This window comes from Gopherus evgoodei, chromosome 2, assembly GCF_007399415.2.
Source record: "Gopherus evgoodei ecotype Sinaloan lineage chromosome 2, rGopEvg1_v1.p, whole genome shotgun sequence".
In the NCBI taxonomy this organism is placed as follows: Eukaryota; Metazoa; Chordata; order Testudines; family Testudinidae; genus Gopherus; species Gopherus evgoodei.
This window is the reverse complement of record NC_044323.1, coordinates 213,095,543-213,167,631: the sequence shown is the minus strand read 5'-3', so window position 1 is coordinate 213,167,631 and position 72,089 is coordinate 213,095,543. Positions and strand designations below refer to the sequence as shown.

The following is a 72,089-nucleotide window of genomic DNA, read 5'->3' as shown; positions in this document are numbered from 1 at the left end:
AAAAAAAGTTAAGCCAAGCATCAGTGTGATTATTGCACTGCAACAAAAAACACAAACTGTCCTGTTTCCCTTTATGACCTCCCTCATACACATATTAGACAGGGCAGGTGGCAGAATAGATTCTTCCAGAACACAGATTCTGTCATGAGACCTGTCACCCAGTACTATCTTCCAGATCTTTTCCAAGAAAAAGATAACCAAGTATAGAGTTTTACTTGGTTAACATTAACAGGTCAACAATACCTCATGGTTGACAGAAATAAAGAGGATTAACAGATCTAAGAGGATTAGTGTGGACACATCACCTTTATCCATCACTAAAATGAGACAATAGACCATTACAATCAGCCATATCATACCCACACTCCTTGGCCTACCCAGGTCTAAAACCAGAATGAGAACAGTCAGAGAAATCAGGACTCTGCCAGAACTGCCACAAAAAACACTTTCCTAAAAATTTTAAACCATAAAAACAAAGATAATTGGTGAGCTTGTCCATATCAGAATATGGCTTGAATAGCACAAACCTAACAGTCATTAATTTAAGAGATGCTGACCTTGTTTTTCTGAAGGAAAGCATCAATCTCCCTGGAAGTTCCAGTGTTCTTTGGTTTGTAAAATGTAGATAGGCGGCATGGTTCCAAGTCGCAGGTCACAGCCAAAAGCTACTGGATTATTTTCAGACATTGTACAATTAACAGAACTTGAAACGACAACTCACTACTGAGAATTCGGAAGAAGTAGGTTATACAAATGCAGAAACGATTAAGAACCCTTTCACCAAAGCCCAGGGTGAAAATCTGTCTCCTTTGACTTGTGACTTCCAGTAGCCAAGATGTCACTCAGTTTCTAGAATTTAGATTAGTGAGATGCAGTGATTTCTCTATAACCCCCCCCTGAATTTCCCCAACACCGCCCCCCCCCCCAGTGTTGTGAGCTAGTTACATACCAATTCAGTGACTGTTTGGAAATCTGAATTTAAACTGAAACATTAATACACACTTTAAAAGCTTATACAGTGTATGATACAATTTGTATCTGAAAAAGTATAATAGATTTGAAAAGTATGAACATAGACTAGCTTCCTTATACAGCTGTTTTTTATGATGCCAGTGCATTCATTTCGGTGATGTTGGCCAACCTAATAATTTCAAATGATGATTTGTAAGCAAAGTCTAAATGAGCTTTTCCTGACAGCTAGTGATGAGCTGGGGCTGCAGGGAAAGGCTTCTGAGCCAGATTATATTTACATTCACACCTAACCTACCTAGGTATCCAGCAAACAGAGCTGTGTTGTCCAAGTGATAGATTTTGGTTGAGGTTGGGTTACAAACCACTTGAATGTGGGGAGAATGGGGGATGAAATGTTGTTCTTATTGTCTGAGTAAAGGGCAGTAGAACTGTAGCCTGTGATGATTTGAAGACATTGGGAGGGTGGGGACCTGTCCCTCTCCACAGTTTAAAGACAGAGCTGATTAGGCTCCATAGATAGTCTTCAGAGGCAGTGGTCACTTAACAGAACAAAAATCACTGACAATCAGGTCTAAGTGCTTAGTCCTGTTGTGGGGACAGTGTTCTTGTGGGCTCAGTGTTTTCGTGTAAGAGACAACCCAGACTGCACTAGCAGTGAGCGAGGCTCCTGCACTGAGAGCTCAGGTGAAATCACTGAGAGCTGGTGGAACCTCAAGAGACCATCGCACAGAGGTCACAGTGGCAGCCGAAGGTGACTGTGCAGGGCCATTGGCAACAGAGCGGTGGAGTGAACGGTGGCACAACGAACAGACGTGGCCAGAGCAAACAGTGAGCAGCTGGAGGAACAAGCAAAGTGCCTTCTTGTCCCCCACCTTGAAGGTGTACTCACATGAAAGCACCTCTGAACTCTGAGTCTCCACTGACCAAGGACAACATTGGTGAGTGGAGTGCGGTGGAGGGAAAGCGAGGGGCATGTTAAATAAACATTTGTTTGTTGGACTATATTTTAGTCACTTTGCTCCAGAATGCTAGATTTGTGACCGGTAATGGAAACTTATATAAATGTTTCCTAGTAGGCCAAGATTTTTAAAATGCATTATTTGCCAAGGTTGTTATCTCACATTGTTGCTATCTTGGGAGGTCATTATATTGGGGAGTTTCTGTATTAAACATTTTTATTATTATAATTAATTTTTACATAAGAATGGTCATACTGGGTCAGATCAATAGTCCATATAGCCCAGTACCCTGTCTTACAACAGTGGCCAATGCCAGGTGCTTCAGAGGGAATGAACAGAACAGGTAAATCATCAAGTGACCATCCCCTGTTGCCCATTCCCAGCTTCTGGCATACAGGCTAGGGCCACTCAGAGCATGGTATTGCGTCCCTCCCCATCCTGGCTAATAGCCACTGATGGACCTGTTCTCCAGGAATTTATCTAGTTCTTTTTATAATCCTGTTATAGTTTTGGTCTTCACAGCATCCCCTGGCAAAGAGTTCCCTGGGTTGACTTTATATTGTGTGAAGAAGTACTTCGTTTTGTTTTTTTAAAACCTGCTGCCTATTAATTTCATTGGGTGACTGCTAGTTCTTCTGTTACATGAAGGATTAAACAAAATTTCCTTATTCACTTTCTTCTCACCAGTCAAGATTTTGTAGACCTCTATCATTTCCCCATTAGTCATCTCTTTTCTAAGCTGAAAATTCCCAGTCATTTTAATCTCTCCTCCTGTTTCATACCCCTGATCATTTTAGTTGCCCATCTCTGTACCTTTTCCAATATATATATTTTTAGGATGGGTGACCAGATCTGCACACAGTATTCAAGGTGTGGGCGTACCATGGATTTATATAGAAGCAATGTGATATTTTCTGTCTTATTATCTAGCCCTTTCTTAATGATTCCCAACATTGTTTGCTTTTGTGACTGCTGCTGCACATTGAGTGGATGTTTTCAGAGAACTATCGACAATGACTCCAAGATCTTTCATGAGTGTTAACAGCTAATTCAGATGCCATCATTTTGTATGTATAGTTGAGATTGCTTTCCCATGTGCATTACTTTGTATTTATCAACATTGAATTTAATTTGCCATTTTGTTGCCCAGTCACCCAGTTTTGTGAGATCCCTTTGTAGCTCTTCGCAGTCTGCCTGGGACTTAACTATCTTGAATAGTTTTGTATCATCTGCAAATTTTGCCACCTCACTGTTTACCCATTTTTCCAGATGACTATGTTGAACAGTACTGGTCCCAGTACTGACCCCTCAAGGATACCACTAGTTATCTCTCTCCATTCTGAGAACTGATAATTTATTCCTACCCTTTGTTTTCCATCTTTTAACCAGTTACTGATCCATGAGAGGACTGCCCTCTTATCCCATGATGGCTGACTTTTGAAAAGTCAATTTTTTTAACTTTTTTTTTTTTAGAAATCTAGATCTGTTATGTGTTTTGGTGTAACTTGCATTTTCCTAGTTGTGACAAAGTTCCTCCTCTACCCTGGTGGGTCCTGCACTTATTGGCAGATTTGCTCACCTCAGTGACCTTCCTCTCTGGTGGAACCCACAGTCTGGGTCAACTCCTCCTGTGTCTGATCAGGAGTTGGGAGGTTTGAGGGGAACCCAGGCCCGCCTTCTACTCCAGGTTCCAGCCTAGGGCCCTGTGGATTGCAGCTGTCTATAGTGCCTCCTGTAACAGCTGCATGACAGCTACAACTCCCTGGGCTACTTCCCCATGGCCTCCTCCAAACACTTCTTTATCCTCACCACAGGACCTTCTTCCTGCTGTCTGATAATGCTTGATTGGTTGGTTGGTTTGATAATTCCTCAGTCCTCCAGTAGCACACCCTCTCAGTCTCAGCTCCTCGTGCCTCTTGCTCCCAGCTCCTCGTACATGCTCCTTCTCCTCTGGTTCCTCCCTGCATGACTGGAGTGAGCTCCTTTTTAAACCCAGGTGCCCTGATTAGCCTGCCTTGATTGGCTGCAGGTGTTCTAATCAAAGTAGCTATCTCCACTGCCTTCTAGAAAGATCTTAATTGGCCCCAGGTGCCTTGATTAACTTGGAGCAACTGCCATTTGGTCCACGGTCCTATTGGCATCCAGCGGGGGTGGGCGGGCGAAGCCCGCCCACTTCTAAAGGGCCTCCCCCCAGCCTAAGGGGAGGACCCACAGGTCTGGGACACCAAGTAATTACGGGGGACAACTAATGAAAAAAACAGGATCGGGAGTGAGGTCATAGGGCTAAACGAAGGGAACCTGATGGGGACACTGAGCAGAGAACCCCGGACAATGCCCACTGCTCCTCGAAGGCGTCAAGGGAGCCAGTGGACGCCGCCCAGAGGAACTCTGCCCGGATGCGTGAGCAGATGGAGGAACGGAAATAGGCCCTACAGTCGCAGGAAACCCCGTCGGCCAACCTCCTCTCCCTGGTGTTGTAGATGGCCAGTTTGGCCAGGGCCAAGAGGAGGTTGAGAAGGAGATCCCGCGACTTCGTGGGGCCACGGATGGGGAGCGTGTAGATAAAAAGGTGAGGGGAAAAGTGCAACCAAAAATGCAGGAAAATATTCAGGAGGAGCCGGAACAGGGGCTGCAACCTGGTGCACTCCAAATAAACGTGCGCCAAGGTCTCCTTCTCACCACAGAAAGGGCAGGTGCTAGGGACAGACGTGAACCGCGCCAAGTACACGCCCGTGCTCATGGCTCCATGAAGGAGCCGCCAACCGATATCCCCGGTGGGCCTTGGGACCAGGGCAGAGTACAAGCTGGCCCACCGGGGCTCCTCACCCTCGAAAGGCGGCAGGAGGTCCCGCCATTTGGTATCGGGGCGGGACGCGAGGGTGAGGTAGTGAAGGGTATGGAGCACGAGCGAGTACAGATGTTTCCGTGGCGCGGTCTGGAACAAAACTGGCTGCAGATCATGCAGCCGGCTGGCAGTGAAAGGGTGAGGGGGCCGATTGGGTCCACGGGGCAGGGGCCCGATAAAAATGTCCATGGGGCCTGGGGTGGAGGGTGGGCGGGGCGTGCCCTCTCGCAGGACCCGGTCGAGGTAAGCCCGAGCAGCAGGCTCCTGAAGTACGCGCCGGGGAGTATGAGGTCTGGAGAGCCCCATGCGCTGAGCGAGCGTCAGGGGATCCAGCCAGTCTCCCCGGTCGTAGTCCAGGAGGTCTCTGACCCTGGTGACTCCTGCCGAGACCAGCCTCTGGCACACCGTGGGGGACTCCGCCACCTGCACACGAAGCTGGGGATTGTGTAGCAGGGGCTCCGCGAGGAGGTCAACCCCCACGGTGGCCGCCACGGACCTGGTCGTTGAAAAGAGCTTCCAGGTCCGGAGGAGGTCTTGGTAGAAGACCGGCAGCCCGGAGAGATCTCGCGGAAGACCTCTCGGATGGAGGTAAAAGAGCTGCCAGTCGTTAAAAGAGCTGCCAGTCGTTGGTCCACGGTACTAGGGATTTGTTTAGCCTGGGGCTAACATACCTGTTCCTCAGTACTTTACTGTAGCCATCTGGCCTTGCCCCATCACGTTATGTTAAATTTGCATAATCCTAACAAAACGTTTACTTTATTCATATATCTTTTATATATCTCATTGGACCTGACACCCCTCCCTGTAAATTCAAACACCCCCCCTAATTTCAATTCCTGGGGAAACCACTGGTGAGATGTAAAATGAACATCTGGGTCATTTGGGAGACCACCTGATTATATACATTACACACACACACACACACACACCTCTCATTCAGGAATTCCTCCTGCAGCCTTTTGGAGACAGACATGTTTTGATCTGAGGAAGTTGGTTTATGACTCAGTCCAATCCACACTGAAGTCAATAGGCTCCAAAATAAGATATTCTGAATTTACTCTTAAAGATATGTTGGTGATCCAGAGCCAAACTTCAAAGCTGGCCACTCTTTCTTTGCAGCTTAGGTCCACCTCAACTCTTATTAGAACAATGACTGAGCTCTTGAGTTATGCAGTTTGTGAATAATTGCACTATTGTATCAAGCTATTAAGACTTCTTATACTCTATTTTCTGTCTGCATCACAGCCCACATACTCATCATACTTTTACTCTGTGCATATAATATAGATCCCAGGCTGATACCCCAGTGGAACAAATGTGTCTTAAAAGCTGTCATAAAGCAGCAGCTGGGGATTCCCCCAGCATTGGGATTCCTCTAATGGTCGAGGGGGTCAACAAGCATGTTGGCAAGGGGGAATCCAGTGGATATGGTGTACTTAGATTTTCAGAAAGTCTTTGACAAGGTCCCTTACCAAAGGCTCTTAAGCAAAGTAAGCTGTCATGGGATAAGAGGGAAGGTCCTCTCATGGACTGGTAACTGGTTAAGAGATAGGAAACAAAGGGTAGGAATAAATGGTCAGTTTTCAAAATGGAGAGAGTTATCTAGTGATGTCCCCCAGGGGTCTGTACTGGGACCAGTCCTATTCAACATATTCATAAGTTATCTGGAAAAAGGTGGCAAAATGTGCAGATGATACAACACTACTCAAAATAGTTAAGTCCCAGGCAGACTGTGAAAAGCTACAAAAGGATCTCAGAACTGGGTGACTGGGCAACAAAAATGTCAGATTAAATTAAATGTTGATAAATGCAAGTAATGCACTTTGGGAAACAATCCTGATTTTACATATAAAGTGATGGGATCTAAATTGGCAGATACCACTCAAGATAGATCCTGGAGTCATTGTGGATAGTTCTCTGAAAACATCCACTCAATGAGCAGGAGCAGTCAAAAAAGCAACCAGAATGTTGTGAATCATTAAGAAAGGGATAGATAAGAAGACAGAAAAGATATTGCTTCTATAAAAATCTGTGGTACACCCACATCTTGAATACTGCATGCAGATGTCGTTGCCCCATCTCAGAAAAGTTATTAGAATTGGAAAAGGTTCAGAAAAGGCAAACAAAAATGATTAGCGGTATGGAACAGCTTCCATATGAGGAGAGATTGAAAAGTCTGAGTCTTATTAGCTTAGAAAAGAGACAGCTAAGGAGGCGTATGATAGAGCTCTATCAAATCTTGACTGGTGTAGAAATATTAAATAACGCTTCCTTATTTACTCTCTCATAGCACAAGAACTAGGGGTCACCAAATGCAATTAATAGGCAGTAGGTTTAAAACAAACAAACAAACAAACGGAAGTATTTTTTCCACACAACGCACAGTATGTGGAACTCTTTACCAGAGGATGTTGCAAAGGCCAGGACTATAACAGGGTTCAAAAAAGAACTAGATAAGTTCATGGAGGATAGGTCCATCAATGGCTATTAGCCAGGATGGACAGGGATGGTGTCCCTAGCCTCTGTTTGCCAGAAGCTGGGAATGGGAGAGAGGAGATGGATCACTTGATGATTACCTGTTCTGTTCATTCCCTCTGAGGCACCTGGCATTGGCTACCATTGAAAGACAGGATACTGGGCTAGATGGACCTTGGCTCTGATCCAATTTGGCCATTCTTATGTTGCTTCCTGATTCCTCCTCTCCACCATGTTCAAATGTTTACATATATCTGAAAATAAATCTGCATAAAAAATGGGAGAGTTTACATTTGTTGTGGTTTGCCTTATGGAGAAGGATTAGGGTTGTTTGACAGCCTGCATGCTTGGCTGCTCAGCAAAGAAATTTAAATTAACAGAGAGTCATATCCTCTCATTGATAAAACAAACAATATGGAGCAACATCTTTCCAAGACACTGATCTTCCTCCAATCATGGAGATTGTCAAGATGTAATATAACTCATGACAGCAACATTTTATGATGGTAGGGATGCTTATTATATAAACAAATTCATGTCTTCATAATATCATTTATTAGGATACAGAATCTAGAGGAGAATTGCCTTCAGTTTATTTCCTGAAGACTATTAGTCAGCTATTAATCATTTTCATAATAGCACATGTATTTTGAGTTTAAAAATTGTTTTTCAAAATTTCCCTAATATGGCAAATAGAACCTTAAAGCTTCTGTTGACATGGGATGCGATGGGAGTGACATTTGTCTTTTCTGAGCCTTATCAAGACATCAGAGAGAAGTCTGTCAATGTATAATACTGTACACACGTGATTCTATGTGCTTATAAAAAGATGGACAATTCAATAACACCTCTTTCTGAGGCAAACTCACTTGTGCTCTAGTGGATTGTTTCACAGGTGTAAACTGTGTGAGCTGATTAACTTCCTTTGCACCATATCATTGAGAGAGACTATAAATAATGCAGCTTTGCAATACAAAGTGCTACAAATGGGAAATGAACACATAAGGGAGGAAAGTTTCATTTTACGAACATTTCTTCCAACCTGAAGCTATAATAAATGTGAAGGTTATGTGACTGTGTATGAGGTTTCTAACCTACACATCATATTTTAGTATTGGTTTGTGACAGAAATACACCATAACTGATGGAGTGATGATGTGGCGGTAATTATGAGCAGGGTTACCACAAAGGTTTCATAATAAATGTTGAAATAAAGGTTAAGAATATATTTTTGTATAGCACCCTCACTTCTTCACTGCCAAAATGCTAGGGCTAGCTGCTGTGCCGCAGAATAAAAACAGGTATCATAATAAAAAACAGAGTATCATATTAGGGTTATAAATAACTTGTCCATATAAAAAAACCAATGTCTTTAATTTTAGACTGTCTTTTTTACAATTTTGTTCCGTCTTGGGCAAAGTACAGTTTTATTGGAACAACCTTGTGCAGCAAACATACCTTTGCTCTGCCGTTTTACTGAAGCATTTATGACTCGTTTGCATTTGGGGGGGCAGGGAAAAGGTAAGAGCCATTTAGTCTTTAGATTACACTGCTCAAAAGATAAATCTTGAAGTCAGGTCAATAAAATAATTCTATGAATTATTGTCAGAAGAGCGGCTAAATAAAAATCAACTGAAGGTGATGAAGGGAGAAAGGGTGTCCTTACACCTCCCATTGCAAGGGCCAGGCACTTGGATTTTGAGACCCACAAAGCACAATGGCTGCAAACAATACATTATTTAATTCTTTAAATTAAAACATGTGAATTCTGCCATTTCCCACCGCAAAATTCATCCTGATCCTAAAGAAGGTTAAAATCCAATACATTATTTTTGTTCCTCTTTACACTGTACAGGTCAGCCCACCTGCTTTGTACGTTCACAGAGGATTCAACTCCCTCTCTATCATCACTCCTTCCTAAACAAACACTTCAGAGACTTGAAGAGGAGCTCTGTGTAGCTCAAAAGCATCTCTTGCACCAACAGAAGTTGGTCCAATAAAAGATTACCTCACCCACCTTGTGAGTAATATTCTGGGACCAACTGTGGCTATAACACAGCGTCACTTTTGAAATACATGCATGTAATTTTCTTCTGCTTTTCTTATAGTCAGCCATGCACAACTAGCCCTTCTCCCCAGAGAAGCACTACATGTCTGGCTGATCAAAACAAGAACCCATGCAGACAAACACCTAGTCTATCTTTATACATTCTCCTGGTGTCCATTTCCTTAAGTACCTCAGAACAGCAAAACAAGAAATGGACTTCAGTTGGCTCTATCACAGGCCAAAACCTAGTGCTACAAGCATCGGGCACAATAGAGATTATTTATTCCTGGTACAGATTTCCCTCATCATCCTCTCAGTGCAGTCTCCTCCCCCTCCAAATTACCACTGGCCAGTCTGTCCCTACTGCTGTATTAGATTTACTGGGATTGCTTGTGTGATCACCATGTGAATACAGCCTTGCAGGATCAGGTCCATAAATTGGAATCTGATAATAAAATGAGGAAAAACTAAACATAGGCTTATGTAGCTTGGAACGATTCCTGTTTTAAACGCTTGCTGAGCCGTACCATTTTCAAACTGAACCTTTCACCTTCACTGTGTGAACGCCACAGGAGTTTAATAACAGTGTTAAATAAACCAATATGGCATCTGTTGGGCAGTGTTGAGACACCAAAAGGAAAAGTAGCTGTGCAGCTTGTCTGCGGATATGATGTGGAATGATCTGAAGCATATTTGTAGGGTACTTAGTTTATAAGGCATTAGGATCACAGAAGCTAATGATGGAACAGACCAACCAGATCACTGAGTCCGTTCCCTCACAAGGGCAGGATATCATCATGATCCCTTAAAACAAAACAACAAACAAAACAAAAACAAAAAACAAAAAAAAGTGAAATCTGAGCCTTGTACTCCCTTCATATTTGTGTTGCATTCAGTTTCCAGCAATAAATCCCTCAAGGTCAGCTGCGTTATTTCATAATCCCTTATTATGGAGATTGGAACTAGCCAAAGGTGAAGGTAAGGAATCTCAACAGCACTAAGGCAAGAAAGACAAGCATGCTGGATACTAGAATGATCACAGAAATATTTTTGTTAACAAAAAGCAAAATGTATAGCTTTACAGTGGGGCAGGCTAACCATGGGATGGTCAGGCCATTGCCTAGAGCCCCCAAAATGTGCTGAAACTGTACTCTGCCTAATATTTCCACACAGAGTAATAGCCCATCAAAGGTCAGATATTATGCCATGACAAATAAAAGCTCCTGAACCTCTGGGAAACCAGGACTTTCTATTTCTTCAGTCTAATCCTTATCATGCAATTTCAAAATACATTTTTCCTATTAAATTATTATGCTGATTTCAAGTGCCTTGGCAGAGGATGGAGCATCATTTATAGTTAAAGCTCCTCAGCTGGTCTCAACTCAGGTATCTGAATTTAAGTCATGTTACCCTAGTTGAGAATTTTGCACTGCCCCCCTCCAACCTCCCTCCTGCCCCCCAAAAAAACCACACACAATTTAATGTTGGAGACTAACTTACGTTTGATCCCATCACCACCATGGGCACCTTGAAAGTAGGCAAATGCAGAAGTATTTAGAGTTGGGAAAAGACCCACTAGATCACAGAGACCATTATCCTACAATTAGATCTGTGTTTCCCAAGCTTGGGACACCGCTTGTGTAGGGAAAGCCCTTGGCGGGCCGGGCTGGTTTGTTTACCTGCCCCTTCTGCAGGTTCGGCCAATCGTAACTCCCACTGGCCAGGGTTCGCTGCTCCAGGCCAATGGGAGCTGCTGGACGCAGTGGCCAGCATGTCCCTTGGCACACGCCACTTCCAGCAGCTCCCATTAGCCTGGAACAGCGAACCGTGGCCAGTGGGAGCTATAATTGGCCGAACCTGCAGAAGGGACAGGTAAACAAAGTGGCTTGGCCCGCTAGGGGCTTTTCCTGAACAAGCGGTGTCCCAAGTTTGGGAAACATGGAAGTAAAGGATACAGTCCCCTGACACAGGACATAGCAGATATCAAATTGATGCTACGTTTAGGGCTATATCCGATTTGCCTTTGAAAGAACTGACTTTGCTGAAGTCAATGGGAGTTTTGCCTAAGTGAAGAGTGCAGGATTTAGCCCCTGATTTTAGCCAGAAGGCTAATCAGGACAAAAGCTGCCAAACTGATTTAAAGGCAGTGGTAGAAGCCTGTGTAGTGGAAACAGTGGGCTGCTTTTCAAAGGAAAATCAGGTGTATTTGTTTTACTGAAATACATGAGTTTGCGCTAATCAAAAACAGACGTTTGTTAAAAGATAATGCAGTGGCTAGGATTCTCAAGGGCAGAAGACACAAGGAGGCAAAATATTCAGGTGCTTGCACCTGAATCAATCTAACCCCCTTTAATCTGCCCTAAACAACCCCTTCCATTTGTTTTCCTTAGCTACTACACCCCACTCCCCACAAAGTTGCAGCTCCCTCCTGCTAACAAAGGAAAAGCATTAACAATTTTTCATCTATGTTGCATATTCATATTTCAAGATATTTTTCCTTGATCTGCTATTAAGTTGACATGGGCCCAGGCCATGAAGTTTAGATCCAAAACCAGGCTTACTTTTATAGCCTGTAGATCCAAAATACTGGCATGGCTTTTCAGAAGGCTGGCTGTGGATTTGAACTTCAAAGTTTGTGGGTGCTCAGATGGCAGGTATTGCCATGGGGCTGTCTCTGGAATAACTGGTTATGTGTACAATCTTATTGGTCAAAACTCCACAATGAGAAGCAGCATTGAGGTGATGCTGCTTCAGACAGGGTTGCCCTATACTAATATAGCAACTGTCAGTAGAATTAGTACAAGGTCAGTGTCTATTCCTTTCAGGAAAGGACTCTTCCTACACACCCATATGCAAAAACAAACACACACTCTTATATACATATAGTGCAATGTATTGCCATTTGCTGGCGTCATGAAGACTGGCAAAAATTGCCATGGCAGCAAGTGTAAGCGTGAGCTGAGAGACCAAGTCAAACTCCTAGTACGAGGACAACTTCAAGATTACCTCTCAGCCTGCTAGGTCTCCCTTCCCATGCAGGGTAGGGAAATAGGAACAATTTTGGAAGAATTTCTGACAATGCAAGAGGGCAGCAGAACTAACTGCAGTAATCAGCACCACAGAATTATTTTTGTTACTTAACAAGCTTATATACAATCTCTATTTTCGTGCAAATGAGACTTGTTTCAGAAACCAAAAGTGGTCCATGTGGTAGAACCCTCATTGTAATGCTTTATTTAATTATATATAGAATTATAGAAATGCAAAACAATGACACCTGAAATTAACTTTCCTTTTTCTAATTATTTCCATCTCAAATTTTAACATTCATTACATTTGGGATGAAAGATAAACTTCATTAAAAACACAAAACACTGGTCATATCCAGCAACTACTACTAGAGAGATAAGGACAAATCCTGGTTCTTCTGTGTGCATTCAAGAGCCAAAGCAACAGGAAATCCTGAATGTTCACTGTACTGAGTGGGAGAATAAAGGTGGCTGAGGAGAGTCTCTAGAGAAGGATTTCACAAACGCTGATGTGCCAACAAGAGCTATTCCATTAGGACTCACTATTCTAGAGTGCAGAAGGTCAGGAAAAGGTGGGGAAAGGGCCAGCGTATTTACATTCAGCACAGATCCACTACATGGGGCTGTGGTTAAGGCTTCTACAGATATGGGTCTAGTAGCTAGCTGGGTCTGGGGACTTGAAATGTATCTTCAAGTTAAGAGGGAGGATTTTGTCACCCCAACATCTACTTGATTTCCTCATGCAAAGTCCCACTGACACCAGTACTTAGCAGCACAAACCCAAAGTTTTCTAATCTCACTGTACTATGCAAAGCAGTGAGGGATTTTTTTATTCCCCAGGCTCAACATTAAGAGCAAGCTTGCTGCTGTGATCTTTAGCAAATATGGTTTTGCTTGCACAGTAATTCTGTTCAGAAATCACATATTTCCCTTCAAACACATGTACTAAGGTGTTACAGCTCAGGCATATCTCATTTGTGCTGACACTAGCACAGGTAGAGTACAATGTGCATTCATGCAAAACACCTAGATTTTAATATCAGGCCTGTCTTATTCATCCAAAGTTTATATACATTCCTCTTTCATTTCTTTCCGGACTACATGGGAAACATGCCATAGTTTCCCCTTCCCCCCCAGGTAGTTCAGGGAACAAGATAACACTCACAACAGACTCCAGGTCAGCCAGAGTAACATCAAGTGTTAGTCCAAGAGCACAGCACTTAGCAGGTGAAGAGGCAGACACCCATAGCACTGCACAGACCCTAATGAGGCCTCACTGAGTCCTTGTATAACTAGTATGGGTAGTATCATGAGGGTAAGCTATTCTCATTCAGCTATAAGCCCTGCACAGGCTGCATGAGTTCCTTACAAATGAGGTTAATTATAAGCCCTGCACAGGCTGCATGAGTTCCTTACAGTCTAGGGGCTAGGGCACTAGACTAGGACTTGGGAAGCCAGGATTCAGTTCTCTGCTCTACCACAGACTTTCTATGTGATCTTGGGCAAGTCACTTAACCTATCTGCCTTGCAGACCCCATCTGTAAAACAAGACAATTGCCATTCCCTACCACACCTTAAAGATAGTGAGGTGCTTAGATACTACATTGACGGGGTTTGTATAAGTACCATAGACAAACACACTGGCTTTAATCCATTTAAATTGAATTTTTACTACACATAAAGTGAGAATTTGATTTCATTGGTCTACTCGCATAAATAAGGTGAACTGGGCTTGGATCCAAAACAGAATAATAGACCATGTATAATGCTTTAAATTATGAAGACAAAAGCAAGTTACCTATATTGGAAACGGCCACATTTAAAAAATACAGGAACATTCTATACAATTTGTGCCTGATCCTGTTCTGAAGTTTCTATCTGACACTTTGTTCGTATTTGCACAAATCTTTCTCTCTTCCCTTGCAGTTTTTATTAATGAAGTGATGACCAGCCATTCTATTTTTATGTTTGATTTATTAGTCTTATCTTAAATGATACCACTACCTGGACTCCAATAAAAAGAAGCTGCCACTTCCTTCTATTGAGGAACCTGACAGATGGAAGGGCAGAATGTCAGGAAATGGCTTTCCTCAGTGCTGTGGATTTACAGATTTATATGACCCTTTAACCTTCAAGAAATTCATGAAAGAAAGTATCCCACACTTGGGAGAAAAACAAAACAAAACAAAACAAAACATATTTGGATAAGAAAGAAACAGAGAAAGAAAAGATTTAAATTCTACAACAAATGCTCTTTCATTTTCTCAGAAGCATACACAGGTCAGTACAGCATTTTGAAGGCTCTATCTTGTGAGGTGCTCAGCACTCTCAATTCCCTCTGACTTTAGTAGTTGAGGGACCACAACATTTTGCAGGATTAATGTGTATATGTGCTTTCAATCCACTATTTAAAAAAAATTAGCTACCAGTCATCCACAGTAGCTGGCCCTCCCCATATACATACGTTCAGAGATTCCATAAATCTACTTATTAGAATCCTCTGACTTCAAAACAACAGGCTATATACCATATGACTGGGGATTGTAGATAACATTAAAGGATATACTGGGAGGTGAGAAGGAAGCAGGTTGGTGACCAGACATTCACAGCCAGATTTTTAAAAAACCCACAACCAGGGCCAGATTTTCAGTTAGACTATTTGGGTGCAGGTTTTCCATAGAGTGTCCTCTGTGTAATGAGTCTGATTGAAATGCCCACACTTAGTGGCTTCACTTTCAGTAAATTTGATATTAGTCCTCTACTTCACTTTATAACTGCATGAATGATACTTACACTCCATATGACCCATGAACATTGGAAACAATAAAGATTATGGACCAGATCCTCAGCTGCTATAGATTGACAAAGCTACCCTGAAGTCAATAGGTCTATACACCAAAATATCTAGCTTTCCACATGGAAGAGTTAACAGGAAAAACTGTTAAAAAATAATATTCCATGACGTCAGTTATGTTTATGACATGCCCTTCAGTTACCCCACCAGTATCAGTGTGTGCACTTAAGTACAACAAAATAGTGCACACATCAAAGCAAATAATGATTTCATTAATTAGCCAATAAATGTGCTATCAGAGAACTTAAGCAGCTTTTTCTCTTACAGTTCACCTTACATAAAAAAAAAATACTGTGTGCTGTCTCAGTTCTTCTGGTGAATTTTTGGAACAATACATATTCTTCCACCTGCATTCTTTTAATCATCTGTTAACTATTTATTAATAGAAACATGTTGTCCTTTCCCTCAGTGGTTGTATTAATTAAGAGAAACAGACTATACATGTACAGAAATATAAATCCAAACATATCACTGCTCAGCCAATGGATCCCTCTCCAATTTTGTTTCATAAGGAGGATTGAGAAGGACTTCTCTACTTCTTTCTTGAGAAACTCCAAGACCATCAAGAAGCAATTTAAATGTTCATACAACAGTTGCTATTCAGGAGAAGGAGGGCGGTACCAAGGAAGAAAAGAGATCTTGAGAAATGCCCTCCCAGATTCTCCCTAATGCTGTAGCTACCTGGTGCCAAGCTGCCTGCTGATACTGGACTTACATTTGGTATAGCTGGCCACAGAAGGATCACTCCAATGTAATACATACATACATACACACATACATAATAATAACTAGCTCTTATGTAGTAATTTTCATCAGAATGTAGGAGGATCCTGTGGCACTGAAGAGGATAGCTCCTCCTACACACCATCTCACTGAGGGAGTGAGAAACTAGAGGAAAGGTGGCATGGCCAGGGATTTTGTGTACTCTGGCAATCCATGGCTCCATATTAGCCTTTTGGGGCTTTGAAAGGCAGCACAAGTTAATGCAGACCTCAGGCTGCCCTAACTTATGCTGGGGACTGATGTTGCACAGCATCAGCTCAGGACTGGGGAAGCATAAAGGTGTCTTTAAAGGCTTTGCTTTATTCTCAGCTATCGCTGAGAAGCTGGGCCTCAGTGGCTGCAATTATGAGGTGCTTTGGGACTGATGCTGCTATCAGTTATACCACAGATATCTCCACTGAGGTCATTGGAGTTACACCTATACAGACCTGGGGCAATCAGATCAGAATTAGGCCCATTACATCCTTCTTGGATTTTTTAAAAAGTACACGATTGCGCTTCCCGAATTCTGTAGTTCATTGTTCATCTTGAGCTATACTGTGCCTGTTAGCCACAGCCCAGCACTGGGGACAGGGCTTGCGGTGGGGTATTGCCAACCACACGCATTTAAATATCATGAGTCAAACCTTCCTCTCTTCCCCCCACTGTCACGAGATCAATTTAAAACATTTTTTTAACAACGAACGCTGAAAGCCTCCTTTCTGCCATGGCCAAAAGGTCCTCTTCCCAGCCCCATCTTAGAATGTAGCTATGCTCAGCTGCTCAGAAGTTGTTGCTCACATGCCTATCTGAGTGGGCCAATCCATCCCAGGCAACAAGCACCCTCTTGGGATAGACTAGGATGGAGGGAGAACAATAAGGGGAGAGAGGAGAAGAGGCATGGGGAAGACCTTTTTTTTAAAACAAACCTTTTCAACCATAGATAATGTTGGAGGGAAACTAGATGAAGGAGGCCCTCTTACCAGCTCCATCTAGAAAGGAGGGAAAGAACAAAAGATCAAGGCCCAAAGGAGGCTGTAAAGATAGCATAACTGATTACCTAGGGATTTCCCACACACAGGGAAATCCCAGAGTAGCATAGAGTTGGCATACCCAGTTCTCCACACCTCCAATCAGAACCTCAGTATAGGGGTTTGGAGCAAAGAAGGTGTGGCCAGAATGCCTCTGCACTTCAGGAGCCATGGCTGCCAGAAAAAGCAGGGCACAACTTAGAGCAGTGTCAGGGGAGGGGAAATAAAGTGTAGCTCATTCAAACCCTTAGATCTGGCCCCAAATGTCTTTTCACTTTGCTCTTGTCTAGTTTTTAACCTTACTTTTACAAATTCTGTAAGGTGTTCAGCCAACGGGGGGGAGCGGGAGAGAGAGAGAGAGATGCTATTTTAAAACACATAGAAGACAACCAGATGGTAGCAAAGAACCGTACTTACGCATGTCTTTAAAGTTAGGCACATGCCTAAGTACTTTGCGGAACTGGAGTCTGATAGATGTACATAGTACAGCGAGTTTATATATACACAAGGACATCAGTTTTATCTATAATCCAAAAGGCATAATTTCTACCTCTTCCCAAAGCTTCAGTGCTAACTCAGATAAAAGAGTGCCACCTACTGAATCACCATAACTATTTCCTTAAGTACATAGGGTTTCCTTTTTTTCCCATCCAACTGCTGACAAGGCTAAAAGATACTTAACTCATGAGATCTGATTAACTCATAGGCCAAAGTGGCATTGCTACATTCCACATATTTCTTTACCTTATCTTCCCACAAAATGAAAATCCCTCAGCTGTATACAACTAATTTGCTGAAGAGATACGTTTTAAATAAATAATAATTCTTTGCATTTCTGCACCCTCTTTCATCTGTGGGTCTCAAAGCATTTCACAATTAAGGGCTCAATTTTGTCTTTTAGGCACAATCTGTGCTGGGGGCAACATGGAGCCTTAATTTTCACAGTGGCATAAAATGTACCGGGATGTAGACAGAATACTTTATAAGTGCCGCAACAATAAAGCGACCAGGAAGCTATATTTTCCATGGTGGCAAAACTCTCTTTTCTTTAGAGCTGGTTGAATTTTTGTCAGTCAACATGTATTTGATGAAAAATGACTCTTTTCTGGAAACAAACATTTCTGTTTCTTTCCAAAATGTCTGCGGTGAGGGGGTTTTCAGCAAAAAACACAAATTAAAAACTAGGAAATTTCCACCGCGTATTTATTTATTTTGTCATTTTTTCATGGTCGACTCTTACTTGTCTGACAATAAGACATTTTCTAACCAGCTCTACTTTCCTTTCCTCTGCTTCATTGAGCTGCTTTAGGTCATCACAATACAGATATACCCATTTTTTTCATTCTTGTAGACCAATGATGTATTCTGTTGTTTGAACGCCATCCTCCCCTGTTCTTCCTTCAGGCTAGGAAGAAGCGAGGTGCTGAGTATATACGGTACATTTCCTTTTCCAGTACAACTATGTTGGATCTCCTTTAAGTTGGCCATTTTTGCTGAAGAATGGCCAAACTTCCTCTGTGCATTTCACGAGGCTTATCTCAATGAGTATGATTTGGTCTAGGCAGCTACTTGAGGTGATCTCATCAATTCCAAAGGTGTTAAACATATTAACTCCTTGCTCTTGTAGCTAGTGCAGTCTTTAAATTGACCCATCTTATTTCTTCTGGTGAGTTTTGAGCACTACCCTAACCTACCATCATTTAGGGCTAGGGTTCATCTCCTTAAAAGTTTCTATATAAATCAGACTTCACTTCTTCTGCTAACTCCCTGGGATTTTTGCTCTTGGCTGCAGTGGGAGCAGCAGCGGTCTCAATATAATCTGGATAATGAAAGATCCTGTTGTAAAATTGTATGAATGGAAAAGGCAATGTAAAAATTTCTCTGAATTTCCTGAACGTTGTATGATTAAAATCACCAGACTTAACCTTGTGTCAGCATAGCTTTGCCTGCCAATAACAAATAATAAATGATTAGTGCACAATGCTCAGTCCATCATTTTAGTTGCTTTGAATAGGAAAAGCATTTCCTAAATAAATGTTCTACTGCATTGTTTTGCACACAATGGGACAAAATATGAATATCTTCCAGCTTCAGTTTTAAAATGTTTACATTGATTTGTCCCAGAAATGCTAATCCTTTGTTTATATCATGTGTGGGTTCTTAATATGTGTTTGACCCTGTCATGCAGCCTTATGCTAACACACCTCATGTGTGTTTCCACTGAAGTCAATGCAACTATCTGCATGAGAAAGAACTACTCACAGAAGTAGGGACTGAAGGATAAGGACGGTTTTATATTACTACAGTGGTCATATCAGCTACAGTACAGCAGATGTGAGCATCCATGGACTTCCTCGTTTCCTTAATCAGCTACAGAGAAATAATAATATAGCTGTGTCTTGTTTACAGTGTGAGATGGGTGGGAGCTGCACTCTTAAGTTTCTTCCCTTTTGGTGAAAACTGATCACTAAGGGCTTAGAAAGACAAGATGTTTTTCCTGAATTTCCTGCTTATACAAAGCTTTCATTTACTCCTCTAAATTTCTTGTGATGATTAATTTGAAATCATTAGTGCCTATCACTATTCTGAGGAGAGCCCAGGGTTGAGTAACAGGGCTGAAGCTATAATTTTAAAGACACCACTGGCCTGATTCAATCTAACACTCGGTTATGCTTAACATTCCTTTGAAAGAAGCCACATTTTAAAGATTTAAGAAGTTATCAAAAGTACAATCTGTCCAAACCATTCTGTCTGTAGGTGGAGTGTGATCTGAAAACTTGAAGGAATCAATGAATAATCAACATGAAGTAAGTGATACTTTAAAGCTTCAAGGAGACAAAAGAGTAAACTTTATTTCCAGATCTCCATGGTTGAAGTCCTCAACTTGACCCGAAAGAACACAACTTTAGCAAATCAAAGCATATGGAAATTATAGGATGGCATTTCATTTATAAGATGTAAAAATGGCTCTCTAGGGGGCCACATATCAGGCTATATGAAATGTTTCCTTATTCTACCTGTTAAAAACAAAAAATGAATTGTAAAATATTTCACTTATTTAGTAAGAAAAACAGAGCATAACTGTTTTCGTCTACAGTCTACGGAAAACGCTAAGGTCAGTTCTAGCTACCTTCTGGTCTTGGTATATATTCCTACAACCCTTCTTGACATGAATAATCCTTACTCAAGGCTCATTGATTTCAATAGTATTACTCACCTGTAAAGGGTTACAGAAATAGACCCTTGCTTTGTAATTTTACTATTTACTGTACATAAACTCTTATTATATATAAAGTCACAAATTGGCAAGGTGGCAGCTGCATTTACCAGCTTAACCAAGATTTGGTCATTGAAAATCTGCAACTTAAAAGACCAAACTACAAAGCTTCAACTCAAATGTTATCTCCATCTTAACATATCTGTATGAAAATGGAAATCTACCAATGGTACAGACATATGACTAAATGCCTTTGAAACCAAATACCTCAGAACACTATGTATTAAACTGAATGAATATATAACAAATGCCAAGATTTGCCACAGAGTTCAACAACTTCTTATCACTAACCTTTTACAGAAAAGAAGCTGGAAACATCTGGGATGTGTGTTAAGAATGAAGCCAGAGCAGGCATGCCATTGGGCAGCTGGAGGAACATGCAAAAGAGGCTGACCAAAAATTCCCTCCATCAAACACTACTCAGAAAGGGACTTAACACAGAGGACATGCAAAAAGTGTCCGAGGGCAGACAGAGATGGTGGAGCCTTGTTTGAAACCTAAACAAGGTTGGTGGAGTAGAAAAGATTCAGATTCAGAAACCTTTATTTAAGGAATTAATCATGCTTCCCTTTAAGTAAAATGGAACAAATACAGACACTGTGAAAAAGGAACAAAGAAGAGGGAAAGCGGAAAAGTCTAATGAAAACTCTCTGTCTCTCTGGGACAGATCCTCCATCCTGATCGTGTGAGGCCAGAGGACACAGAGAGCCACTTTCAGCTCCCTGACCCTCAGCCACCCAGCCACAGTTCAAGAGGAAGCTGCACTGGAGCAGCTTTAATTTACACCACTGGCATATGGTCAGGCAAAGATGAGGTGTAGCAGAGCTTTATGCTGCCAAGCCCCTTCCTTCCCTGCCTCCACCATGTCTCTGGAACACTCCCAGCACACCCCTTCCCAACCCTAATGCCAGGGCTAGTACCGGGCACTGGTGCAAGAAGTAACAGAGCCTCCTCTGCCAGATTTGTGCCAATGGAGAGGTCTCCTACACAGTGGGAATTCTCTGCTGGTTCTCTCTGGCTGGTGTAAGGCCATTTTGTACTGCTTATGGACCAGAGCATACAGCACCCTCTCCCATTGACGTCAATGCTACAGGACTGGGCCCTAAGTAAACAGGCAAGCAGGGGTCAAATTTTGCTTGCTTTTGTGGGGCATACCATTGACTATAACAAGATTACTCCTGTGAACAAAACAAGTGGGATGAGGCTCTGCCTCTGGATTTTGACACCCTAGCACAGCCTACCCATTCTGAAGATTTTTGTTTTCAGAATGATAGAATATCAGGGTTGGAAGGGACCTCAGGAGGTCATCTAGTCCAACCCCCTGCTCAAAGCAGGACCAAATCCCCAAAGAGATTTATGCCCCAGATCCTTAAATGGCCCCCTCAAAGATTGAACTGACAACCCTGGATTTAGCAGGCCAATGCTCAAATCACCAGAGCTCCCAGTTGCTCCATATCTGTCCAGGCATTTTTCACAGTTTGCTCTTATATGGCACCTTTCATCCAGTAACATCCACATGCCTAACGGGCACTAATTAAGCCTCACAGCAGTGCCCTGGAGCAGGTGAAGGATGTATTTGTTCACCCACCACTGAAATACATGCAACACAGGACCTGTTTAACAGTACACAGCAACAGTTCACACCTATTTTTGAGAGGAAGCAGGACATTTTAGGTAGGCAAACCCTGAAGTTCGGCCAGGACACTAGGCCAGCCAGTATTTTTTATAAAATCACCAGAATTCAGGACCTCAGTTTTAGGTCCCATCTGAGAGATTCATAGAGTTTAAGGCCACAAGGGACCATTAGCTCTAGTCTGACCTACAGTATATCACAGCCATTAAATTTCACCTAGTTACCCATGGATTGAGACGAATAACTGGTGTTTGACTGAAGCACGATTTTGTTTGGCTAAAGCAGATCTTCCAGAAAGGCATCCAGTTTTGATCTGAAGACATCAAAAGAGGAAGAATCCATTACTCCCCTTTGTAGTTTGCTCCAATGATTAATTGCCCTCATTAATTTGTGCCTTATTTCTAATTTCAATTTGTCTGGCTTCAGCTTCCAGCCATTTGTTCTTATTAAGCCTTTCTCTACTAGATTAAGCAGCCCTTTAATACCCAGTATTTTCTCCCTGTGAAGGTGCTTACAAACTATAATCAAGTCACCTTTCACTTTTCTTCTTGCTAAAGAGATTGAGCTCTCTTCTCACTATATGGCATTTTCCAGCCGTCAAATAATTTTTGTAGTTCTATTCCCTATCTAATTTTTCAGCTGCCTTTTTCAAACATGAACACCAGAACTGGATTCCAGTGTGTCTTTCCAATGTTGTAGACAGAGGTAAACCCACCTTCTTACTGTGTTTATACAGCCAAGGATTGCATTAGCCCTTTTTGCCACAGCATCGTACTTGCAGTTCATGCTCATTTACTTGTCCACTATGATTTCTAGACCCTTTTCAGAGTTGCTGCTTTCCAGGATACAGTCCCCCACTCTCCATATTACCACACACTTAATGCTTTTCAGTTGTCACTATGTGTCTTTAAGGAAGGTCAATCAGCCATACTATGACAATTTACATTTATATTATACCTTTAACCTTCACGGATTCCAAAGCACTTTATAAACATATGCGTAGGAGGGGTTGCAAGTGCTTTGGAGGATAGGATTAAAATTCAAAATGATCTGGACAAACTAGAGAAATGGTCTGAAGTAAATAGGATGAAATTTAATAAGGACAAATGCAAAGTACTCTAATCAGGAAGAAGCAATCAGTTGCACACATACAAATAGGAAATGACTGCCTAGGAAGGAGTCCTATAGAGAGGGATCTGGGGGGTCATAGTGGATCACAGACTGAATATGAGTCAGCAGTGTAATACCAAATTGCAAACATCATTCTAGGATGTATTAGCAGGAGTGTTGTAAGACACGAGAAGTAATTCTGTTGCTCTACTCCACACTGATTAGGACTCAACTGGAGTATTGTGTCCAGTTCTGGGCGCCACATTTCAGGAAAGATGTGAACAAATTGGAGAAAGTCCAAAGAAGAGCATCAAAAATGATTAAAGGTTTAAAAAATATGACCTCTAAGGAAAGATTGAAAAAACTAGGTTTGTTTAGTCTGGAGAAAAGACTGAGAGGGGACATGGTAACAGTTTGCAGGTACATAAAAGATTGTTCTGCTGGCCATCTTCTTCTCTTAGTTACACCAGTGCCAGCACCTAGCCTATAACGGAGAGGTGCAGGTGCAACTGAGGGAAGAATTTGGCCCACAGTTTGTTATCCATTCTGTTGATGATGTGCGAGCCAGAATAAATAGCTTTTAATACCAGCTCTCATTCCCATAGTTGTGCTGACTCTGCAGTACCAACAGGGGTAAAAGTAGTAAATATTTATTTTGTCACAAAACAGGGTGACAAGGCATACATGCAGGGCGTGGCTCTAGGGTATAAGGAGGTGCCATTTTACACAGTCACTTTTCTGAATAAAACCGCACTATTGTGTTAACACAAAACCTGGTTTGTATTGTCTCACCCTAAAGACACACACATACACACAGAGCAAACTACATGGTACTCTATTCTATCTACCTATCTTGGAAGGAGAAAGGGATGTGTTCATGCAACTGTTGCTCCAGGGAATCAAAATGTTTCATAAATGATGCTTTTTCCACTATGGAATAAAGGGAGACATAGCCCATTTATGATGTTGTGACAGCATTTCAACCAATAAAGAGTTCACGTTAAAAACCCTCTTCTCCATATGCAATTCCCTTTGCTTTCTCAACCCTGAATCCTACGAGACAGCCCTTTCTGCTTACTTAGAACTTGTATAGTGCTTTCACTATCAACTCATTGTACCAACATCAACTAATTCACTCATCAATCCTCACAGCATCCCTGTGAGCTAGGAAGAGAAACTTTATTAACCCCATTTTATGTGCCATGGAAAAACAGAGATGCAGATTTTCAGCTGGTGCAAACTAGCATAGCCTTCATTGATGTCAGTGGAGTTATGCCAATTCAGGCCAAATGAAAGTCTGGGCCAGCGGCTGAGAATTATCCAAGATTGTACAGCTTATTGATACCAGAGCTACGACTACCATTCAGGAGCTCCTGCTTCCCTGTCCCACACTACTGTTAATATTACTGGAAGTCATATGAAATAGTAGCTCTTTCTTTCATAAGCAATTTTTGGGCCCAGTCCTGTAGTCTTCATACCCCTGAAACTCCAGGTGACATCACTAGGATTTTTAAGTGTGCAAGGGAGAATCAGGCCACTTATGGAAAGAATGTCATCACTATCTTGAGATGTGATATAAGCAAGAGAGTAGTAATAAAAACTTGAGGAGGGGGGCAGGTGTTCAATCTTACACATTTGTCATCGGGTGTATCTCCCTGTTTTTATATGCTATTGGGTAATACAGTGATAGGAGCTATAGAAAAATTATATATTATATACATAAGATACAGAGAAAGAATGATTAGACAGTTAGATTAAACAGCTAAATATGAAGACATCATTGTGTTCTTCAAACACTGCAGCTGCGTCATACACATTTCTATAACTTTAAATACCACTAAATATTTTGTAACATACCAGTGTGAAACAAAGGAGAAGTCTCATTGTACAGAAAAAGAAATACCCTTTTATTTGTAAAGCACTGATGAAAGAACAACTTTCCAAATGACATCCCATTTAAAAAACAATGTAAACCAACCTAACTATGGGTCAGTCACACTATACAGATTGCATCCTAAATCTTAAAGATGCCTCAATATCTTATGGAGTATTTACATATGTATCAGTTAGGTAGTAACGTTTCATTGCAATTTGTATCTTTCCAGCACATACTTATTCAATGGCAAAACACCGGGGATGCGTTTGCTTTTCTGCACGAAACTTATGAGCAAATGGATAAGGGTGTTTTTCCTGAGAGAAGGTTTGTTCTTGAAAATTGTGTTTTAACAACTGGAATACAGAAAGTGGGATGTTTTTGCTGCAATAAAAAAACAAGCATAAGGATGCCTAGGTAACTTTTTTCTTTTAAATTATTACGTACCATTAAGTTAAAATGTTTACATTCATTCATTCATATAAAACTGTTGTTAAATTTATGCAAATGATTTAACACTGATTGCTGCAACGCAAATTGCACTCTTTTTTTTAAAAAATTATTTTATATATGGAAGAAAAATATCTGATTGCTACCCTGTTTACAAATTCTGACTGACTATATAGAGTTCAGTCACAAAATATGAACTTTCATAAACCTCAGTCACAGTGTACATTAAAAGTTATAACGCAAGTCTTGCAAAGTGAGTAAATATTTTAAAACAAAAGATCTCATTAACCGACTGGACCTTGAGAGACTTGTACCAAACATTGTGATTTCCTCCATGGGTGTACTTGAACTCTGATGCAGATAAATGACAGAGTAATGCAGGCATGCTGGATACAGACAGTGCTATCAAGAGAACTGCCCTGTGAGAGGGCATCAAAGGTTTAGTTCAAGATGTGTGCATTGGCACAAGTAATACACACATTAGCGCTTTCTTAAATTTATCTCACTATCCCTTATCATCAAATGCTTCCCTTATCTCCCTCCCAAAAGATGACTACACCAATCAAATTCTTTGGAGAGGTGAGAGAATGAAAATAAACATACAATCAAAAAGGCAGCATTGCTGGATTTCTTGAAGATGTATTTCTGGAACCTAACAAAAGCTCTAGGGTGCTCTTTTTGGCTGTATCCGTTTTACCCTGGGAGAGATTCATTTTCCCTGGTTTTTCTTGCATAGATGAGGAGCTGGATGCTAAGGCAGAATCTCTTTGGAAAAAACACCTCTATCATTAAGGCACAAAAACAACATCAGAGGAATGTTCTAGCCAGCACTCTCTCTGCTGCTCAGACTGCCTGATAAAACAGAACAAAACAAAAACAAGTGTGGACGTCTAAAGGCTGCAGCCCAGTGCAGGTATCCAGCTTCATCTTCTCTGAATCATGCTAAAGCTAGGGCACACCAGGAATCCTGTCTCACGGATGCTGTAACTTCAGCTGTGGAGGTCAGGCTGACTCCTGTATACAGCCCTTCTTGACCTGAATACTTGAGTGTGCTGCCTTCAGGGCTGGTGCTCTCTCCTTGGCCAGACATCACTGAAGAACCCGCCTGGAGAACAGGAAAAAAAAAATGTAAGTGTGCTTTAACTCAGACCTATCAATTAAACAAATCAGGAGTCTGGAGAGCTGAAAAGAATTTGCCTTTGTGAAAAATGGAGCCAAAGCTCCATGAAAGCCACTAGAAGTAAGTGTTCTATGTGCAATGCCTCTAAAGCCAAGAATGCTGCAGAAATGTTATTGTCCACTGGGTGCACCAGACTCCAAGCAGAGCCAGTTTGCAAGGGCTTTATATGAAGGATCAGGATTTGACCCTATTCTGCCACTCTTGTACCTCAAACCTTCTGATTGAAAAAAAAACCCCATCTGGACAACCAGCACATTCTCCCCAGTATATAATGGACCGTTCTGTTGGCATTATCCCACCTCGAAAGCTATCAGGATTTGGGAATATTACATGATTATCTTTCAAAAGATGGAAATAATCTACCAGAAAAAGGGAGAGCTGGACAAGCCGAAAGAAATGGAAATTAGTATGATTAGATTGTAATGTGCTAGTGCGTGGGTGTGCGTGTACCAGTGCCCCTTACTGGATGGAATCACAGGTCAAGATTTTCAAAAGTGGCTAGTGAATTTGGGTGCCTACATTTTTTGGTACCTAGCTTCAGACAACTTAAGTGGCCTGACTTTCACAAAGTGGGTTTTCAAAACTTTCTGAAAATCAGACTTGTTTTAGATGCCTCAGAAAGTGAGCACCCAAAAATAGACGTAGCCAAAATAATTAGTCACTTCTCAGTCTTGGCCAGAACCACTCAAATGTATGACATCATCCCCATACCCCTGACAGCTAACACAGATTCACTTTTATCTCAAGTGGCAGAGGCCTATGCTTTCAAACCAAGAGGGTCTTAGCTCCATCCTTGCTATTACCATAAAGTTTGGATTGGTTATGGTGAGCTTGAATCATGAAGTTCTCAGTGAGTATGGATTTGTTACACCTACTGCAACCTACAAAGATCTAAATCAGTGAGACAAACCACAGGGAAGGTTTGGTGGATGTGACTCTGAAATCTAATAATAGTCAGTCCATTTATTTTAACAGAGAAATGAAGAGTTGCAAAGATAAAAACAATCCACTTTTTCCATGCGGCCTAGGAGATCTGCTGAAAAGGAGAACTTCAGTGCCAGACAGAAAGAGGCAACATTTCACCTAATAAAGGAATGTTTAAGAGCTGAGTTCATGAGAAATTAACTCTTGGATAAATGACTTTAAAATCTTAATTTACTTGTAAATGGATACTTGTTGGACCAAATTCCTATAAAAGGGAATATCTGACAGTATGACTGCGGAAATAGCCTGCCCATTATTTAAGTGGAAAGTACATATATTTAATCCAATCATTTCACACAAAAGGAAAACCTCCCTCAGGCCCATCTCTCTGATCTTCACCTGGAGCGGCGCCAAACCAGCAGTTCTCATATATAAAAAGCAGAGACTAGCCTAAATGTTAATGGAAATCTGGACTTTTGTTCAAGTGCAGCTTCCCAAAATGCTTTGTGGGTCTTCATGGTGATAGGTGGCAAGATCCACCAGTAGAGACAAATTTGTCCCAGGTTAAATTTCTTTTTCCACTGAAAGAGGTATTTGTGGTCAGCTGATATTTTCTGCCTGTGGTAAACTGGGGGTCCAGTTTCCCCCTCAGCTGAGCTCATGAAAGTTAGTGAGGGGTCCATCAGTATAACCTGAAGAAGAATTGTCTCTGGAAGTACTTCAGAAAGTATCCATTAAAAAATAATTCAGAATATCTGACTCTGACCATCAACTAGTTATACAGGTAACACAAGAAAGTATGCTTATTGCTCCTGCCATCTTTATGTTTTATTTATTACATATTATAATGCTATTCAGTAAAACAAAATTGCATGACTGTTATAAATATTTATAGGGTGATATAAATGTTATCTGATCAAAAACAGTGCACTTCATGATGCAGCTTTATTGCTACTCCTGAAACTGAGTTCATTCTTAAAAGGTCCATTTACCCTGGCATCATTCAAACATTTCACAATGTTTTAGTTACATCAAAATCCCATGCCCCTCTGAAAAGACATTTTACAGATAATTTGCAGAGCTGATCAGACACCTGAAATTCTGTTCAGTGGAAAATTCCAACATTTCAAAATCAAAACAAAAAACTCCAAATTTTGAAATTTTCTGTGAACTGAAATTTTTTTTAAAGTCATTTCAGGTCAATCAAAATATTTCATTTTGATTAAATCAAAATGTTTCATTTTCTTTAAAAAAAACTGTAATATATGATCATTTTTTAAGCAAAACATCATTTCAGACCAATAAAGCTTCCATTTCAGATGTCAAAATTAAATGTTTGGACATTATTAACATGCTTCCTCACAATTCTTTTTCTAACCAAAATGTCATTGAAATTGACACATTCCCTCGAAAAGTTTCAACCTCAAAGAAACGCCATTTTCCGATGGAAAAAATGTTTTGTATGAAAATTTTCCATCAGCTCTAATAATTTGTTTGAATGCTGCACTTCGTTTTCACATAATAATAAATACCACATTGCAAATCCCACTGATTTCAATAGGACTTTTGGATATGCAAGGAATGAATGATAGCAACCATGGCTGCTCCTATCCTTTCTTCAATTGTTGTTGCAGTGTTGGGGTAGCCATGTTGCTACTAGGATATTAGAGAGACAAGGTGGCTGAGGGAAATAACCTTTTATTGGATCAAAATCTGTTGGTGAAAGAGACTAGCTTTTAAGCTTACACACCACTTACCTGAAGAAAAGTTCCATGAAAACTTGTCTCTCTCACCAACAGAAGTTGGTCCAATAAAAGATATTACCTCACCCACCTGGTCATTCTTACTTCAAGTCTCTTGTGGTAGCAGATAGCTTATGTTATTGGTTATGGGATATAACTAATTTGACTGAACCCAGTCAAAATCCATATTGTAATCTTTGTGAGTTTTGCTTAAGTAAAAAACTGAGTAAGTCTGGCAAGACTTGGATCAGAGAGCCTCAAGGGGGGGAGAGATAGCTCAGTGGGTTGAGTATTAGCCTGCTTAAACCCAGGGTTGTGAGCTCAATCCTTGAGGAGGCCACCCAGGGGCCTGGGACAAATCAGTACTTGGTCCTGCTAGTGAAGGCAGCAGGCTGGACTCAATGACCTTTCAAGGTCCCTTCCAGTACTAGGAGATTGGTATATCTCCACTTATTAACTTTCACCTGTAGGTTAGTAATTCAAATCCAGTTCTGTCATTAGCAATCAAAGTTTACTAACTGATGCCTGGTCAGTGGTCCATCTGAAAAAAGTTTGATGCTCTCACTCCAATTTGAAGTCAACATCACAAAAAGCAACCAGTCTAATTGGCCTCTTTGCTTATAATCTCAACAGAATGTTAAATGGCCTGGAGACTTAGCTAGCACAGGGTGGAAGCCCATTGCCCTGATAAATAAAGGACAAATAAGTTCAATATTTAAAAGACAGATAATGTTTTCCTTTGGCGGTGTGCTGTCACATCCATGGATGTCTCCTCTCCTCCCCCAGGACTTTCCATTTATTTGTCCTCCTCTAATGGTCTTAGAGCAGCCTACCTTTTGGGAAGAGGCTTTTATATCTGTAATATATAACATAGGTTCATTTTAACCAGAAAGACATTTTAAAAATACATTGACCCTCCCTGGGAGGAGAGTTTAAACTACAGGAAAACAATATTTTCAAATTTGAACACGTTTGCAAAGACTGTGTACCCTTAGAAATTAGTGTGACAGGTTCCCATTCACCTATCCTGATGCTATTATTCCTTCGGGGGTAAACAACCTCACCTGCTTTTTCCTTGTCTGGAAAAAGTAATTCACTCTTTCCCTGATTCAATTCTACAAGGGTGGAGCAGAGAGATCTGTTTTGTGTTCCCATTTGTGGCTTATCTGTTAACGCTCCCTCAGATACCGAGAATGCGGAGGCACTTCCGGCTTGAAGGCTGCATATCAGTGCCTGGCCCAGACTGGGTCCAGCTCCTAAAATGAGCCAGCACAAAGTGGGGGAGGAGAAAAGATGTGTGAGGAGGGGGATGGGCAGGGCAGTTTAGTTTAAAAACCACTTCTAGTTAATGGAATGACAAATTCAATTGGAGAGTTCCCAAAATGAGACATGGAAAATAATCTTTAGCCGGTGAAATGGCCATGACTGAATCATTAGGTTACACAGGTCTGCTCATGATTAAACATCTCTGCTATTAGTCCCCTAACTTCCACAAAGAAAATGTATTATTGTGAATTATTTGAACCCATTTCTTTGCTGGTGTAGATGGACATAGCCAGTGCAATTGAAATCAATGGTGCTATCCAATTCACGCCAACTGAGGAGCTGGCCCATATGAATAAATGTAACAGTTTGAACTTGTATTGCTGTAGGCTTGATGATAATATTGATAATCAACTGAACTGCAACTTCTTGAAGAAAATTGCATGAAGTTTGTTAGGAAGAACTGGGCAGCTTTCTGAAGCATAGTCTTGCCTTACAAATAGAAAATGCCAACCAGATTGGAATCTCCAGGGATTTTTGAAGAGCCCAATCCGTTTCCCATTCACATTGATGGGAGTTTGCCATTGACTTCAAAGGAACCAGGATCAGGCCCCAAAACATGTTCTCTGGATCCAGGCCTGAGTTGAGGATTCCATAATCAGAGAGAAGCCACAGGTAAGATTCATAAGGGGGACTAAATTCCCCAGCTGCCTACATTTCCCACTGGTAACGTTCTCTAGGGTCTAACTTCTGCAGGTGGGCATGCACAGAGCCACCTCATTCCTGACCACACCGAGCAGCTCAGCTCTGTGCCTAACTCACACCTACGCTCCAGCAGCCATCTACTTATCTGACTGCAGGGCTTGATCTGGTAGACATGCTCAGAGGCCATCTTAGAGCTCATGCACCAGATTGGACCCCATAGACAACACACATGGAGGTGCCACCACACTTATACTGAAGGATCCAGTGTCAGAGGCAGTGACGGCTCCAGGCACCAGCATGCCAAGAGTGTGCCTGGGGCGGCAAGCCACGGGGGACACTCTGCCGGTCGCTGTGAGGGCAGCAGGCAGGTGCCTTCGGCAGCATGCCTGTGGAGGGTCCGCTGGTCCCGTGGCTTTGGCGGACCTCCCGCAGACGTGCCGCCGAATCTGCAGGACCAGGGACCTCCCGCAGGCAAGCCGCCGAAGGCAGCCTGCCTGCTGTGCTTGGGGCGGCAAAATACCTAGAGCTGCCCCTGGTCAGAGGACTCACCCAGAATGTGGGAGACTGGGTTCAAATGCCCCCACTGCCTGATGTAGACCAGGGATTTGAAACCAGGTCTTTCATCTCCTATATGAATGCCCTAACCATTGGGCTATGAGGTATTCCGTTGAAGCTGTTTCCTTGAGTATAAAATAACGAAGTATTCTTTGGGCTAGCAGGAGAAAGATTGACTCCATAAACCATAGGTTTTCAAACTGTGGGGTTGTGACCCCAGGGTGGGAGCATGATGAGTTTATCAGGAGGATGAGAGTGCCCTGGGGTTGAGGGGGGTGAGTAAAGGCTGGTCCCCGGAATCCAGCATCTTCCTGTGGATTGAGCTTCCTGAGGATTGCTCCCCCATCCTCCAGGGCATTCTGGGCGGTCTCAGGTCTGACACTCTGCACAGCACAGCTGTGAGTGTGGGGGAGGGGAATTGCAAGGGGAGGGCTCTCCTGGGAAAGCAGGGGTCAGGGCATGAGGATATGGGGTCTCTATTAGGGGGTGACAGGCCAGGCAGGGAGGAACTGCTCTGGGGGAGCAGGGCCTAGGTAGGGAGGTGGTAGCACTGCCAGGTGGAGATGGGAGACCAGGGAGTTCTGCTGCTGCCATGGAGAGCAGGGCTAGGCAGGGCTGGTGCCTGAGGTTGGATCTGCTGCCCACTGAAGGACCAGGCACTAGAATCCCCTCATACCCAGTGGCTCTGGTCTCCCGCACACCCTATGGGGCTTAGAAGCTACTTCTAGGTTAAGTAGCCCTTGCCCAGAATTGACCCCAGTGGATCCATCCTTTCCCCACAGGTCCCTCCCCTTGGCCCTAGCAGGGGAGGCACCCTGGAGCTCACTAGTCACATGGGGATTTCCCCCTCTCCCCGACCTCCTGGGTGTCTCTGAACTCAGCACTATCCAAGTTGTCCCCTTTGGGCCTTTCCCCTGTACCGAGGTGAGTGTGCATGGGGCATGAATCTCCAAAGGTCGGTGCAGCAAAAAAATATGGGAACTTTGCCATAGATCAAGGAGGTAAGAGGCCTGGGGTCAAATCCCTGCTTCACATCGGGCAGGGATCTGAAACCAGGTCTTCCACATCCTGACCATGTGCTCTAACCACTGGAGACAGAGTTGACCTGCCTTAGGGCACCTCACTCACTCAGAGGGGTAGTGCTTAGGTGACTCCCTGTCCTTGGTGTTTCCTACTGGCTAGCTTACATAGCTCTCTACCCAGCGAGCTGGCTTTTATGAATCCCTTTTTTATGCACCTAACTCTCCCCATGTCTTGCATAGGAAGCCTGGGCACCTAATTCAGAGTAGAGAATTCCACTTGGCAGCAGGATACCTAAACGTTGGGCACTGCAACGCTCAGTCTAAGTTACCCATGTGAATTCCACACCATGTGTCTGTCTTTGGGGACAAATTCAGAGCAGCCATGGCACAGAGCGAGAGAGAGACTCTGTCCAAGAGGCAGAAACTGAAGAGAGTCAGGCTGGAAGAGTTGGAGAAGGAAGATCAAGGAATTTGAAGTGGCAGGGTGGGATCCCAAAGTTGTAGTGAATCCTCTGCCTAACTGGCATTGTGCTTACAGTTCTCCCCCACAATATAAGCCACAGACAGACACCATTATATATATATTTTTACACTAAAGCCTAAAAATCTGCTGCCAATTTTATCTTGTGAGGTAACCTTGCCTGCTAAGAGAGGCAGAACTCCTTTCCTGCTCCCACTTGTTCCAGAGGGAAGTGACCTCTGTAACTATTAATACTGGCCCGGAAACCCATAGCGGATTAGTAACCCCATGCACAAACTCAGCTGTGAGGGCCAAAATACCAGGGGACAGAGTCAAGCTTTCACCCACTCCCTGCCTCTTTCAATCCACTTCCTACCAATCTGCATTGTGGTGATGGAGAGAATACTCGACATGCAGTCTATTAGCTCCCCCAATGATGGCAGTGGTGATGCAAAGAGGCTATGGAGGAGATTTGGGGGTGGAGGAGCAGGGATTAACTAAGAGCCATGAGCTGCCCTTTAGTTAATACGGTGCTTTAAAGATCTAAAGTGCTATATCAATTCTAGGTGTTACTGGTTTATGGCTGGAGATATAATAAGCCAGTTGGTACTGATAAATGATGTGCGTCCTGTTGTGTTACCGGGGCTTTGCTCAGCTTCAGTGATAACCGTTATTTATTCAAAGCACGCTTACAAAAGTTCTTTGTTACACGAAACCTGATTTTGTAAAGATTGGGGGTTCCCTTAATTTTCTAATCTCAGTGTCCCGCCTGTGAGTCCGCCTATCCACAGCACTTCCTCTGAATAGTCTTCTTCTGAATACTATATTGTTTCCTTTCCTGCTGTAATCTTGTCTTAATAATGATTGACTTAAAAATAAGCATGAATATAACAACAACGGAATTCTGTTGATTCATTGACATTACCACTATGTAAAATTATATTTTTAATGCTGATGTAATTAATCCTTTTGCTTATACTACAAATGTGTAAGTTTACATTTATTCTAATCTCTCCTTTATATTATACCAACATAAATCTATGGTTAATGTGTCATTAATTTCCAAAAGAAAGCCAATATTTTAGCCTGGCAAGACTGCTGTCCATGTTATTGTCACTCTAAGGACCCAATCCTGAAGTCCTTCTAAAAGCAAAATTCCAAGTGAAATCAATGGGAGATTTTCCTTCACAAGGACTGCAGGATAAGGCCCTACATTAGACTATCACAATATTTATTTTTACGGCCCTTCTGAGAAAACTTTGTTCATTTCCACTCATTAATAAACAAAATCAACCAAACAAAAATGTCCCTAAGATTTGAAATTGCAGTGTTGTGTACAGTTTTTGCTGCACAGGCTCATAAAACTGCACTGTTTTCAAAGTAGCAGCCGTGTTAGTCTGTATCCACAAAAAGAACAGAAGTACTTGTGGCACCTTAGAGACTAACGAATTTATCATATCTACACAAAAACACACCCACTCAGTTACCAGATAAACAGGAATGATTTCTTCAGTTCCAGTATATTGCTTGGGCTGTATGAGTGTAAGTGAGCACAATAACTGACCGGCTATGCTTAAAATTTATCATAACCAGGATAACAATAGACAAAGGACTGGGTCAGTCTCTGTCCACCTATGATGTGGGCTGAACTTCAAAAGAGTGGAAGTGTTGTCCAGGAGCATAAGCTGCAACAAAATGTAGAGCACTGTCATGGTCCCCGTGAAAGTAAGCCCAGTTGCTCCTCATGGACACTGGACGCACAAAGTACTGGCATGCTGCAGAAAGGTGATCATATCTGTTCCACAAGGGAGCATAAGTAGGCAGAAAAGGCTACCCTGCATGGTCTCTACTGGCCCAAAGTAAAAAAACAGATGTAAAGGACACTTCTAGACATGTTCCAGGCTGCTTTACAAGGTACCATTTGTGGTGCACATTGGCTCCCACTGGGACATCAAGATTCCTGGTCATTGCACAGGTGGCAGAGGGAGAAGTGGGGCCCTGCCTGCTGTGCTCTGATGTGTATTTACATCATCCAGACAACTTGCTATATGAGTGTGCCACATGTCATGCCCAAGACACAATGGCCATAGCAATCCCAAGGCCAGGTGAAAATAAGGAGTTGGGCAGCAGTGCTGTAGTGGCTCCTCTTGCCACAGAGTTCAGGGCCTCTTTCCGCTCTTATATGGGCCCAGTGCTTTTCTGAAGGGAGAATTCATTGTTGCTATGTCCTCACTGACATCAGCTCTGGCTCATGGAGACTCCATCTATTGCCATAAAGAGCAGATTTTGTAACAGTCCTTACACTGTTTTTTGTCCTAATGGGGTAATGGAGTACTGCTGGCAACCATGTCTACTGCAGCCTCTGCACATCTACAGAAGGGTGTGGACTGGGGCACTATGCCTTTTATATTTGTTTATTTCAGCATATTGTTGTGTGCAGTTTTCTCCTCTGTGCACCTAAGGGGGGTAATCAGTGGGATGACGTGTCTCAAGATATAGAGGCAGTCTGCTTTGAAAGTTTAAAATATTCTTTTATGAGGATATAAAGCAATTACATATAACCTGTAAATGGTTATGTTCCATATTAACACTGGAGAAAACCCAGTACTTATACACCTCAGAAAGACAGAAATGGGCCCAAACTAAAATTCCTAGATCCAGATGTGAATTTTGCAAAGAGCCCCCATCTTTATAACAGATAATCCCAAAAGCTCAGATGCAAACACTTCCAAACATTGGGATGTACTAAGTCTGGAGCTGGATCCAAATATTGTAATTCATGCCCATTACTATTAATCAATCATATCTTTTAATTTTTTTAACTTCTTCAACTGGGGCATAAAATCAACATTTAAGCCTTTATCTTTCCTCAAGGCTGGCAGCCAGTAAAATTCCCTGTATGAAATGTGCAGTTTCAAAGCTGCTTGGTTGAGTAACTGCCTTACCCCCACCCCCGCCCCAGCCCCATTATTTTACTTTTAAAGGAAATGGAAAAGGTAGGGCTGAAAATGAATGTTGCTGACACAAATTCTGCTGAATTTCATTTCCATTAGATTTCCACATTGCTAGGAACTCTTTTGGCAGCCTCGCAAAAGCATAACAAATGACTTTTATACCAGCAAAGGAATTCATTTTCTCTAAATGATTCATTTAGCAATAACATTTCTATGAATTTCAGACAATAGTTTTTAAAACTTCATCTATTTTTCCCTAACGTATTTTGGTTCTTTTTTTGTCAATTTAGCATTTTTCTACTCCTCAAAGAATAAGAATTAGGGCCATTAAAAAAGTGTCAGTACAGTGAGCTACATGGAATGAGTTTGTTAGAATATATAGTTCATTATAATTCCTCGTGAACAAGCGTCCACAGTACAAAAACACCAAAAGCACAGTTGGCCCTAAATGCAGTGCCAGGTTTACAATGGCTTCAGTGGCTCCATGGAGCCAGGCCCATGCTGAGAAGGGGCTCTGGCCTGCTTCGCTTGCACTGCACCCCGAGACCCTGCTGGCTCCCCCTGCCCACCACTTGCTCCTCTTGGCCTGCCTGCTAGCTGGTCAAGGGCTCCTCTCCACCCCCTGGCCCCACCCCGTGCTCCTCTCAGCCCCCTGGCTGGATCCCAGTGCACCTCTGGCTCTGGGCAGTCTCTGCTTCCTACCACCTGCGGAGCCCCACCTGTCTCCCCGAAGCTGAGCCGCCTGAAACTGGTGCAGAAGCCTGGCCAGTCTCAGGAAGGTATGGCAGAGACAGTGCGGAGGGCTTTGCTGGGCCCCTCCAGGGCAGGCCCTGGCCTGGCTGATCATGCCACTCTCGAGGAGCCGGAGCGATTCCCGGCCCTGGGACTGGCCCTGGCTGCGCTACCGGCTCAACCCAGCAGACACAGTTGCCTCCCAGCAGGGCTGGTGAGTCCAGCTGGGAGGCAAGGTGTGAGGGAGTGGGTCTGTGGGAAGTGTAGGGGGTGCTGGGCTGTGAAGGGGCAGGGAATATCTGTGTGTTGGGGCACTAGAGATTGGGGGTTCTGTTTGGGTGGTGCTGGGCAGTTGTGGTGGGTCTGTGGGCAGAGTGCTGTGCATTTGTGAGTGGCTCTGGAAGGGCGCTGAGAATAGTGGGACCGGGGCCTCTGGCCATAGGGAGTCGGGGCGTGTTGGGCGGGTGTGTATGTGTGTGGTGTGGCATGGAACTGTCCTCGAGGGGAAGGGGCATGCTGGCAGCACAGAGCCGGGCAGGCTAGTGTGCATCTAGCACCTACCAGTTTGTAAATAGTGCCCTCGCATTGAGCGGAGCAAGGCTGCTCCTGCCATGTCATGCCCCCTGGCTGGCCCCTTGCTCCGGAGACTGATCTCCCTGTGCCATGCTTCATTGCCTCCATGGGGGCCCACAAATATGTTTGGCGCCGGGACCACAAAAGGTTAATCCGGCCCTGCCTAAATGACAACATTTTTGCTAGAAAAGCCAAGGACTAAATAGGCATGGAGTCATCCCTATGACCAGTTCCTCCAGCCGATGCACATAGACAGGGTTGGCTTTAGGAAGTGCAGGGCCCAATTCGAACATTTTCGACGGGGCCCCAGCAGGGATGACTAAAAAAAAACACATGTAAAAAAACACGTGGGGCTTGTACTCGCCGGGCGGTGCTCCGAGTCTTCGGCAGCACTTCGGCGGCGGGTTCTTCACTCGCTCCAGGTCTTTGGCGGCACTGAAAGACCCCGCCACCGAAGTGCCGCCAAAGACTCAAAGCAAGCGAAGGACCTGCCGCCAAAGTGCCACTGAAGCCCCGGAGCGCCGCCCGGTGAGTAAAAATTAAAAAGGCACCTCCAACCAGGGAAGAGATTCTCACTGGGCACGGGGCTCTTTCAGGCGCAGGGCCCAATTCGGGGGAATTGGTGGAATAGGCCTAAAGCCGGCCCTGCACATAGATCAGCAGGGGAAAGCTTGTACTGCTAATGTCTGGGCTGTACCTGTCTGATAATAAACAGAGAATGGCCATCAATCCATCAGCTCTAAATTCTCATAAAAAAAATATCAGAATGGATAGAGAGGAGAAAGAGGTTTGGCATTAATATAAAATGTTTTTACATCTGACCAGATTTAGGTTCCATTGCTCTGCGATGCTGAATGCCCTTAATTCCCATTGCCTTCAAAGGGTCCTGAGCATGTTCAGCAACTCCCCTGATTCAGACCCAGAGACTGAGCTTACTTCCATTAAAGTCAATTGTGAAGCTCCCCATGACTTCAGTGACAGCAGGATCAAGCCTTAAAGACCATGACCTTCTGCTTGCACCTTCTTGCCTCTCCTGTTCCTTTCACATGTTAATTATTGACTGCCTATAGCAAACAAGATTATAAGATCAAATGAGTGGACATGGGTATAATAGTACAGGCCATTATTCCAACTGCTTCACAGATACAATTCTTATAATGTGCATTCATGGTTCAAAATAGACAAATGGGAGGTTTAGAACTCATCCAATGCCCACTGAAATTAGTGATGAATTTAGAACTAAGTGCTTATTTTTATTAAATGTTTGAGAGGGGAAGGGCAGAGAGGGAGCGTGAAACCCAATCATCTTCTATTTTAGACCAATGTTTTACTTTCAAATTTCCCTTCCTTGAATGTATTTTATTTATTGTTTGAACTCTCTGAATTCTTTCATGTCAAATACAGCCTTTTAATAATATTGCTTGATGGCATCAGATACAAAAGTCCAGCATCTCTGAGCAATATTGTTGTAAATAAAAGTCCACAAACAACAAAACTTGTTTTTGTTTTGTTTTGTTTTGTTTACAGTGAAACTGCATATTTCAGGAAAGAAACCACGGGAAGGAATTTGGATTGGGAAACATACCAAAAAATAATTATGATAAATAAGTTTCTTTTCACTAATAAAGGAACAGTAAAAGCCATGCTAAGGGTATCTTTTAAAATAAATGATAAAGTAAATGAAGAATACAGAAGACTTCGGGGGGGTAGGTGTAGATAAATAAAAGAGGTTATGAATTAACTTTGCAACTTTACTATAGTATGTATTATCCCAAATGCTGATCTGAGGGGTGGTAAGAAGGTGTGGTGTGTAGATGAAAATAAGAGTTTGAAATAAACAAGATATTGTTCAGTGGACCTCCTGGGCTCAGTCCTGTGAAGTGCTGAACAACCTCCACTCCCAGTGGGAATCTTTCCATTGATTTCCATGGGCTTTGGATCAGGTCCTAAGTGCACATCTCAATTCATCCTGTCTGCATACAGACCGCAAGACTGAGTTTTGTTGCTGTTAGTGGGAGTTTAAAATTATGCTTGGAGGAGGGAGTTCTGTGTGCGTAATGCATGCACAGGTTTTTAAAAAACTTTTGAAAAAGATGAGATGGGTGGTGCCTTGAATTATACACGCACGCTGGCCAGCATTCAAGGAATTTGTGTTATGTGCACTAATGTTATTGATGTTTCACTATGCCGTGCATTGCTATTATATCTAAAAAAAAATGATTTTAAGATAAAACAATTTAAACTCTTCAAAACAAAACGTTTTTGTTTAAGCATCGGTTGATTTAATCATAAAATTTATATAGATCTTAATTAAAAGGTCTGTAAAGTACTTCAGCTTGCCGTTTTGTTTACATTTATATGTAATTTCCTCAGAAATTCTTGCTCCTGTATCAGCTAACAAAACTGAAAAGTTTGTTTAGATTATTGTACTGCTAGATAAGATAAAAGCTGAGATAACATACTATACAGTGATCAGCTTGCTTACAAATAAAGATACTATTTTATCACTTACCCCCGAGGCTGCAGTTTGTGTGCTAGGGGAAGCATTTTTACTACAATCATCTGAATTAGTAGAAGACGTGGACGTTGGAGTCATAGGAACTGCGTTATTATTGTTACCTGCAACAGAAGTAACTGTGATTATAAACAAATATTTTCCAGTATGACAAAATGCTTACATCCAAATATCCTATCTTACAATATTTACCAGAACACGTCTTTGACTTATTTATGTTCTTTGGTTTTCGCTTTCTAGTTTGAATTCCTTCTTTTTTCATGGCAAGAGGCCGAGGAACCTGGGGGTGAGAATCAGCACAGATCATAAAGATTTGCATGTACAACACTCAGCAGAAATTTTACCATAAGATCAAATGGTGCTACCAACTAAATCAATTGAAGTCAACTATTTTAAAGCATTTTTATGATTATACTGACTCTACTCTCCAAAAAAATAACTATTTTTTCCAGTGTTCTAGCCATGATTCCAAAAAGCCTGAAGTTTTTACTTAGGGAAAACTCTCAAGCCGGAGATTTTCCTAGGTAAGGACAACAGGACTGGATCCTATGGATTTAGAGGCTGATACTGGAAAACAGATACACATGAAGGGCCCAATCCTGTTCCTATTGACTCCAATTGTGCATGAACAGGCCTTGACCTAAGTGCTTGTAGGATGGGTCTTTAAAACATAATATATATTCTTTTCAAGTATTTATCCATGTGAACTAATGCATCATATTCAAGCTTATCTTTACACCAAGAAAATGCATAAATAGCTACTTTGAAGTCTGAGTTATTAAAGGCACAATTAACATACCTTTTAAACAGAAAATATGTATTCAAAATTAGTATCACTTACCTAATTAAAAAAAGCTTTGGAAAATATAATCAATTCATGTAAGTGATGTGATTATAATGTTTTATAACCATCACTTAATTTCTTTTTTTTAAATGCTGAACAAAGTATTGATACAGTCTAAAACCCCAATCCTTCAAACACTTATACCTGTGTATAACTTTACTCATAAGATTTCCCAGAGTCTAGCGCTAAATGGATTCTATTATATTCACAGTATAGTTATTTTCTTACATTATTTTTCTACATTTGCTGAAAAAGTATAACCAACAATTTACTAACAAATGACATTCTGAATCAATTTGATCTTATTCTTCAATTTAACAAACATTTACAGAATTTTTACGATCGCCTCATTTAGGCTCTGATCCTGCAACATTAAAGTCGAAGGGAGTTTTGCCAGTGACTTCAACGAGCGTAGACTCAAGGCCGTGGAGCCTGCTCCTGTTAGCGCTCAGCACACTGAAGTCAGTGGATGTTCCATATGAGGATTGGGCTCTTACTAAACAGGAATTAAACGTGGACTGAAATAGCTGCCTACCCCGTGAAGTTTCATATAAAGACCACAGGCATTGCATACTGGCTCGCCCTCTGCATTCCTACGCCACAGGGTTGTGGTTGTGGTGTGACAGTTGGCACAAGACAAACCAAGCCGTCTCGATGAAGGCTAGAGGGAAACACAAGTAAACAAAAAAAATAAACAAACAAATACAAACAAATGTGCTTTGCCGCTTAACAGCTGCAGAGGAATAGACTGGTAACTGGCTTACCAAAAGCTATGTGTAATACAAAGTCAATATCATAACATTTAGCTTCTATAAGCTGCTTCACAACCTAATCTAATTAAGTCCTCCACCCACCCCAAAAATGTGGGTATGATTACCCTCATTTTACAAACAAGGAAACTTATGCAAACTTATGCAAAAATGTGATTTTTCCAATTCTGGAGAGGCAAAATTAGAACTCAGGAGTTTCTGATCACCAATTGTGTGTTCAGACCACGGGATCTCATCACCTCCTCTGATAAGTTGGATATGAAAGGCAGCTGCAAAGTTTTTCAACAGATTTCCATCAAAATGAAAACTGCGCAGTGCACATAAGTCTCTTCCATGGAGCTCTCCCTTTTCATAATGTGCTACTGTAAAGTAATGGTTTTGACACAGCACTTTGTGTTGCCTTAAATTGCCTCCTTTTTAGCATTGCCTTAAATTGGTTTGAGAAACATCAGCTTCTTTTAATGACCTTCCTACATCAGCAGTGAAAAATGAACATTCCAGTATGGCAGGGATTCTGTTTAAAGCAAAAAGACAGCTCAATTTTCACAAGCTGAACTTCACCTGAAGGGCTGACAGCTGCAAACTTTTGTTTTGACATGGAAAAGGAATATGGAACAGATATCAAAGGGACTTAATATGTACAACAAACAGTGTCATTTTTGTAAAAACATATTTATCACCAAATGAAAAACAACATACTTCAGGAACATGCTTTACAGAACCCTGCTCATTCTCTGTGTGTGAATGTTCTAGGAAGTCAGTAAATTGGTGTGTGACAGCAAGGTCCATATTATAAACAAGCCATTTATGACACTCTTCAGTGGAGTTTGGAGCCAAGATGAAGCAACCTTATATCAGAAATAACCATATAACAAAGAGCTTTATGACTGCAGACTATATATCATAAGAGAAGCCAGTCCTCATAAACATGTGAAATGAAGGTGAATGGGTTATAAAAGTTCCTGTAACAAGCGCTCTCTTTCACATTCATCACAAGCAAGGAATTCAAGCTACATCATAAATCTGTTATTTTACAAAGTATTGCAATGTCCAAAAATCAGGGACTACCTATGTTTGCAGGCTGAAAAGATTCACATAGAACAGTCAGTTTCAATGCACTGCATTCAGCCCATCATGACCATAAAGAAAGATTCCACAACAAGAACTAATTTATTGGGCATACGCCCTTTCCATTTGTATCATTCACTGTTTGTTTGCTCAAAATATCTGGAGACCTTTGACACCACACCTGCCAGACAGAAATCAAAAAATAATGTTTTCAGAATGATAAGTATTTTTCAGGTCTCTTGAATTCTATCCAGTTGTGTCACTAAGTAGTGAGGTGTAACTTTACATCACAGTTGTAAAGAGAATTATAAATTAAATATAATTGCTTTGACTGTGAACTTTGAATCTAAAAGTCATTACCGGTTGCATACTGAAGATAATCAACAAGCTCTGGTTTCAGCCTGTACCAATTTAAGGCAACATAGAAAATACTGTAGCAAATAATTAGTACTGAAACAGAAATGGTCATATTAATTAATAAAAGAAAATGAAAGACACACACTGCTTCCAAATTGTGCTTACCTTCCTAAAGCAAAACTACTATTGAAATCAACAGAGTTTTGTGTGTGTGTGTGTGTGTGTGTGTGTAACAGAATTTGGCCCCAATGAATATGCTGCATTTTCTAAAATTTACATAGTTGGATCTTATTACAATTTTTTTGTTTTTCTTTTATTTTTGTTTGCATGAAAATTGGCATAGGTCTCAATATATTTTATATTCTCTGGTTTCTATCATTTTCTGCATCACTGTTGTAGTGAAATCTAATTTATCTAAAAAACTATTTAACTTTCAAAAAGCTTTGGCACTAAAACGAATAAAATCTTGGCTTTCCTGCTGCAGGAGTTTTACCACTGACTTCAGTAACAGTAGGACAAGGACGAAAACATGTTTATCATCTTTCAAACCATTTTTTGTTATATACTTCCAAATATATTATAGACTCATAGACTCATAGAGTCTATAATATATTTGGAAGTATATAACAAAAAATATATATTCATTTGGGTGTCTTTATTTGGAATAGATTATGACTATATTTTTCATTGAACACTGTAAAATGTTTGTTTCATTGAGGTGTCAGATTGAAATTGCTGCAATTTACTGTTTTCTATACACACACACGAAAACCAGGAATACCATGAACCAGATCCTCAGCTTGGGTATATCTGGTTCCATGGCCTTAAAGTTAGGAAAGCTACTCTGAAACCTGAAAGCTATGATTGTTTACAGCAGCTGAGGATCTGACCTCATGTTCTGCATTTGTTCCTGCTAATTAGCCTTACTTAATGAAATTTGCTAAATAACCAGTTAAGAAATTGAGCATCCAACAGTAATTAACTTTAGGTTTTAATGAATTCTTTGGCTCAAGGCACTTCATCAGATGAATGTTGATATGATGAAGAAAATGTGGCTTTTAAAACTTGTCAAGTGTTTTTTTTCCCAGTTACAGAAAATGTTGTAGAGGATGGTGATAGAATTGTTGTTTAACAAAGAATGGCATGTCTTTTTATACAGTAGAAATATGAAGGAACTGCAACAGCTGGGGGTGATGGAAGGGGTCTTGAACCTTGATCAGTTTGTCACACCGAAGACACCGGGGTCCAAGCACCAGTTTGGATTCGGTCAACATCACTCATTATAACTATCCCACTAATGGCAATTATCAAAAGGAGAATTCTCTTTCTTTACTGTCCTCAATCCAGATTTATTAAAGACAGTCTGAGTGCCCTCTTGTTCCATTTTCTCCTTCTCTCTTCAGTACCAGTGCCGAATTATAAACTGGGGTTCTGGTCTGTAGTGTTTGTTTCTCTGGGGTTTTCAATGTGCATTTTTGACAAATAATGGTTCATTTTTAGCAGGAAAACAAAAAAAACAAAGGTTTTTATCTTGTTTAAGCAATTGGTTTTCCTTTAATTATATAAACAAAAATCCCCTAGATCCAGAGAAACGAGCTTTTCACAGACAAGGTACGTCTTTGGGAATTTCTAGCTCCCTGGACAAACAATTTTCAACATTGCAAAAAACTGAAACCTCTGATATTTTCAGTGTGTATTTTTTAAAATCTATGTTGCTTCGAGGGGGGTTTATCAATTTAAAAAAAACACCCGAAGGGTGACCTCTTATTTCCCCAGTTTATGCTCCAACATAATTATGACCTAAAGATGAGCCAGGCAGCAATGCTGGACAGAAGCACCACAAGGACAGCAAGAAGGCTGCATAAGGGGAACCTAGGTTACAACACAACGGGCTAAAGCTAACACATTTTTTCACAGGTTAGCCTGCAACTTCACTCAGTTAAAGGGGCTTTTCCTCTGTGTTGAACTAATTTTCTGCCTGCCAGGACAGGGTCACCCTGAGCCTGAGCCTACAAGGTGCTGAAGCACAGGGGACTCCCACTGGCTCCAGTGAAAGCTGTGGGCACTGAAGGCCTGTCCCTGCATGGTTAGGTCAATGAGAGTTTTGCTATGGACTTCAGTGGGAACAGGCCTAAGCCCTAGGTTCATGGCAGGATCAAGGACTGTGTGAGTGGGCAGAGGGAGCTAAAGGGCAAATAGTTGGAGCTAGGACTGCAGGCTCAAGCCCTAGGAACAGTTGTCGGTATTTGAAGGCCTATGAAGTCAGCAGCCGTTCACACTCAAAAGGTGTGACTCCGGTTTTGGGGGAGGGAGGGCTGGAATGTGGAACGAGGCGCTCACTCACTCACTCACCACTCTCTTCTGGGGTTTGATGAGGGGCCTGCTTAGGCCGTTCATTTTGGTGTACAGCCCGCAGGCGTTGCACAGATAGTTGCCGGTGCCGTCCCTTCTCCACAGAGGGGTCTGAATGGAGCCGCAGTTCACACATTCCCGGCTCTCGGACAGATCTTCCAGCAGGTCTAGGAGGGGACACAGTCAAAGGAAGGCGAGTTAACAATACAACCATCCCCCGCTGTGCTGTCAGACGGGGGGGGGGGGGAGCGGGCTTAGGAGCCGCAGAAATCAGGGGGCAGAGATTGCTCGCTCTGCGGGACTGGCTCGGGGCATTGCGCAACAAGACGGCAGCAGGAAACTTGCCCAGCCCCAGCGGGCTTTGCCCTCCGCTTCCTCCCTTTGACTCATCCTCATCAGAGCCATTTTAAAGTGAAGTCGTGCAAAGCCGTGAGATACCGCACCCCAACCTGCTTCGTCATTTGCTCTTCGGAGCCTAGCACAGGCTCAGGTCACGGCTCTCCTGGCGCAGCAAAATGCGCCTTTGGCAGACGAACTAAAGTGACCCATTTACCATCTGTCCCCGGAGGCTTGCTCGCGATCTTAAAGCCCCAGGCCAGGCTGAACTCCCCAGTTTCCAGCCCTTAGCTCCTCCGGTCATAACACAGCGCAGGGACACTACTCTGAATCTCTCACCATTTCGGTCAGCGCTGTCCTCTGCAGCTGTTTAAAGCATCGCCTGATAATGTTTTTAATGAACAGGGGCCTTGATACAAATGTTCCTCTCGTGAGAGAGCGTGACAAAAACTCTACACAGAGAGAGACCGAAGAACAACGTTTTAATTCCTAGTTAAAAAAATAGTGTTAAACCACAAAGTGGGATTTTTTTTCCCCTACGGCCCGATCCTTCTCACGTTGATCGCAACAAGAATTTTGCCATGGTGAAAACCGCAGGACAGGACTGCTGGATCAGTTAAAAATCCAATCGCGTATATTTGAAACTGAAAATCACATACTGCGATATTTACCAATTTTCGTTTAGTCTGGCAGACTTATTTGGATTTCAGAATTTTACTAACTTTTTGTATGCCTATATTAAACAGAATCTATTTTCAATCAGAATTGCTCGCGGTATTTATTTAAATTATTTATTTATAGTATAGAAAGAAGCAATAAATTAAAAGGCATTTACACCAGGCAGAGATATCTCTACTCAGAATAACTATGGAGCGGGTGTTCAAAACTATTATGTTCGTTGCCAAAATATCCACCTTTCAAAGTCCACGTGGGAGTCTAAGTGTAATCGTAGTAAATTAGAAGTGAAGTTATTTTTGTCAAATAATTCTCAGTCACGACTGAGCAAAAATGTTTGATCGTTTTAGATTCTTCCTGGGGAAAAAAATGCTTTGCGACTTATTAAAACTTCAATACAAAAAAGTCTTTGCTAACTGGATTTTACTAAATCTGTAGTTGAGACAAAAATCTGACCTTAGTGTGTGTGGGAGAAACTAAATCTAAATATTAATAAATATACTAAGTGGAAAAATACCTAACATTTTATCACAGGGCTCTATTAACTACTAAACAATTACTAAAGATATACATGTTAGGCAAAGAATAAATAAATCCCAACTATAACAACCAAACATTTCCTCGTCTGGAACCCTTTCTTTTGTCTGATTCATCTCTTCATATTTTAAAGATAAAGATCAATTAAATATGTGTGTAAGTATGTATGTACATACATATATTGTACAGAGATCATTTAAAATATTTTACCTCTGCATCACTTTCTTAGTTTAAGAGAGGAGGAAGCCATTGTTGCAGAAGTTATAACTGATTCTCGCCCCTTTTAATGCCCTGTTCTACCTGACTTTGTTCGTCATGAGGTTACTCTTTTATGTTTCACATATTAGCTTTGTGTTCCCTAAAGCGAAAGAGATCTTGTAAATGTCAAATAAGCGTTTAATATAACTGTTTGATTATACTAAATGTACTTCGCCTAGAAAGAAATTGTATTTCCTCCTCCCTTGTCTCCCCCCAAATTTTTCTCCTCCCTTCATTTACAAAAATTACAAGTTAAAATGAAATCAGAACAAGGCAGAGTCCAGAGCCCACAGTGCAAATTACACTGTCAGCTTGTAACTCTTAACACATCACTAAGATTTATTAATCTTTGCACTAAAAGCTGCCATTGAATACTGTAATCAGTGAAATGCTTCAGGCTTCAAGGACACTGGAGTTAAACAGTTATTTTTTCCAACTGTTTACTTTAAAAAGTTACCTTCTTACCTATGAAAAGAAATTCTATGGAGGTAATATTTCTCTAGCCTTTAGAATAGTTTTTCCTTAATCCATGCTGGATATATTTATAACTATAATAAAAGAATATAGCTTTAATTTTTCCGTAAAAGCTTAGAAACTCTTATAAGTTATGAGAATTCTGTCATTGCACTATTTATGAGAATTCTGATTCCATTAAGTTATGAGAATTCCAGGATACCCTTGCCTTACATTTTAAAAAAGAGCTTGACTGCACACACTGCATATGTTCTGAGTGCTGATCTTTTTATTTGATAAAACGTTTATGGTTGGATCCATTTTAAATGCGGGAGTCTAACTTGCAGAAACAGAAAACTATTTTTATCATTAGTCAGAAGTGATGTGATGGAATCGGTTATGGGGTTAAGTTTTATTTTTTAACTTTGTGTAAATCTCCCCTATTATTTTCCTCTACAACAGACGGATTTCTTTCCTTTGAGTTCCTACCCCGGAATAAAAGCGTTCATGGAAATATTAGGAGACCTACACAAATCTATAATAGATATTGTAAATTGTGTTTGTGCTATCGGTATATAGTGATTGTATTACAGCAAGCACCCAGAACATTAAACCTCATAATTATTATAATATATTACAGGCCCAAGTCAATGGGGATGTTTCCTGAGCTAAAGCTGCGGGAGGGAGCTCTAAGAATGCTTTACAGAGAACTCTTAATAAATGAACATTTGTACTAAAGGGATAGAATCATAGACTATTAGGGTTAGAAGGGACCTCAGGAGGTCATCTAGTCTAACCCCCTGCTCCAAGCAGGACCATCCCCAGATTTTTACCCCAGTTCCCTTAATGGCCCCCTCAGGGATTGAACTCACAACCCTGGGTTTAGTAGGCCAATGCTCAAACCCCTGAGCTATCCCTCCCCCCGAGTGCTCCCTCAATCTGTGGAGCACTCTAATCCGTTGATTTGCTTCTATTTTAATATGTTATATCAAGCATATGCTAGACCTTGACATCTTCTTAAATAAACTAATTGAAGGGGAAACCATACGGAAGGCCTTTGTGCTGCGATAATATTTCTCACGCCAATATATGCAGTGTAGTTGTAGCCCTGTTGGTCCCAGGATATTAGAGAGACAAGGTGGGGTGAGGTTATATCTTGTATTGAGCCAAGTCTGTAGGTGAGAGAGAGAGGCTTTGGAGCTTACACAGAGTTCATCCTTACCTAGAGACCCTGAAGGACAAGTCTGTGTAAGCGGGAAAGTTTGTCTCTCTCGCCAACACAAGTGGTCCAATAAAAGATATCACCTCGCTCACAACCATTATAAACAGATTACATTCACATGCTACTCTGAATTTAGTCTAAACCTGCATGGGGAGAAGGGGAGAAGAAAGAGATTTTGAGGTTTGGTGACTCCAGGACACCTGCACTTTGTGGTTCGGATACACACACACACTTTGGTTGTTCCTATTCTGGATCTTGCCTAGAGTCTCTTATTTCCTTTACAGTAAGACCTTAACCCTGTTTTGAAGGCTCTGTATCTCCAGCAGCTAATGCCCCCCCCCCACCTTGCACATGCCCACACCTTTTCGGTCACAAGGTCACAAATTCATCTTCGGGAAAGTTTATGGGGGAACAGTTAGAAACATTAAATTATATCTAGTGAAATTAGCGGAACTACTTTCCCGGCCGTTTTAAGGCAGGGATTAAACATATTACACTTCATATAATATTATCACCGCTTTTCCAAAGACAGGGTTGTAGGGAGCAGGGTGTGATATGCCACCGATTTAATCAAATCGGTGTATTGCAGAATACATAAGGAAAGTATATAGGGTATTTGCGAAGGAGAATCAATGATCCGGAGACAGAAATGTGTCCCCTCGCCCTTCCTTGCAGAATGATCTAACCCTTCCTTAACCTCTTTCTGTTCAGGATTACCCATTCCTTCCTTCCTCTTCAAACCTATCCATGAGCCTTTTTCCCTCCGCCCTCACTTGTCTGTGAGAATTTCCATTCCCATAGACCTCTCCTTAGGCAGATGATATGGTTGCTTCCTTGCGGATTTGATCCAGGCCGGTTATCTTCGTGTTTTCCACTTTAACTTTTAAAGTCCTGACACTCAACGTTCGTGTTGCACGAGAGGAGGGTTTTCTGCTTTGCTTTGCTCTTTCGCTGCTATCTCTAAAAAAATTAATCATCTTCATTCTCTGTCATGTTAGTAAACATGAAAGTGGGACTTAAAATGCCTAAATCAAATAGGTTGCATTGGGGGCCTGGAGAAGAATTGTTTATGGAACGAGGAAAAGATTTTTAGGCGGTACCGTCTGTGGTTTAGAAGGAAAATGATATTCAATCCATATGCATTAAATCTTTATTAGTAGTACTGTGTTAGGCAAAAGCAAGCGCAAAATTATATTCTGACTGAAAGAAGTTGAAGAGATTGCAATAACCAAAAATCATCGCAAAGTAACTCAATCTTCAACCCTACAGTTAATTTATTGACACATATAATTTCTTTTGCTAAAAAGACGCTGATATCAGTAAATTCCGCCACTGGGAACCTGACTGTGCCAGCGGTTTTAAAACAGAAATTCCCATTGATTTTAATTTAAAAATTGCTGACACTAACGGGCTTTGGATTTGCCTTCGGAAATCATAAACATCCATTGAACAAGTCTCTGTAATGTGCCTGAATCGTTTATTCCGAATAGAAGATGTAATTTACACTGCATTTTTAAACTATTTCTTAATCGAATTATGTTAATACGGGGAAGCACGAATATACAATAAAGAGATATCAGGAACTGACTTACATTAACCAACTCTTTTCTTTCAAAAAAAGACCAGGTTTAAAACGCCGATTGAAATACTCCCAACTGATGCCATTTAAAAAATAAATATAAAAAGGCAGTAACGTTTATTCAAAAAAAAAAAAACCAACAAAGAGTCCGGTGGCACCTTAAGGACTAATAGATTTATTTGGGCATAAACTTTGGTGAGTAAAAAAACTCACTTCAGATGCATTCTATTCCAAAAGATACGTTTATATTACCGGCCCCCTGCCTGCTATTATCACCAAAGCCACATCATTCAAAAACACCAAAAGAATAGGGGTCTCAAAATATTTCCACTGATCCCTTCCAAACCACTGTCCCTGCACACAATTCAGGAGAGAAAACTTATTCCAAAAGACACCTGAAGGTTAGCGTCCTTTTAGGATTCCTATTTACCAAACTTTATGCATCTTCATCCGAAGAATGTGCTTATGTTAATGAAACGGCTTCTACTGGCACCTTTATCCTCCCCTTAAAAAACAACAACAACAAACCCCATACCCCAGGTTCTTAACATTTTCTCCAAAGACACTGATCTCTTCCAATCCACCTCCTCAAAGGATACACAAATAGGGACTAATAATTCTACTTCGGTGCCATCTGCTTCCCTGTCGCTTCCTCCCCTCTCCACAACCACAGCTCCAGCCTGGCAGCAGAAAACACAGGCTGGCCACACACAGAAAATGCCGCCCCAGCTCCCCTCCCCTTGCAGGAACCCCCGGGGGGGGGGTCATTTCGTTCCTGCTGTATCCCTCCAAAGCCAGGTCGGCCCTTCACACAGACCCAAGCCCGCGGCGGGGCCTGGGAGCTCTTACCTGCGCTGGGAGCCCGCACCGGGATCGGGGTGGCTCGGCTTTGCAGACAGTGCAGCATGGAGTTCTCAAAAGGTCCCGTGGGCCAGGCGGGGGTGAGCTGGGGTCCCACATAGGAGGGGTAGTGGCCGGGGTAAGATCCGTTCAGAGGCCTGCCCAGCGGGCTGTACTGGTCCCTGGCATTGAGGCTGTTGCTGTAGCCCCCCGGCTCTCGGGAGGCCCCGTTGGCCATGGGCGGGCTGGGGGAGTAAGGGAAGCGGCCCGAGGGGTGCGAGCCGCTGCCGTTGCTGTACGAGGGACTCTCCGAGGCCGGCTGGGGCCACACCGAGTGGCTGCTGCCCGGGTGGCTGGGCTGGGCGGCCCCGCTGCCCTGGAGGTAGGGGAGGCTGGGCAGCATGGAGCCCACGCGGGTGGTGGGCACGTAGACCGGGGAGCTGGCGGTGGAGTGCATGAAGCTGCCGGCAGATCCATCGTAAGGGGCCGGCGGCCCTTGGCTGGCCGAGATCGCCAGGGTCTGATACATCTCCTCGGGCTGCTCTGCGCCGAAGGGGCTCAGCTTGGAGCCGCGGCTGGACCAGAACAGCTTGTTGGTCTGGTCTAAATCCGTGAAGAGCAGGATGTCCTCCCAGCTGGGCAAGCTGGGCGCGTGGGGGGCTCCGAAGTGCACGTAGGGGGCGAGCAGGGACCTGCCCTCGGCGGCGGCGGGAGGAGGAGGCCGGGTCCCTTCGGGCTCGTGCTGCGGAGTCTTGGAGGAGCCGCGCTCGCCCGGGGAGCAGCAGGAGGAAGACGCCGGCGAAGGAGGAGAGTGGCCCGGCTCCCTGGCGGGGAAGGGGCAGGAGGAGTCGCCAGCGTCCGCGCCGCACCGCTTCACCACGCACCAGCCGCCGTCAGTCAGGGCCATCCAGGTCCCCGTCTAGCCTCTGGGGGGCGGGGGGAAATAGGGAGGGGAAGGCGCGGGCGGGGGCACAAAAGAGAAGAAAAATCCAGTTAGCAAACAGCCCCCAGCGTCTCCCTCTTTGTGAGACCCGCTGGGGGGTGGGGGCTGGGAGCCGAGGGGACCCTCTAATCGCTCTTGTCGCCTTGCGGCGTTGTCTGGCTCCCAGGCAGAATAAGGATCAGCCAGCAAAGGTCATTAACACCCCCTATCCCCACGTCCCACTCCACACCCTCACAGGCTTCTAGCAGGGCGCGCTAGCGGCCCTAGCTCAGCTGCCCCCAGCAATAGGTAGAGTAGGCAGGGAGCAGGGCACCAGGCTGAGCTTTCCCACCTTATCTTGGGTTGCAGATCGAAAACGAGAGGGAAAGGGGATGGGGCGAGCGCTGTTTATTGTGGGCTACCCACGCGCCCCTTCCTTATTTTCCGATGCATGAGTCATCTGAATTCCTCCCACGAGGAAAGCAATTAGCAATGGCACGGGTCAGGTTCTCTCTAGCTCTTGGGAAACAGACACGCGGCGTTGCATCAATCCGTGTCTTTCCCTCCGTTTTGTTTGTTTCAGACAAAAGGTCGCAAAAGGGACGGGGGAGGGGATGTGCAAAGCCCACCCAGGAGAGGCGATCTGCTAAGGGCGAGGGGCATGTACCTTTTGGAGGTAGCTGGTGCCAGCCTGCGCCGCTTACTCAGGGCCCCTGGAGTTGCAAGTCCAACCCCACAATAGCACACCTTGGAAATGGCACCAATCCACAATCAACAAACACAAACTGCGGCACGTCGACAACCTGGGGCCCCCGGCGAAGATCACACCGCGAGCGGGAGCAGCCAGTATTAAACAGGCCACACACACCCCCAGCCCAGCCCAGCCTGGTGCCAAGTCCTTGGAGGAGAGCGGTAGAAAGCGAAAGAGAGAGTTTGGAGAAGGGGGAAGTGTCAGTCGCTCAAGCAACAAAAGTGGACGCGCAAGTTTCCTTCTCTGAGCTTCCCAAACCACCTCCGGGCTCTTAAGATAACCACATGAATAGCAATCCCAACACACAAACCCCCCCTGGCAGACAGGCACAAAATACGTCTCTCCCTTTGCAAGATAACTAGGAGATAAGGGGCGGGTAGATAAGGCTTCCAGGCAAAGCGAGCAGAAGTCTGTCCAGAGCAACTTGTCGGGCACCCGCAGAACCCTCAGCGAGCCCGGATCGTGTTTGAAATCAAGACAAGAGCAAGAAGAAACAAAACCAGTAAGCAAACCTCTCGTGATTGCTTCGCATTGGCTTCCTTGCTTTGGTCTCAGCAGGCTTTAATCCAGTGAGCGAGGGGAGAGGAGAGCGGCAAACTCGAGTCCAGCGGCTACTGCGAGCGGCTCATGTTATAAAAAGGAGAGAGGAGGCGCCTCTCACTGCCCTGCCGGAAAACTGCAGCCAGCAAGTCCTGATTGGATTCAGTGAGTCCTAAACAAACACTGCGCTCCGGAGGGGTGCCAGTCCCGGCGCTAGTCACAGGACAGACGCACCGCTTCTTCCAGCGCTGGCGCGAGAGGCAGACCAGGCACAATGTGATGCGCGCTGAATGAGGGGAAGATAGAGATCAGAAACCATTTTCAGAGATATCAGTGTTAGGCAAATGCTTACAAAAGGGGATCAATGACTAATCCAAAAGTTGCATGCTGATAGAATGCAAGCTGGGGCACCATCGAACCCCTTTGCCCAATTATATTCCCCCCCCCAAGATTATTCTGTCCAGCTAAGTATCAATTCATCGCTCTCTTCTCTCTGAACAGAAATAGAGGTTTGGGAGAGGTAGTCCTGTTAGTCTGTATCAGCAAAAACCAGAGCCTTTGGGGCAGCTTGGAGACTAACAAATTTATTTGGATATAAGCTTTTGTGGGCTAAAACCCACTTACTTCATCGGAGGCGTGGAGTGGAACATACAGTAGGGAGGTATAAATATACAGAAAAGATGGCAATTGCCTTACCAAAAGTGTGGGGGGGGGTCAGGCTTTGTTTTCACTAAAAGCCCATTTCACCGATGAATTTCCCGTCCCATCATTTTTTCCCGCAGGTTGCGGAAAATGACTTTTTTAAAGAGTCAAGGTTTATTTCTTTCTATAGGCTGAACTTCACCTAGGTCATACTGAATCGGCCCCTGTATCTTTTTGTATGAGCCACACGTTGTTGACCTTATATTCATATTCAGAAATCAGGTGATTCGCCATCAAAAGATCCCCAGGGTTTTTCTGGCAAAATCAAAGCTACCCTCGATTTGTGGTAGGACTCAGGTAAAGTCAAAGGCAGGCTGTGAGAACCCGCTCCGTCCAATCCAGCCATTATGGCTACGTTTTTAGTCTTTCTTTCTTATTTTTTCTCTTATCTTAGCTGTGTACAAACTGATACGGTACTTAGCAGGAAAGTGACTGGAAATTAAAATAACTTCGTTCCCCAGAGGTTATCAGCTGGATATCTGTCATCATCAGTTTGTACAGAAAGAGAGTCATCTGTAGCAGGGGGCTAGATGAAGCATGTCTCCCTCCCTGTAGCCATCAGAAACTATTCGTTCCAACAGACGCAATTTAAAAACTTGCTGATAGAATGTGTTTATCTTGGGTAGAGGGGTTTTTTTTCCGGGCAAGGTGAGTGGGAAGCGAATAGTTTGCGTGATTGGGGATAAAATATTGAGTGTAATAGTTTGCTGGGAGCGCGCGTTCAGTGCTTTGAGTTTCACTGTGTTGCTTTATTTTGCTGTGTATATGGAAGGAGGATTTACTGTGGAGAAAAAGAGACTGTTTTCGGAGAAATAATTTCTCTGCCGAATTGCGGGAGATTCCTTTCCGCTCATGTTTGCCTGACTAATATTGCTCATCATGTCCAAGTGTCAGATTTAAATGATTAGGGGTTTCCCCCCTAATCTGAGATGCAAGTTAATCAATTTAGTAGGCAGAGAGGTCTGGAAACCGGTCCATTTTCTTGATTGCAACTGCAGGTCTTCCAATTGACTTTATTTCAGTAACCCATTATACTTGTCAGTAATGTTTAGATTTGCTAAAGTGAGAGAGCCTAGCAGACTATCATAAGGTTTAATGATATGTAACAAAGGTAATTTCGTTCCGGGATGGTTATTAGCAGGAAATGTTTCTGCTAAAGTGGGTGAAACCAATCGGTTTTAGACGTTACTTTTCGTTCATATTCTCCAGCAGATCCTTGATAAAGTAAACCAGAAAGTATTTCATCGGTTTATTGAGAGGCATCCAGGTTGATATAATGTGACGATACTGGATTTTCACTGATGGGGAAATTTCGACGAATGCGTCACGGATCTATCCTTCACCAATTTTATAACAAGTTTCTTGTTTAAATGGGTGTTGTGCCCGCTAAATAATTGTGCTACTCTATATCCTCACGCCTCTCGTGAGGCAAGAAATAATCGAAGGCAAGAAAATGCCTTCCTCAGCACTCAAGAGTCACTAAGGGCTTGTAATGTTGCGTGTTTCTCCATGATCTCTCTCCTACTCCAGCTGGAGAGAAGAGGGGAGGTATGGGCAGAGACACTCTAGCCTGACAGAGATCTGGCTCTAATGGCTCAAAGGTGACCTGCAATTTACCCTCCAGACTTCAAAACTTTTTCATCACTGATTAGCTGTCTGTTTACTTTACAGCCAGGCTACAAATTTCATTTTATTTTCTCCATTAGACTCCGATAAGAAACTCCTGTGCACTGTGTCAGAGGCAACGTGGAAATTATCCCACACCTCCCCCCTCCCCTTTTTCGTTTCAGTTTTGTTCCAAAACCACTAACCGCAGGTTGGTTTAATTTGCTCATTTCTACTTGCCACTCCCCTCCCCCGCACCCCACTTCTGACGGACTTTCACCCAGCAGTGAAAATAGCAAGTTTTCTCCGGGGCTTTAAACCGTTCCTAGCTGTGTTCAGCTCTGGTCCTCTTCTGCATGTTTTACCTCCATCTGACGGAACGAACAACTGGATTGAAATGAGGCTGGGCAGGGAGCAGCCCCTGCTAATAATCTTGGGATGGCTGAAGGGGAAGAGTTGCTGAATAGACATATAGAATAACCATCACTATTTAGCCATTCCAATATATCGGCCATTAGATTGTTTCGGCTTATTTCGATCAATCAAATCATAATGCTCAAGAAACGCTCTGTGGCCGATGAAGCCTGGATGAAGGAAAGAGTCCCCCGTTGTGTGGCTTCTCTCTTCTGCAGCGCTCTCTGTGGAAGCGCGTGGTTTATTTTGGCTGGATTACATCCATCTCAATTTTAATTCACTCATTAACTACAGTTAATTTAGGGAGAGGGGGAGAGATTGTTTTCTTAAATTATAATTCGCTTCAGTTTGTGGGTTGTGAAAGCTCCGGTGGAAAAGAGGATTAGTGAACAATAATACATAAGTTCAAACCCCCTGTAGTGTCTTTTGGCAAAGCTGTGGGTTACACAAGTGGCTTTAAAAATAAAAGAAAAAAAAGAGCGAGAGTACTAAAATACAGCTCTGAAGAGTATAACAAATATATTAGTGTTTGAGAAATGTACGCCCTCTTCCTTGACTGCAGCTCCCTTTAATTTATGCAGCTATCCTTTGCAGAGTTTCACAAGCTTGTTTTCATATCCAATTGTTAACCTTTATTGCCAACTTTCGACTTATTTCTCGCAAACACTGGATTTAGTGTTATAAATGTCGGCTCTTCTGTTCAGCATAGATCATCTGTAACCCTTTGGAAACTTTCCTTGATACTAAATATCCCCAGTCACCGGAAATGTGTTCTGAACGTTCTCCCATGCAGCATTTATGGCTAAGCCGAGGGATTCCATTGCCATTTGTTTTATGAAATAAGCAGACACAGCCAATTTACTGTACTGCCCATTAGCACAAAGCCCATGTTTAAAGCGAGCAAGCACAGGTTCTCCCAATGTTGTTGAGTGTCGGAATGTGCATTAATTAAATCGAGCTCTAGGTGAGATACAGTAAAGGTCACTTTGGTCGCTATCAAAGGATGAAATGCATTCTTTTCCGTGCCATGTTTATGTAACTTAATGTACTTTAAAACTTGCTGGTAAATTTAGGCCAGGCTGATAAGCAGAGGAGTTATTAAAGGCTACCTGCTGTGCAATTCTCCCCCTCCCCCCGTCTCTTATCCAAGCTCCTTTAAAATATGTTATCAAGGCCAGCCAATGATAGGAAGTATTTCCACTCTCAAACAACTGTGACATTACACCAGACCGATGGATTGGAGGCGACACAAAAACACAGTGGATTTTCAGCCTATTTGGTAGGCTCCTTCGAGTTCTCCTTCCCTTTAAAAATTCTTCTATTTAATACGTAGAGTTAAAACCTAATCTAGTCTAAACTGGGCAGACACACACCACACAACATACCGGGAGAAGGTAAAAATCCTTAAAAAAACAAGAACTATCGATGTTGTTCTTCGTATAGTGCAACATTTAACTCGGTTACAGTCAGTTAGACGGAATAAGGTACTAAGAACCAAGTTTTGCTTGGCTGGACTTCAGAGGAGCAGATGCTAAGTAGGATTTGACCCTGGTTGCCTTCTCTTCTTATGATTCCTACCTCCTCTCATGAGTACCTGGAAAGACAAACGTTTCTCAGTCTATATCCCAAGGGTTGACCCCCATTAGGTGACATCTATAGGAGTGGGAGTCTTCCCCCCGCTTTTATATTCCAACATGTGCAGCGAGTTACTGCAGGGGTGCGGAGGCTGGGCGTCAGAGCTCGGGAATGGACGTCAGGGCTTTGGGATATTTACTGCAGAGGGTGAGAAACCCGCAGGTGTGTTACCACCACCTTGAGCGAGGGGAACATGGTATCCTGACCCTCACCCGGGCCAGGAGAAAAGCCCCTTGGATGACTAGCCACGCTTCAGGGCGAGGTTTGAAAGGAGACAGGGTTTGGTTGCAAGCTCGGCTCCGTTCTTTCGGAGCCTGGGGATGTTTCTGGCCGTTTTGGCTGCAGCCATGAAATACAGATCAAACGCTGACCTTAAGCTAGCTGCTCAGCAGGTTCCTATTGTGCTCGTCGGCGAGTCACATTGGATAGGAGGTGGTTCCCCACAGCAGCCGGTGGCCTGGCTCTGCCCGGGGACTCGCCGGGCTGTGCTTTTGGGTGATTTCCACGGAGACTTTTCAGCCCGAGCTACACAAACAATCCATCGGTTTACAGAAACCAATCGGCTGTGTTAGGCCAGCGAGATTTTTCTCTTCATGGAAACTCCTGGCTCACTTGTCTTTTAAAGGCTGGATGTGTTTCGATGGGAAAGAGAATTCTGGAGGGTTTTTTAAAAAAGATTTTTTTTCAGTAATAAATGTTGGGTTCTTTTTCTTTGTCTTCTGGTTTCTGAGCCTTTCTGCTGCCTGCAGGTCACTTTTCAAGCTTTTCTCCATAACCATGAGGGCAAGAAACTTTTTTTTTTAAGTTGAGATTTTCATATTATCACCTGGCTCCAGGAGCTGGGACTTCAAATAAAACAGTCCATTAAAATGGTGAGAGTTGCATCTAGACGTTATTTCTAGCAGCTCTCACACAGCCACCAATCACACTGAAATCAAGGGACTTTTGCTAAATCAGGAGTGTGTTAGAAGTGCTGAATCAAGCCCAAGGAATGCAAGGCCAGCCCTTGATTGATCCAACAATGATTGCAGCACAGTCACACCGCTTTAAAAATCCTTGTCTTAGTTTGGTAGTTTTCCTCCCCAGTTTTTCCTCTTCTGGGCACAACTTTTTAAAAGTTATTATGATGTTAGCATTACTACCTAAGCACTGCCCTATTTCAAAATCTCCTGTCAAAATGATTGACTATGTCAGTTTCCAAAGCAGTGGGATTTTTTTATTTTATGACACAGAGTTTATTTTTTACACAGTCAAGACAGAAACTACAATTCAGTCTTCTTTTCTCAAATCAGTTGTATGAAATATTGGTATAGCTTTGCCTTTGTGAGGGATAAAATTGCAACAAAAGCATAAACTCTCCACATTTTGGAACATGTAAGGGACTAGTCCTTCCCCCATGGCAGTCAATGCAAATAAAGGGGTTATGTTCCGTTTGCCTGCTGCTTTCATTCCTCCAGCACTTAGAAACCACAGTCATAGGTGCCTTATGAAACGTGAGACCTGATTCTGGCATCCTTGTACTTTACTCTGCAGGCTGTCATATGGATCTCAGTAAGACTGTAACAGGGTCTCTCCCAAATCTGGCATGAGACCCTGCCTCTGCCTAAGCTTCCCCTTAATGTCAGTTATTCACCAGCTCCCAACCCTGGCAAGTCTCTGCAGTGACTTAGCCCTTCGGCTAAGTCCCAAAGTCCACCACTTCCGGAGTTCAACACAAAGTCCAATGTTAACCTAAAACCAAATCTTCCACTCAGACTCTTCCACTAGATACAGTCCTCCCTCTGAAGATCTGCCCTTTTCGCCTTGTCTTCAGCCTTTCCCCTACTTTAATCCACCCCTTTCATACTTCCTCATAGGGTGACAGGACAGGAGGAACACACCCACCCTCTACTATGGGCTCCCATCCTGAGAAATCCTAAATTTCCCTGTCTTCCTGTCCCACAGCCTCTTCCTATACACTCCCAGCCTGGTCTCTTCACTGGCTCTCTCTTGGCTGGGCCTCCTGCTCAAGATAGAGCACTCACTTGCAGATCTGCTTTCCCTGGAGTCTCCTTCAGCGTTGTCCTCCCTTTGACCATAGATTTCTCTTATATTCCAGCAGGCTTATTTTGTAAGCCTTTATTTTTATATGGTTAGCTCCTCTGAGATCCTGAATCCTGAATTTCTTCTATCTAAGGCACATGTTCCCAGCCATGTGGCCCTTGCATGTTCCACTTGGGGAGCCCAAACTACACACATCACACAGCAACAAAAACATCTTTCCTCATTACAGAGCAACATTTCAGGATGCGCATAGGCCCGGATTCAGCAAAGCACTGAAGCATGTGCAGACGAATAGATCCACTGAAGTGACCAGACACCTATTTAAAGTTTAAGATGTGCTTAAAGTATTTTCCTGAATCAGGGCCATAATGCATAGGAAATGATGAGCCCTGATGAGCCCTAACATACAAATCTAATTTACAGGGAAGTGCGGGTAAATCTTCCCAAAGACCCTGGTGGGAGCCTCAGTCTCATGGCCACAGGCACTCCACTGCTCTGCAGTGTGATAGACACCTAAATATAATCTTTCAGCCCCTTGGAGCCAGCAGGGATTAGCAAGGTTCAAGTCAAGTCCCAGCAGTACACCTCTCCCTCAATGCAACATGCTCAGCCATGGCTTCCTGATCCCTCATTCCAAAACCTTCTGAACACAAATTTTCTATCCTTATTGGGATGAAGATAAAATGGGACTCTTTTACTCGCTGAGATAGTGCTGAGAAAGCAAAAGCCTTTTTCCAATGGCAATTTCAGTTACAAAAGTGGATTAATGCAAATTAGCTAAGGCTAGTGCTAATGCAAAATGCTAATGCCTGATCCTACTAGCGCTGAAGTCAATTAGAATTTTGCCATTGACTTAAATAGTGTTAAAAGCAGGCTCTAATGGAGGGAGGGGACTAATGTCCTGATCTTTATGTTTCTGCAGAGACATGGCTTATTGTATCATCAACTCAGAGAAAAATATCTCCCAAGGTAGGGGGGGATTAAGGCTACACAACCATTGGAGACCTGTACAAACACAGTTCATTCCCCTCCCCTGCCTTTTATGATTTTCATCCCACTCCCATATGGTCCAGTTGTGCCATCAATGACTTCAGTGACTTCTGCATAAATATTGATACTGATGGTCTGATATACCCCTTGGTCATCTGCAGTGCTAGAAGCAGCTTCTGAAATGTAGGTTGTCAGAGATGAGAAACAGAGCACTGTATGTGGTAGAAGTGGAATGACCATTGCAGAACAGATCTAAATGTTTGAAAGACCCTTAAATTAACTTTTCATTCTTCTGTGATTTTAAATTTAGCATCATTTCATTTTTGCATGATATTTTCTTGTTCAAGTGAAAAAGTAAGATAGTTTATCTTGCTTCCTGGGACTAATAGCAGCATACCTTGAAACTAGAAAGTTTATTGTCCTGTGATCTCTATTAATAATGTGTGGTGGATTGTTATTACTTCTGGTTTTGTCTTGTGAATAGTTAACACACACTATTTTGTTGGTATTTCAGTGGTGGGAGCTTTGGTTTTTTTCTAGATTTCATATTTACCTCTTTGCGTTTATGGACTTTCTACTTGCATCTATCTGCTACCTTCCACAAATTTTATATGCAGAAGGGGAAAATTCTGGCACTTGACTCTTGGTGGAGTAAAAATATGCTTAGCTCCTTCAAGGTCTAATTCTGAATTTCTTCAATCTAAGGCACCCATTTGGTAATTAGTATCTGGGTACCTCATGATCTTTAATGTATTTATTCTCACAACGCCCTGAGGAGATAGCACTTCCCTATTATCCCCAGTTTTAAATGGGGAACTGAAGCACAGAGACTAAGTGATTTGCCCAAGTTTACACAGGAAGTCTGTGACAGACAGAGCAGAGAATTGTATGTTGGTCTCCCCAGCCAAAGGCTATCACTCTACCCACTGGACAATCCTTTCTTTCATTCTTCCTTGCTCATCCAAAACTTCCATTGATTCCAGGTCATTGGAACACTGGCCAGTAGTTCACTTTGGTACAGTCCAATGGTGTGTTTCTATTTGTAAAACAGAGAAGAACCATCTCATAGGGCCCAATCCTACATGCACAGAAGTCAATGGGAAAACTCCCATTTGACTCCAATGCTGCTGGATCAACCCCGTAGTGACCTTAAATATAATGAAACTCCATTAGCAATGAAGTAGAATGAATATCCCAAACTGGTTCACTGCATTGCAATGTACAAACCACTAACCTAGTTACAAAGAACTTCAAATTAGATAAAAAGTCTTCTATGAAATAAAAGACCTCACAATTAGACAGTTCCACAGTAGTATTATTGTCAATTAAAACAGAAGATGATGACTTGCCCTCACCATCTGATTTATCCCACAGGGATTTTATTTCTTTTAGTTCCCCATACAACTTGTTTATTAATTATTAGTGGAGAAGATTTTAATTCAGTCTTAATCGCATTACTAGATAAAAGCCCCAGTCGTGATATCGAAGACATATAAAATACTAAAGCTATTACAGCCCATTGTAATCCTTATCAAAATGATCAGCTTATAAAGTGTGTCACATCCAGTAAAGTGAGATTATATTCTTCCCCCATTCTCACAAATCATTCTCTAAAGCAGGTTCTTTACACCTCTGATTATTATTCTTGTAATACAAGCAGATACCAAATACACAGTAAATGCCAGTCAGACCTTAATTATCCTTATTGCCAAACTAATAATTTTCTCCAAGCAAAAAGGTCATGCAGACATCATTCCTTCCCCCCTCCCCTGCATTTTTTTTTAAACTTCTAATAAGCAATATTTTCAGGACAAGTGGAAACAATTTACTGTAATTATTGCACCTCACAAAGAAAAAATAGTTTCTGTGTAGAAACTGCTAAAGAATTATTGCAGGAGCTTTTATTTCCTATTTCTCTGCTAGGAAAAAATCATAAATTAGTATAGCAGGTTGAACATTTTCCAGTGTAAATGTTTTTTTCCATTGGAAAACACCAATTTGTCAAAATCTAAAGATCCAGCAGGGACATAACCATTTCCACAAAATTATGCTTTTGTGGGAGGGGAAGCCCAAAACGAAGCATTTTGAAGCTGAAACATTATTTCAACATTTTCAGAATAAAACACTTCAATGTTTCATTTCAAAACAACTTATCAATTATACATGTATTTTATATTATCAAATATACTATACAATTAAAAAGTCAAAATCAAAAATAAATGTTTAGATTTTTATTAAAACAAAACATTTTAATTGAACAGAAATAAAAAAAATTGCTAATTTTGTTTGGCAGGAAATTGGGAGATTATGACTTTTTGTTCCAATTTAGGATGACATGAAATTTAAAAATATGAGAATTTCCTGCACAATAGAAATTCTGAGTTTTGACCACGTCTTTAAGTGAAAGACATTTTGAATCTGGCATAGAAAACCAAAATACTCAAATCACATATTAGAGACTCCAGATTTAACAGTTCAGAATAAATTATACGGACTTCTTAATAACTCTTACCTCTCATTGGCATGAAAAGAGTAACTCTTATATGTAAAAAAATCCAGATATTATGCACAGGCAATCATGGCTGGGAATCTGGTGGGCAGACTAATATCTCACAACAAAGCTCTAATTACATGCCTATAATTTCTCTGAATAATATATTAAATGCATATGCTTCAACTACTGTTATATATAAAATATATTAAGAAGATTAAGTCAAGCCTTTATAACATGAGCTGAGAAAAAAAATCCCTATAAAGGCTGCAATTTAAATTGTATATACGCTGGTTTGACTTCCTGGACATTAGACTATGAAAAATGTGGCTCATCTCACTGGATTGGCTTCAATTTTAAAACAAATTCAGCTGTATCCTTCTTGAATTGGGTAGTGAAACTTTCTTCTCTTTCCTTCCCTACAATACAGATTCATCATTAATAAAATACTTCTGTGTTCCTGGAAATTAGCCCAGGAAATACTGACTGTGCCATCTTGTTACCCTATTTTATGAGCCCAACCCAGGAAAATCCAGATTTTATTTGTATCACTTATTTAAACTGTGATACTGGAAAAACATTGGGATTTTGTGTTTAACTGATATACTAGGTCCAGTTAACAAATTTTACTTGTTTTAGCAACACATTTACAAAATCTTCCTCATTTGTAGCAATAGTCAAATACAATGATATAGAACAGTTTGTGAATAAGAGTGCTGAGTTCAGATCACTATGATTCTGTTAGTGCAAACTCTTTATGGCACAGACTGTGCCTTCTTATGTTTTTGTACAGCCCCCAGAGCAGGGCCTTGATTCTGATTGGGGTATGTGGGGATTTCTGTAATATACACAAGTAAATAAAAATAAAATCAAGTGGGCAATATTATTAGTTATTCATGGGTATTTGTACAACTGCTGGGTATATATCAAAATGTTTGCAAATCTTGAACCTGATTAACTTAATCATAAATTAATACCAGAAGTGTGTTATTTGTTGTACACTATCCTCCTGTTCCAGTCATCCAGTCAGAGAGCAAAAACAATACCGTGTGACTTCGGTGAGCCACCCAACCACATGAGTTAGTAGCAGTTTTCTAACTACTATGGACTGAAAACAATTCACCCAGACTATTTGCTAAATACATATGAGTAATGAATACATTTGAGGAAAATCAGGATTGATTCACTAATGATTCACTAACAAAACAAGGGACTCAATTTGTAATGAATAATTATTCATAGCAAACAGCTTGACCAGCTCTATTTATTTGCATGCATACACAGTTAAAACTTTTTTTAATTAAAGATGATATAAAAAATAACACAATTTAGTTTATTCCCCATCAGGTTGATATATTTCTAGTGGGACCTCTCTATCTGATCTTGATAAAATTCTTATATTGCCACTATCCCTGAATGGAAAAAGGTTAAGACCAACTGGGAGCAGGACACTGGTAAAGAAATATACATAGAAAACTGTGGAGTCTCATGGGTTTCCAGTAGCTGAGGATCTGGGCACCAAGTGATTAAAATCTTGGGACCTGAGTCACTGCTCTGTTACACCAGTTATTGTGCTGGCATGATGCCACTGGATTGGCATACACCTGATAGAGTGGAGAGGCAAATCAAGTCTATATTCTTTTATTTTTTCCCAACTCCAGAAATACAGGCCATTTAGCAAGTTGCAGGAATCTGAGTAGCAACAAAAAGGGTGCAGAGAGGCTGCTTTCTAGGAGGCACAGGGATCCTGAGAGAGATTAAAAATAAGTCTCACGCCTTTGCTTTGTAAACTGTGCTTTTGCCTGAGTCTGTTTTTCTCCTGCTTTTGACAGCACTGATTTTCTTTTGGTTTGATTTACTGAGTGCTGTCATTTTTCTGCTCTTTACTTTCACAATCACACATTCAAACCTGATAAAGTTCAAGACCCCAAATGCTTCTGCTCTCCTAGATTTACAGGGTCTCAGCCTCACTGCATCCCGAGCAGCAACAAGTCTGATTGAATCCTCCTGGACTCTGCAAGGAGGAGTTAGCAGAGATAAACGCAAAGCCCTGAGAGAGTCTGAAAAGGTAGTTTCCATCCAAGCAATTAACTTCCACATCAAGACAGTTATTCACAGATAAGATCTCACAGCCTAATCATCTCTTTTCTGAATCACCTCAGAAAACAACTGTTAACTTCCTCTCAGTGTTAGTGGTTTCATTTACATAGCTTTGTACTGTAGTTAAGTAGTACCTGTGTTTGTGTGCATGCAAACATATGTATTATAGGCCGATTCGTACATGAATACAGTAATGTCCATTTAATTCATTCAATCAGTGCCAATTTTTATCATTTTAATTTAATCAAGCTGCAAGCACCAAACAGTTTGTAATACAAATAGTTTCCATCCTTTATATTGATCTCTTGGCAGGTGTTATTATGCTGCTCTATCACTAGTAATAATGAATTGCCTTTTTATTAGTAAGGAACCCCAGCATTTTGAATAATACGAAGAAAAGAACCTATGGAAGGGCTTGAAGATAAAAGATGGTTACAATTAACAGCGTATTATTCCAATGTTCCTAACATGTTAAGAGCTGTCATATGCAGTTGAATATCTGGGATAATAATTATTTCAATTAAAATGATATAGACTAGACTGAAATAGAAGACACTGCCATATTCTGATTTATCAGAATATGTTGAATTTTTATCTTTAAGCACTTCTTATTCTGGCAAAACTCCCATTAACCTTAATAGGCATTATGCCAACATATAAATATCAGGATCTAACCTATAAATAGCAAGGGAGATGGAAATAACTTCAACATATATTATTTTTAGTATTGTTCATATAAATAGATTTATGCAACACTTTTCTCTGCACTAGGTTTTTAAACAAACAAACGGGTAAGTCAGACTTCAGGCAGACATGTTCAAGGACAATTATTTCCAGAAAGAATGACGCTGATAAACCAGCCAATTGTACATATGCTGTGAATACAAGAAACCAGGAGTTTTGCAGATATTTTAAAATAATGATCAAGAAACTATATGCTAGTCTAATTTCAGAAAACTGCCTCTACACTCCATGAATATCCAAGGATGACATCTTGTACATATTTTTCTTACTGATTTAATACATTAAATATTAATTTAACTAAATTAAACTCAGGTTAAAACTACATTTAGTTAATCCTTTCATGTAGCCACATACACATTGTTTAACAAAGTTAATCTTGCACTGGTATGTTTAGTTAGATTGGTATAAAAACTCTGTAGATCAGCCATTGAGGGAAAGTAATGGATCTATGCTAATGTAACTCCACTGACTTCAGTGGAATCAGTCCTGACTTACACTTAGATGAGTGAGAAGAATTAGGCCCTCCAACTATAATGGAAAATACCTATAAGAATGATAAGTCTTGATAGTGAAGCAGTTGTGACGTTGGTAGAGAAGAAGTCATTATGTCTCAGATCCACACAGGTATTTAGACTCCTAAATGCCCGATTTAGGTGCCTAAGGGCTTATCTACACTTACCAGAGGATCTATGCTGTAGTGATCGATGCATCAGTGATCAATTTAGTGCGTCTAGTGAAGACCCGCTAAATCTACCGCCAATCGCTCTCCTGTTGACTCCTCCACCTGATCGAGAAGAGTCACATAGTGTGGACCCCGTGGTAAGCAGATCTAAGCTATGTCAATTTGAGTTACACTACTCATGTAAGTCAAATTACATAGCTTAGATCGATTTTTCCTTTTAGTGTAGACAAGGCTGAGGTTTAGGTGCCTAAGTCCAAGTTTTAGATTCCATTGTGATCCATAAAACTCCTACCTAGCCCTGTAGTGACCTAAACTCTCTCAGAGCCTAAGTTTTCAGGTTAGAAGTTCCCTAAGTTTCTGGCTCTGGGCACATGCACTGCTGCCTCAATCTAGGCATCTAGAGATTTATCTTCTCCCTAATCCCCAGGGTGATCCAAGAACTGGGGGAAGACAGGTGGGTAAATGTCTGTCTGGAGGGGAGACGCATGCCCTGATTTGGTAGGTGTGCTCAGAGACCCCTTACGAGATTAGGTCCCATTCCTGGCTAGCAGAGGAGCAGATGGTGCCCACTTTATTGCTTTTAGTCCAATGGTTAGAGCACTCAGCTGAGATATGGGAGCCCCAGGTTCAATCCCCTGCTCTGCTTGAGGGGAGGAAAAAGATTTCTGGAGGAGTCACACACACCTTTGAGAAGAGTGCTCTAACCATGGAGCTATGGAATAATCTGTTGTGGGGGTCCTTCAGTCTCTCTGCTGAAGCTGTTCCACTTTGGATAAGTACTCAAAGAATCACTGGATCACAGGGAGAGAGCACAAAAGGGGATGCGTGGTGGTGAGGGCATCCACATTGGCGACCCAGTGTCCAGTCCCCCTGCTCCAATGACTCTTTCATTATTTACACATCAAACAGCTTCCGCAAGTGAGATTGAGGGAGCTGCACATCATCTCATAGCTCAGTGGCCAGAGCACTCTCCTGAGAAGTGTGGGAGGCCCTTCTTCATAATCCTTTCTCCCCACCAGGCAGAGAGGGGAATTAGACCTGGGTCTCCCACATCCTAGGCAAGCACTCTAACCATTAGGCTAAAAGTTACAAGGTGGGCTCTGCTTCCTACTCCTCCTGCTGTTTGTGAAATGAGACAGGCACACTACTCATTCTCACAAGAAACAATTTAGGGTCTTAAGCTGCCTGACTCCAGGAGAGGGGCTACCAGTTATAGAACACAAGCAGAGAGAGGCACCGCTGAGCAACCTGGACTTAGATGCCCATCTCCAAGAAAGGGCTGGGACTTAGAAAACATCTCTCTCATCATTTCCATTTGGCTGGCTTAGGAAACTATCCACCCAGTGTGCTGGCTTCTATGGATGGGATTTTAAGCACCTCTTTCCCTATTCATCGTATAGGGAACCTAAGTGGCTAACTCAGGATTGGTGGATAACAGCATTGTTCCTGTGATTTTCTAGGTAGTTAAAAGTTAGGTGTTGCAATACTCAGCATCACAGCACCTAAGACTCTTTGTGAGTCTGGGCCTGAGTGCATTAGGAACTGAAAATTCAGCTATACTCAGCTTGGTTTGATGGTGCTCTCGAGCAGAAAACCTGAAATCCCAGCAATGATTCAGCAGATGTATCCATGGTTCATCCTCAGGGCTTGGCTACACTGGAAAGTTGCAACGCTGTAAACCCAGCACCAGAGCTGCAACTTACTCACCTCCCATACTTGGAAGGCACGTACAGTGCTGCATCTCCCTGGCTGCAGCGCTGGTTGTACTGCTCTGCCTCGGGTATAAGGATTGCAGCGCTGGTGATGCAGCACTGCTCCTTAAGTGTGGCCACCAAAAGCGCTGTAATTGGCCTCCGGGGTATTCGGAGGTATCCCAGAATGCCTGTTCAGCCACTCTGCTCATCAGTTCGTACTCTACTGCCCTGGCCTCAGGTGACCCGCCCTTTAAATGCCCCGGGAATTTAAAAAATCCCCTTCCTGTTTGCTCAGCCAGGTGTGGAGTGCAATCAATCAGTGAATCTTTCCAGGTGACCATGCCTCCACACGCCAAATGAGCCCCAGCATGGAGCAATGGCGAGTTGATGGACCTCATCAGTGTTTGGGGGGAGGAAGCTGTGCAGTCACAGCTGCGCTCCAGCTATGGGCAGATCTCAAGGGCCATGCTGGAAAGGGGCCATGACCGGGACGCGCTGCAGTGCAGGGTTAAAGTGAAGGAGCTGCGGAGTGTCTATTGCTAAGCCCGCGAGGGAAACCGCCGCTCAGGTGCTGCCCCCAGGACCTGCCGCTTTTACAAGGAGCTGGACGCGATACTTGGGGGTGACCCCACTGCCAATCCGAGGACCACAATGGACAGTTCAGAGCAGGGAGAGGAGGGGGAAGTGAAGGGGGGGGAGGAAACCGAGACTGAGGGTGCTCGGGTGGGGAGAGACACCCCGGAGTCCCAGGAGGCATGCAACCAGGAGCTTTTCTCAAGCCAGGAGGAAGGTAGCCAGTCGCAGCAGCTGGAAGTTGGTGAACGAGAAGCAGAGGAGCGGTAAGCAGCTTTTATTTTCAGGATGGAAATGTTTCGGGAGAGGAGGGGGGTTATGGCTGCATGCATGCATGCCTAGATGTGGAATAGCCCATTGATGTGGTCTATCACGTCGCGGTAATCAGCCTCAGTAATCTCTTCAAAAGTTTCTGCCAGAGCGTGGGCAATGCGCTTGTGCAAGTTTAGAGGGAGAGCCACTGTGGTCCTTGTCCCAGTCAGGCTAACGCGTCCGCGCCACTGTGCCACGAGGGGGGGACCATTGCTGCACACAGGCAAGCTGCATGGGGCCAGGGTGGAATCCGCATTGCTGTAGAAGACCCTCCCGCTCTTCCCAGGTGACCCGCAGCAGCGAGGTATCTTCCAGGATTAACTCCTGTGGAAAATGTTGGGATAGTGTTCAGTGTAGGTCCCCCTGCAGCAGTTTGCTTTCCGCAATGCAATGAAACCCCAGTACAGCCCTAACCCAATCAGTCCCCCTTCCCAGGTGACCCGCAGCAGCGAGATATCTTCCAGGATTAATTAACTCCTGCACTCATTCCCTGTTACTCACCATTTCTTCGTTGCTGTGTGTTCTCTGTGCTCTGGTTGGTATGTGGAAAGTATGCTAAAGTGAGACTGTAAACTCCTTCACTGTGATTATACACAATGCTGCCTCTCTGTTAAATGTTTCAGTTTTTGTCTTTCTAATAACAATGTCCTTGAATACCCCACTGGCTGGATCAGAGACTGCTGAAAGGCTACAAAACCTGAGAAAGAAGCCATGAAAAAGCAAAGAAGATATGGTGAAAACAGTTATGAATCAGTCTGCCAGAGAGAGTAAAAGACTCCAGGACTGGAGGGAAAAAATGCAGTGCTGAAGGGAAAGAGAAAGCAGGAGAAAGGCAGTAGCTAAGAAGAAAAGCACGAAGCAGCTGATAAGCATCCTGGCGCGCCAAACGGACTGTATCCAGTCACTCGTAGCCATGCAGGCAGAGCACTACTGTGCGCCCCCTCCCCCCAGTCCCAAAGCTCTTTCCCAATGTCAGCTCAAAACCCCCTCCTCCAGCATCCAGGTTATTACCACCAGCAGCTGCCCCCAACACCTGTACGTTCACCTACCAGCCCTGAGAACTACGACTCTTACCCTCTGCACTCAACCCCCATCACCATGCAGCATTTTCATCCTGAAGTGCAGCAGTCATTGCAAAGCACTCCAGGCAGGACTGTACAGTTCACCACCCCAACCCCTTGCCCTTTTAGTTATTTTCTTTTCAATAAATGAATTCGTGGCTTTCAAAACAGTTTTCTTTATTGCAGAAAGTGTAAGATACCATAGCCCAGGAAAAAAAACAGGCACTGCAAATCATTGTAACCACTGCACTTCGCTCCCGTGAAAAGCACCAAACATTACTGTTGGCTTTCAGCCTCAAATTCCTCCCTCAAGGCATCCCTAATCCTTGCAGCTCTGTGCTGGGCCTCTCTAGTAGCCCTGCTCTCTGGCTGTGCAAATTCAGCCTCCAGTCGTTGAACCTCGGAGGTCCATTCCTGACTGAATGTTTCACCCTTCCCTTCACAAATATTATGGAGGGTACAGCATGTGGATATAACCGCAGGGATGCTGCTTTCCCCCAAGTCTAGCTTCCCATAAAGAGAACGCCAGCGCCTTTTTAAATGGCCAAAAGCACACTCCACAGTCATTCTGCACCGGCTCAGCCTGTAGTTGAACCGGTCCTTGCTCCTGTCAAGCTTCCCTGTATACGGTTTCATGAGCCAAAGCATTAACTGGTAAGCGGGGTCTCCAAGGATCACAGTGGGCATTTCCACGTCCCCTACTGTGATCTTCCGGTCTGGAAAAAAGTCCCGGCCTGCAGCTTCCTGAACAGGCCACTGTTCCGAAAGATGCGTGCATCATGCACCTTTCCAGGCCAGCCTGTGTAAATGTCAATGAAACGTCCACAGTGATCCACAAGTGCCTGGAGAACCATAGAGAAATACCCCTTCCGATTAATGTACTCAGATGCTAGGTGGGGTGGGGCCAGAATAGGAATATGCGTCCCATCTATTGCCCCTCCACAGTTAGGGAAACACATTTGGGCAAAGCCATCCACAATGTCCTGCACGTTCCCCAGAGTCACGGTTCTTCTTAGCAGGATGCGATTAATGGCCCTGCAAACTTGCATCAACATGATTCCAACAGTCGACTTTCCCACTCCAAACTGGTTCGAGACCGATCAGTAGCTGTCTGGAGTTGCCAGCTTCCAGACAGCAATAGCCACCCGCTTCTCCACTGACAGGGCAGCTCTCAATCTCGTGTCCTTGCGCCGCAGGATGGGGGTGAGCTCCTCATACAGTCCCATGAAAGTGGCTTTTCTCATCCGAAAGTTCTGCAGCCACTGCTCATCATCCCATACTTCCATGACGATGTGATCCCACCACTCAGTGCTTGTTTCCCGAGCCCACAAGCGGCGTTCCATGGTGCTGAACATTTCCATTAATGCCAAAAGCACTTTAATGTCATATGCATCAGGCGAATCGATATCATCGTCGGACTCCTCACTGTCACTTTGGAGCTGAAGGAATAGCTCACCTGCCAACCGTGATGTGCTGGCGACACTCATCAGCAAAGTCCTCAGCAGCTCGGGCTCCATTTCCCACAGAAATCGCGCTGCAACAAACCGTTGGGAGACTCACAATGGCGCCAAACGTGGACGGAAAAACAGTGACTGCT

The 72,089-nt window shown here is 42.7% G+C and overlaps 1 protein-coding gene across 4 annotated transcripts; it reads right to left on the bottom strand.

Annotated features, from left to right (window-relative positions):
- Nucleotides 1-24,876: 24,876 nt before the first annotated feature.
- GATA6 (GATA binding protein 6) lies at nucleotides 24,877-53,962 on the bottom strand. 4 transcript variants are annotated; one of them, XM_030552903.1, is made up of 7 exons: nucleotides 53,419-53,962; nucleotides 51,243-52,159; nucleotides 45,334-45,500; nucleotides 41,322-41,447; nucleotides 40,135-40,222; nucleotides 39,940-40,046; nucleotides 24,877-26,422 (listed from the first exon to the last, which is right to left on the bottom strand). In XM_030552903.1, the coding sequence occupies exons 2-7, from the start codon at nucleotides 52,138-52,140 to the stop codon at nucleotides 26,255-26,257; spliced, it is 1,554 nt and encodes a 517-aa protein (XP_030408763.1). In that variant the 5' UTR covers nucleotides 52,141-52,159; nucleotides 53,419-53,962; the 3' UTR covers nucleotides 24,877-26,254. The 4 variants fall into 4 exon arrangements, with proteins under 4 accessions (XP_030408763.1, XP_030408766.1, XP_030408765.1 ...); XM_030552906.1 differs by lacking the exon at nucleotides 53,419-53,962 and adding an exon at nucleotides 52,903-53,409; XM_030552905.1 differs by lacking the exon at nucleotides 53,419-53,962 and adding an exon at nucleotides 52,823-52,874.
- Nucleotides 53,963-72,089: the final 18,127 nt, after the last annotated feature.

What these genes read in the sequence shown, in the direction of transcription:
- GATA6 (XM_030552903.1), bottom strand. Translation starts at nt 52,140, where the DNA reads ATGGCCCTGACTGACGGCGGCTGGTGCGTGGTGAAGCGGTGCGGCGCG. An exon ending in TTTATATGAAACTTCACGGG is followed by an intron (nt 40,223 to 41,321) that starts GTAGGCAGCTAT and finishes TCTCACCCCCAG; the next exon opens with GTTCCTCGGCCTCTTGCCAT. An exon ending in TAAGTCAAAGACGTGTTCTG is followed by an intron (nt 40,047 to 40,134) that starts GTAAATATTGTA and finishes CTTCTGTTGCAG; the next exon opens with GTAACAATAATAACGCAGTT.